The sequence below is a fragment of the Hippichthys cyanospilos genome, chromosome 4, assembly GCF_059441005.1.
Source record: "Hippichthys cyanospilos isolate Australia breed blue-spotted pipefish chromosome 4, RoL_Hcya_1.0, whole genome shotgun sequence".
NCBI lineage: Eukaryota > Metazoa > Chordata > Actinopteri > Syngnathiformes > Syngnathidae > Hippichthys > Hippichthys cyanospilos.
In genome coordinates, this window is record NC_142372.1 from 16,142,462 (window position 1) to 16,214,550 (window position 72,089).

Here is a 72,089-nt window from a genome sequence, read left to right on the forward strand (position 1 = left end):
GAGAAAAAAAGCACAATGATAATCAAAGGATTTTCCAGTTCCGCTTTGCATTGTGTATTAAACATGATACAAATGTTTTCTGCAAAATTTTTAATTTGAATGAATATGTCAAATTAATAGTAATATGTTTCTCCTTAACATATAACCCCAGTGCTCATTTTACCTCTGGAAACTGTTGGGTCCCCGGGACTTGCAATACTAAAAAACAATGGTCCCAACAGAAATGTTTGGAGTCCCAAAAATTGCGCGCTGAAAAGGACAAAGTAGGTCTAAGGTTCAAACTGCATTAACAAGACATGAGCAAAAACCAACAACAGATATTAACAAATGTCACAGTAAAATTTATTGAAATATTAGATCGTACATGTAGCATTCCTCATCATCTGCCTAATATTGCAACCACTGATATAACTTCTAAGTCCATTTTGGTATAAAAGTCGGCCTTTTACTGTGAATCAAAAATCAATTATGAATTGAATCTATGACTCCAAAATTGGAAAAGAATTGAGAGACAGTCAGATTCCCATCCCTAATTTATTTTTACATATTAATCATCATTCACTCTTTTATTCAGCAAAACATGACTTCTTTTTTGACAACTTTGTCAACCAGGTTTGTTTTGATCTTGCAGGTCATCTATAGATGTGCAAAGAATCATCATACAAAGTCTTTTTTTGCAAGACAGAATAACAAAGGATACAGTCTCTTATTTTTGTTGCATTTTCTAAGTTTTTTTTGGAAAGGAACATGCCTTTTTCCCCCAAAAAAGTGGACAACTGCTACTCTTTTAAGATTGCTATAAATTGTATAGCTTTCGTAGTAAAGAAAAAAATATACAATCAAACACATTTATAAACGTTGAACAAGATACATTCTCATTTCAAATTAAATTGCAGTAACAAAATATCTTGTGAAAAACTGTGGTCCAAATAAAAAAGATATTTCTCTGTACATTTATGACAAACGATATATGAAAATAAACTTTCTTAAGTGAGCAGCTAAATTGTATGTGGGAAGCACGAAATGTGTGTTAAGTGATTTTTTTTTTTTTTTTTTTTTTTTAGCACACCCCTGCAAAAAAGAAAAACATTGCATCCAGTGGAAGCACATTGATTTGAACGTATGTGTCCTTGGCAAAAATGATGTGTCAGGGACGTAGCCAAACAAGAGTGCTGTAACCCTTGGTGAATTTCAGAAATTTTAGATCACACAGAATAATATGCCAACTAATGTAGTGCTCATGGTATCCCACCAGTGGACAGAAGGAAAATAATCAATTTTAACCATACTGGTTCGATTGGATATTTTTGTGAATTTTTAAGTCGAATTGGACTCACTTTGAGCACACAATTCTACCAAGGCCCAACCCTCCAATTTAGTCAATAAACTTTATATCGTTAATCATAAATATAACAACCCCTTTAAAAAAAAAAAGCGGAACATTGTCATCTTTGTACTGCAGACTTGTTTTCTGATTCTTGACTAATTCCTTATCGTTCAGAACAGAAGTGTGTGCCTAAAAAACGACTTGTAGGGTATGGTTCATTGTTGTTTTGACCTCAATACATAGTCAATAAAATCGCAAGATGCCAAGAGCAGCAAAATGGCATCAAGGAAACAGAGATATTAAAAAAAAAATCTCTTATACAATACATGCTCTTTTGAGATCGCATACCAATGTGCTCACCTCACTATTTACACCAACAGAAGAAAATTAATGAAGTTCAATTTTATATTTCATTGGCGACTGCAATAAACATAAAATAAGCTGTAAATAAGCTTTGGAAAAAAAGCTGATTACCAAAGCAATTTATTGCCGAGCTGTGCAGGACTGTGCTAAAGAATCGGAGGGAAGGGGCCCACATTCCAAATCTCCTCTCTCCAGAGCTTTTCTCTTATGGTGTTATTAGCTGGCCTGCTTGCAGAGGGGCCAATCAGATCAATTTAACAGTGCGAATATTGCTGCACAAACAATATCAACCATTATTCAGATAATAATAACCACCTAAGCAAACGCATCCCACAATACTCTGCATCTCCTCTTAATAAACCCAAACAGCCCAAGCAGATACGGTGGAAGCATTGCCTGAGTTTTTTTCGGTCAAAAGAGGATTTTCCCTCATAGATGCAGTGATTCATAAAAGGTCTGCACATACAAAAACCGGCCTGAGAATATGTGGAAGCTGACATACAAACAGGGAGCACCCAGCATCTACCAAATTGCTGTGCGGTTTATTTTCAACCTTCTGGGTGGAATAGATGTAAATGTATTTAACGCATGCAAGATGTTGAATGTGAAATGTGATGGCTCTTTTTTTGTGTCTATGCCAGACTAGTGCAGACAATATGTGGGTGTAGTGGGTAGAACTTCTGTAAATGTTTTTAAAATGCCAGAAAAAAAAAAATTATGGTGACATATTGTCTGTTGAGCAAGCTACTTTGGACCTTCAGACTGAAATATGGGCTGATTTGCAGCCAGTCACTGGAAGAAGTCATGCGATATCACCCATGGCAAAACTACTGGTAACTGCCTTTCCATACATTCGGAGCATTTCAGTGCAAGGGGACAATTTTAGTCATGATCGGATCATTTCTTGTATTGGCAATAAAAAAAAAAAAAGAGGCTATACAGAACATGTCTGTTTAAAACAGTTTGGCCTATATAAGACCCATAAAAGACCCATAAAAGTGTGACTGTGAGTTTCAATGATTTGTCTCTGTGTGCTCTGTGATTGGCTGGCAACCAGTTCAGGGTGTTCCCTGCCTACTGTCCGAAAATAGCTGGGATAGGCACCTGTAAACCAGTGACCATAGTGAGGATAGGCAGCAGTAGAAAATGGATAGATGGATAGTTAAATTCATAGATTTTAAGAAAGATTCAGTTGTGTCAGCCTTGGTTTGGATTGTTTTACATCTTAAATATTGTTCTTGAATATTTTTTTCCTTCTCTAGTCTGTGTGCGAGTGTGTGCGTGTGTGTGTGTGTGTGTGTGTGTGTGGGGGGGGGGGGGGGGGGGGTGTTCCCTGCCCCAATTTCATGGTACCTACCATTCCCAATGCTAACTATCAAAACATTTGTTGAAATGAAAGATTGTGTACAGTTTGACTACTTTCCTTCTTTTTTACATTCATACAAGTCTCCTTGCTAACGCTACAAGGATTCCTCAACTGCGTATTTTGTTACATGAGAATTCCTTTCAGTCCTTCAATAGTTTGCTATGAATGCGCTATGTTGCCTCGTTTGCCTTATTTGATATCAGACATCATTGTTACCACTACATTGACTTTGAAAACATGTCTTTTTTGGATTACATAAATGTTGAACTTTCTAAATTGAGGTCAGTCTTGTATCCTTCACAGTGGTAAACACACAATATGGAAACTATTGTAAGATCTCCCTCCGTCTGTTGTTTTTCCAGTCGAGCTCAAGTGGCAGTCACAGACAGTTTAATGAGGAAACTGACCTGACACAATGGAATCATTTGAGATTTGCGGCAGTTATATGTGCTCAATGTGTCTATGTTTAGAACCTCATGTAGATTTCTGTCAGCATCTGGACATAACATCTTGAACGTAACGATAACCGTGTCATCCAAAGCACGTTTTAAACCTAACATGGTAACATCGTTGTTTCCAACCGACGGAACGGAGCAGTGCTTTCAATTGCATTTTCATGTGCACCAAAATTGGCACCAACAAAAGGGAGGCATTGAGGGATGAGCGAGTTAAAAAGTCTGCATACCGTTTTGGAATATGAATTGAGGCGGCGATGGCACAGGAGAAAGAAAATGCAATGTGGGGAATTTTCACAGTTATATAATGTCAGAGAAGAAAACCAGGCGCTTCTCATTTTGGTCACTTATCCCTCATTGTAAAGGTCTGTATATTTCATTGCTGGTGCAGCAGCTTAGGGGATACATTTCAAAGCAGCAAATAAAAATTGGCTAAACTTCCAAAATTAGCACTTCAAAGTCAAACATGATTTGAAGGGTTGGAAGCAGTGTGACTGTGAAAGTGAGTGTGTGTGCGTGTGCAAGTGCGTGCACGTGTGTGCTAGAGCTGATGTTCAGAGTTCAGCATTAGGCCTTAGAACCAATTTCTGGGCAAATTGGTTTCATTTAATAATGAGATCACAGAGTAAGCAAACCTCTTTCAGGGCAAGTTCATGCATCCATCGCCGGTGATTTCCACTTCATATGCATTGCCTAGCACGGGCTTTTCAGATGCATAATATGCGTCAACCAAGAAGTAAATGCTCGAAATTCATGTTGTTTACCTGTGAGGAAGTCAGTAACAGCCACTCCCTTCTCATTGTTCCCTGACAAAACATCATCAGCAGCAATTCAGATGTTGCTCTATATTTTCCTTTTAGTTGTTTGGTGAAATCAGTGCTAATCAGAGCCACAAGCAACTAATCGCCCTCCACACTTGCTTGCACATTGCTCAGGCAAGCCCATTAGGCATCAATGGAACATCTGTTGCACTTTTAGAGAAGGTGCGAACATGACTTTTTTCAAAAAATGAATCGTCACGTAAATACAGTTTGCAAAATGACATGCATTTTTTTGTTTGCCATTCCAAATGTTTTTTACTGTGAGAAGTGGAGAACACACTGCATACTGAATATGTATGCAAAATATCCACAATATTACTTGGACTCAGAACTTGAGTTTACAACAATCCCAAATTTGAAATACCACTACATCGGTGAGTCATTAATTGAGCGTGCATGACTCTATTCTGTCAAGGAATCAGTGACTCTTAAAGCCTCTGCTCGTTGACGGAGCATTCCTATATTGCGTGTGGCAATATAATTCTGTTGGTGAAGTAATCCCCCTTAAATGAACACTTGAATGGACACTAAATCTCAGCTCCGTGAACCATTCCAAAATATATCACATATTGCATGAGGATGTGCGTGGTGGAGAAGCAAATAAGACTGGCAGGAGCGTATCACTGAGTTTAGCAGTTAGTGGTCCAGATGAAAAAAAAAACAAAAAAACATTACATTGTGTTGCATGAATGGAAATGTTTCATACTTGTTCTGACTTCTGTGAAGGGCTCTGCTGGGGGTAAAACCAAATGAGTTCTGACGACTTACGGTCAAACTCCTCTGCGACAAAACCTGCATGTGCAAAAATACCCTCCAGTGTGAAAAAGGCTTCCATTGAAGCCTTTTCTTCTTTCTTATTTTTCCATACAACGAAAAATTCCCCTGTTGCAAACAGTTTTTCTGCATTTGCCTTGAACTGAAATTCACTGTGGCAAAATCAAGCCTGCAGCTTCCATGGTTTATGCTTGACGTGCTGGCACGCGTTTTGCAGCACTTAATACTTGGTGCGACTCTCCGCTGCAGTCAGATGATATTATCCCATACTCTAGGTGGCAGTAAATGGAGTTCACAGCATACAAACAACATTACTGTATAACAGAGGGAGAGAATCCTAGTATATTCAAATGATCTAAATTCTTTCAAGCGTTTTTTTTAACAGACTCCTCATCTCTCTCCAATGTGGTGCTCGGTAGTAGGTCACAGGAGTCGTTTGTACCGGAGAACTAATAAGCAATAGTTCGTCCGCCATGTTTTCTGTTTGCAAAGAAATTCCGGAAGGTAGGCGTTGTTGAAAATCTGGCGTGTGTGGACTCTGCGCGGAGAGGCGTGATTGTCGAAATAACATTATTTTGACATGTGGAGCCACGCTCCACGGATGCGTTAAGCTTAAACTAAACGTAACACTTGAAGACAGGATACAAGTAATAGGAATGAAAGATGGATGAAGCAATGTGAACGGCATTAGCCAAGAAATTGATGTAAGTATGAAAATGAATGCTTACTGTAGATTTGGCAAATTCTTTCTTTCCTATTTTTCAATGTTGGATGGTTGTGTTTTTAACTTCAGTCAGACTGTAGATTGCAGAACACGGTATTATGTTTACGTTATGTTTACGCAGATTTGTTATAGTGAAAAGTCCCCTGTTGTGAAAAATTTCATGCTGCAAACATGATTTTGTTGTAGAGTTCTACGGTATATCTTTATAGTCAATACTGCACATACAATACATATTGCTTTACTTCCTGCTGCTCGGGAACACACACAAGTCTTTAAAAAAGAAGCAAACTGAAAACTTCAATAGTAGTGAGTTGGTCAGAAGAACTTCAAGTTGCATTCTAGTGACCAAGCCTCCTTTACACTTTTCAAGTTCTAAAAGAAGTTGTAGGTTGAAAAATAAAGATTTTTAGGCAGACAGATGTCTACTTTTCTCTTGTTTGCTGTTCATCCATTCTTTTTCTAAGGAAACTAGTACCTTAAGCCCTTGGTTATGCTACTAGTTTTTCCCCACTTGGGACATGGGGGAACTCAAGCCCATCTATACAGTAAAGATTTAATTTCAATTCGTTTAAATACAAAATTATTTGCTCATGTGGATATTTAAAAAAAGTTCAGAAAGGTTCATATATAGATTCATAAGGACGATTCATATTGGGAAACAAATTACTAGCATTCTGAACCGCCTTACTAGTGAGGAAAAAGAATGCAAAAACATGGACCTGAAACAGAATCTGATGGACATCTAATGGATGGTCCAACAGCTTACCATAGACTGACCTCTGAGAATATTTGATCTTCTTCTTTTTAAAATGCCATGACACATATCCAAACTGAACGACATATGTAAAAACCTGATGCATTTCATACAGTAAGTCTTGCCTGAATTACCATCAATATGAATGAGATTTATAAAAAAATTCAATTGACGCTGAGATGAGAAATGTTTAACCTGTAAATTGACTTTCCTCCTCAACAACAAAATCATACATACAATTAGTAACTACCGATTTGTGTTGTTGATGGGCCCAAAGCCACAGAAAGGTGCCTTGTTATTCTTGGTGCACTCTTTATGAGCGTGCACCACTGACATCTGTCCCCATGTCACCAGGAATGTCTGTCAAGGAAGATTAAACGTCACATGAATCAAGGCCGATAATGAGCAAAAGGGATGGGCCCCTGTGTTTTTTAACACCCCCTGTGTGAAACATACGACACGGGCTCAGCTCATTACGCATCAGCCATAATCCAATCATCAAAAACACAAAGGAGCTTGGTTTTAAAACAAACATTTAAAGTGCAATATTTCTGCAACACAATGAGTGATATATATATTTCACATAACTCTACATGAGTCCCTCACTCGTAAATTTCACATCAGGTCTTTTATTTTTTTTCACATACATGTACATTTTATGTTTTTCCGTGAGTGCAACATATTCTCATGTGAATTGTATAATTTAACAAACCTGGTATGACAAGAGCCAGACTAGTGGTAACTTGAATGTTACTGTGCCTGCACAAGCTTTGTCTGCATGTACAAACCCCAGCAGCGACGCACAAAAAAAATGGTGGTCATACTGTGCTGAAAATGCCACAAAAACACTCGATTTTGCCATAATGTCAAATCTTTGGAACAGTATTGGGGCCACATTGAAAAATAACCACATTAAAACACAATGTTGCTATGTTTAGAGGTAAAGGTCAGAAGACTACAAGATTCAAAATTTTCAAGGATAAAAAGGGCATATGAGAGAAAACATTTTTTCTTCAGATAAAAAGTTTAAACTTTACAAATGGCAAAAACGCCACTGCCATTAAGATGATGCCTACCAAGTTATTGCTGAAATTGTTTAACATCAAGTCAAGCTAAGTCAAATGTATTTATACAACACTCACAATCACAATTGAGTCTCAACGGGCTTCAAAAGTGAAAGTCACAGCTAACGTCACAAATTTACAACGGCATCCCCTGAACCCAATCTCCCAAAAGGTCAAGGAAAAACTCAAAACTCCATCTGGGGAAAATGAAGAAACCTTGAGACGGGACTACAGCTGGGAGGAGCCCCTTTCCAGGCTCAACGGGCTGCAATAGACGCGGAGCGCTAAGATAACACATTGGGCCATATTTAACAACAAGTGTCTGTTGTGAAGATGACATATTGCTGAGAGACGCCTTCGGTTAAGGTCCTCTTCATAATCAGGCCTGGCCATCCATCTTCATAGAAGCGCCTCCGCAGAGATGGCGACCTCAGAACTTGCTCAGCGCTAATCCGCATGGCAGCATTCAATTTATTTATCATGTATCGCTTCACAAATAAGCCAATCATAAGAAAACACCTCTTTTCTTATGAAGTTTTGGAAAGACAACAAACAGGAAACATTTAACTTAGGGTAAATTCATGTGAATTTTCACAAATCCCCAGTTTCTCCCCACATTCACTTCAATTTTCCTTACTTTTATTCTATTAGTGACTTATAATGTCAAATGAAAGAATTAGAAGTTTGCACCAGCTAACTCAAGTGGTTTTTGAATTCCAGCCCTTCAAAGTTTGGTTGCCACACCTCTTTTGAGAAATTGCACATTAAATTTAACACCATATTTGGAAGCCCTCATGGTTTGTTTTCAGGTAGGTACAAACTTCTTAATTGTTATATGTTGGCCGTATTAGAATCCATGCTCAAAATATCATATTTCTACTATTTTTAGAGTTATTAGACCTTCAAAAATGGATTCATGAATGATGCAATACCTGTTTTTTATGACACATTGGGAATATGCATCTTGGAAAGATTTTGTTTTGGTGGGGTTTCAGTTAATCTATTGTTGTTGTTGGGAACTCGACTAAGAGTGTTTCAAGGCACCTGGGCCCCCTACAGGAGGATGTAAATGGCTATAGGACAAAATGACCATTTGGTACCCCCTGTTTTAGGCTCCATAATGTAAATGAGGTTTGTACCCAATAAAAACTTTGGTCATCAACTCCTCCTCTATGCATTAAGCCCTTGCTTATGGTACTAGTTTTACCTATTATTCGAAAAAGCGGGAAAGTAGGCTGACTGTTGTTTTAACAGTCTATTTGTGTGTCTGGCACTAAAACCGACCACATAAATGAATCCAGATCAAAACAAGTACATTGTCAACATGAATGACTTTTTCCCCGGGTCTGTACCTACCAGTACCTTCAAAAAGTAAGACAAAGCCTTCCAAATATGGACCCAAGTTTAGTGTGCAATTCCTGGATCCGAAAAGTGGGCGCGGCACGCGAACTTTGATGGGCCATAACGTGAAAACTGTTATAGTGCTCAAACTTTGGATTCTTTAATTTGGCATCATTTGGCATGAATATAATGGAGGATTTGACATGGCAAGACCCTCATATTTAGACATTATTCCTGTAGTTTCACAAATATTTTCTCAAAATATGAACTTTTTTGCCATATCAACATTATCCTTCTTTGCGAAGTCTTTTTTTTAAATTAAAAATAAATGTGAATTCATAAAGGATTGTGTCCATGAAAGGGTGTGAATTCATTACTGAGAACAGTGTTGCACTGTTTCCTCATTAATTTTTTTCCTCCCAGAAAATGTGTAATCATCCTCATTGCGTGGCTCCTGATTGTTTCCCCCCTGTAAATCAATCCACAAATTGCAATTAAAAATATTCTCTTATGTGGTATAATGGATGTCTTCCTAATCCTTTATTTTAACACCTGCTGGGAGTCTGAATTTTTAATGCATTTCTAATTAATGCTCTTTACACCTTTGATTTATGTGTGAGCAAATTATATTGCTGTTTTGCGACGTGCTGGTAGAATAGAACCACTTGGGCTGAAATGTGACATTTCCAAGCCAGTGCCTGAAATTGACAGAAAAATTATTCAAATAATCAGTATGTTTCGGAAATACTAAATTGACACGTTTTATGAAAAGGATAATAAAAAAATAGAACAAACGAGTTGTTAAAAGCTGTTACAAAAGCTGCTACTTTGAAGACTCAACATACTGTTTTCTGTTTTGACTAACATGTTTTTACCAAATAATTCCATCCATATATCTTCATACTGCCGATGACTTAAGTATCAATCGACAATTCAGAAAATATTTAAACATTATAAAAACCTGGAATAACAGGATGTTTTCTGACACTGCCCAAACGCTTACTTCACACCTCTGCAGTTAACGAGTTAGCTGAACTTAACCTTTTTGTCTCTGTCTAATGCATTTCCTTTTGTATTTTATTTCCAGGCTGATTCATCTTCATTATCAAGTGGCAATTAGTAACACATGAATCACTGAGAGCGGCACAGTTAATTTTTTTCATCACAACAACACAGTTGGGAGAAAGCATTCTTTTATTCCAAATAAAATATTCGTTCATTTTCAACAGTTTAATTCAATCAGTGGTCTGTAAAATGTAACAAAACAGATTTTGTTGCATCATGTTTTCAAGGACTTCAAATATAATTTCTCTTGCAAGGCATTTTTACACCATTGCCGTTTCGGAGACATGATTATATTTCAATCAAGTGATGGGCTCCCTCTCCAACAACTTTGGTTTTGGTACAAGAGGAAAAAAAAAAAAACTCACTATGAACATTTAAGAATCTTTAATTCACACTAGTAATAAAATTGCATTACATTTCATAAAATAAATGTTCCAGTTTATATATACAGAGAAAACAGACTGTACATACCCTCCAATGAACCATTTCTCAAAGAAAACAAACCGGAAACCGATTTCACAAAACATACAAGCAATGTAGTGCTCAGCTAAGCAGGCACAACTGTACATCAACTGCTCAGTGTTGGGGTGAGGGAGAGGGAGAGGGAAAAAAAACAAAAACATTTACAATAGAGTCCTCAGGAACTAATAAAGGGGTCTTAAAAAGTATTGCAGGCAAGCAGACAGACGCTTGTCTTTTTCCAAGTGCAGCAGAACATCCATGGTGTTGTGGAACGCGTGGAGCTGATTGTCGCTGCCACGGCGCGGGGCTCCCACTATTGGACCTGCGACTCGAAGCTCCCGTTCAGCTGACCCTCCTCATAGTCCATTTGACACAAAATCATGTTGTTTTTAAGGAAAAACTTGTCGCCCACGCAAAACCTGTCGACAGAGATAAACACGAGATAATTAGTGCCCACGCGGTGACTAAGTGATATGTGCGTTTGTGTTCGCCAGCGCTAAGCCTTGTGTGTTGAAATGTTCCCTTCACACAATAATCTTTGATTAATTGTGGCTGCCTTGCAACAACATAATATCTCTTTCGTCGTGATGCCAACCGCCATTCACCTACCAAGCCACAGTAACGGGGCTAACAAAATAGTACAGTACGGTATTGGTGTACCACTCGATGCTAACATTACTAAAGCGCTCAAACAAATGTACACAACTATTCCGTTACCATCATTATTAATTGTCAAAGTTACAACCTGACTGACTGTACTGTATATTTACGATTTAAGATTCAGAAAGCTGAGCTGATTTCAACATTGTAGCAGTCATTTGTGCTTTGAAATAAACACACGGGTTCAAATAAACATGAACTTTTTATCCACTTTGGGGGAAACTGGCCACCAAAGTTCTCAAATGCCAAAAAATCAACTGATAATGCTTCAAAATTTGATTTTCAGTAGTTCTCAAAATACTCAAATTAAGTTAAATACAACTGAATTGTTTTTAAGAAACTATCACGCTTGGAGTACCACAGTCAAATGTGACAAATAGCATTAAGCTACAGTACCCTAGACAATACAACAAGTATAAAAGTCGTGCTGTCACAAGATAAAAAACAAAGAGCTGAATTGTCTGTATTTAGTGAAAGTAATTACTCTTTTTAATCCTACAGAAAGAATAATGAAAAACAATCAACGAGTGTTTTTTTGGGGGGGTATATTGTATTATTGTGGCAGATCAAAAATGCATGCACAACAATAAAAACGTAGCATTCGTCAGTGATTTTCTTGAACTGACTTTCACAGAGGCAGATCTAAACATATTTATCTCCTATATTTGAGAATAGTTCCAAAGTCTGCCTTCAAGCACTAGTTTTGACAATCAGGAAGAACGGTGCTGTTTTATTTTTGGATGCTTGCCAAATTAGAAGACTTAAATAGTAGTAATTTAAATAGTTTAGTTCTGGGAAAAAAAAAAAAAAAAAAAAAAAGGTTTGCTATGGCTTGCTAAATTAGCTACGGCTACAGACAAGGTGATGTGCTTCGCATTTATGTATTAGGCTAAATTTGAGCTGCGGTTAGAAAACTCCTTGTTACAAAGAATGCATATACTGTTACTCCAACTTCATCAAAGTTGCTGTTGGGTCATTTTTAAAAGTCAAATTTACCACTCATTATCATTCACACGCGCTTCCATTTTCACGGCTTCCTTCTGCTCCTGAACCTGGCATCGGGTTATGCCAAACACAATGACAGCCAATTAGTATCCATTTTTGGGTGTGATTGACCTTTGTTTTCCAACTCCCAACAACTAAAGCACAGGAGGCAAGCTGCATAAGAACAAATCAAATGAGCACACTGAACACATGAAGTTGCACAACGACACGATTAAAAAAAAAAAAAAAAAACTAAACAAAGGTGTTTCACGATGATTGTAAATATTTGATCGCAATCAATCTGTTGTTTTGACATCTCGTAAAAATCCTGTAAAAAATGGGAGTCCTTGTTTTTCCAAACCACGCTTACATTTGTTTTGAAACATTCACATGGATACACAAATGATACAAAATCTGAGTGTCATTATTTGCACTAACTGTGTAACTCAAGATACCAGATTCACAATAATTCATCATCACTTTACTTAATCACATTAACGGTTACACCATCTCTTTGCATGACAACAGCCAAATCTGATAATGGTGACTACAACAAAGCATGCTGGGAAATGCCTCCAAAACCAATCCCATAACACGGCCCAACAGCTTCCTCCGGGAAAGGTGATGATTACGATGCTCCACTGTATTTTTGGCTGTCATAGACTGTATTTTATTGTATTTTAAGTTGGAGTTGATTCATTTTGAAATATTAAAAATATTTAGTTGTAGTATGACCATTAAATGTTAATCCTGTCCGGCCCCTTACTGTAAGTTTGCTTTAGGTTTTGACATGTAATGTTTCCAATTCCAATTTCCAATTTGACCGGCTACCCTATCAAATTCTAGTTGGCATTGGCAATACCAATCCAATACCCAAACATTGTGCGATTATACATAATGTGTCATCTAAATCTTAAAAAACAAACAGAAATCACAAATTTATAAAGTTAACAGGAAACCAAAGTGATCTTTTTTCAAGCTGAAAGAATATTGAGGTAGCAGCCAGAGAAAACAATGTGGGTGTCTTGACTTGCAATTGCCAGTCGATATTTAATAAAAAAAAAAAAAAAAAGCCACAAGTTTGCCAGTATAAACAATTTAAAATAGTCACATTACAGTGAGAACAAATTAGATTGCAAATAATAATTTGGTATATTCTAAGATAAAATGCTATTTTCCATCCCTCTTTTACAGTATGGAGAATTCTTCTAAAATTGTCTTGGCTCTTCATTGTAATTGCTCTATATAATGTGATGACAACTAGTCTATGAACTTGCAATCTACCTAAAATTCTTAAGAACATTTTAGCAGAGTAAATATAAAATATTTTCCCAATTTTTGATTATCTGCAACAGTTTGTTGAAGCATGTAATTGTTTAGATGCTTTTTTTCTTAATTTGACCATCTCTAAAAGCCTAGATACACCAACGCGACAGACACCGACCCCAAGTGGCTCGACAATTGGCACGAGCAGGACTACCCCTCCATACTATCGACGGTGGTTGTCATTGTTCCTCATAGTTAGAAAAAGCCAATCAGAAAACTCTTTACAGGGACGGGATGCAGAAATGTAAACAATGCATAACACTATCCATTTACCGCACAATAAATTTCCATGCAAAGCAAACTCTCACGCTCTAGATATAATACCATGCAATGCTGATATTCTCATCCCTCACTATTGTGCTTGTTTAAAGGCAGTAAAGGTGAAAAAAAATTAATAAATAAAAAGGGTCAAAATCCTGGATACTTCAGCGATGAAGGTAAGTAGCTTACCAGAACCTTTGTCAAGAGCTTGAATGGCAGAAAACCGCCGACTTCAACGTTTCACCCAGCTTTTCTCTGAGTAGTTCGACAAGTTGAAGGAACTTGTGCGTCCACTCAGAGACGAAACACACATTCCCAAGATTGTATCTCAGCGGACAAATGTCTGACTATGGCTGTTTATCCTCATTCCTCACTTCCTGTTTTTGCTACGAGCGCTGATTTGGCAGTATTCACAGCCAATCAGTGATCAGATGTCACAATGGTCAATTTAACATGTTGAATCCGCTGAAAAGGTCCCTACGCCAGCTCTAACACTAGACATTTTCTCCCGCTGTACCTGGACAATGCTTACCTTCGCCATCAAATGAACTACATTGTCTTCTTTTTTTTCGACCCACAACTCAGTCTCATCTTAACTGCTTCATATTATGTGTTATGTTTCAATCTAACCTGGGGGGTTGCACAAAGTTTGTTGTTGTGTTGCCCCTGCTCCTTACTGACTGTTGCTGAGTGGGGAACTGGTGTATTAGTCTATGTAAAGTAGTTGATTGAATATACAACACATGAAGCTAACGGAGGAAATGTCGTTGTTTTCAACAGACAATGTTTAGTTTTTTGACAATGACTTTCAACTGAGAGTGCCGTTTGAAGCTTCTTATTTGATAAACTGTTCAAAACTGTTCTAAAATGCTGCTTGGGGTGAAGTGAGTTGAATCACTTGCAACTGTGCAGCGCTTGTACCTCACGTCTTTTTGACCTCATGATGTTAAGGGGAGCAAAGCTATAGCAGAACATAGGTTGGCTTTGGTTTCCTGCCATGTCGTTGAAACGGTCATTACTGTGCCAGGTGACACCGTGTGTGCCAAGCGAGAGGAGAGAGAGTACGGTCATAATTCCGTTACAGCAGGTGTTCACTATGGTAACTGAATGTGGCCCGCGCAAGGTTAATGGGCTTGTGCTGTGCAGAAGAACAGGGTCACAGCACCCCTGACAAGCATGCAAAGGACATTCTGCTCCCAGACTGGCGCCATTACCAACAGTATTCTAATGGGAAAAAGCAGTATTTGGATATGTCATATTACTTTGTACAGGCTTTGTGTTCAACCCAATTTGGCGCTTGTTTCGTGACTAAGAAAAGAACCTTTCACACCTGTGCCCATGGAGGGGGCGACACGGCTGCCTCTAAAGAGCTAATGTTGATGCGCCCTCCCAATTAGATTTACAGATCTAGCTGCAAACTGCTGCCAGTGTGTGACAAGAAAAATAATTAGCAGACCATTACAAACACAATGCGGTAACCTTTATTTTTACAACAGACTTTCACTCTAGCGTCCGCGAGTGTGGCCCGCACTAATCAAACCTGACAGGCAACTGTGTTGCACATGAAGAGAGGCTATTTCTGCACCTTGTGATGTTTAAAAGCTATCAGCCGTCTTAACGCTACTTTTTTTTTTTTGATGTCTATTGCTTACCTCTGGTTACAAAGCTGACAGGCAAAACAGTCCAAATGGTAAACATTATCTCTGGCTCTCATCACCATCTCAAAGGCTGGGATCAGTTTACTGCAGGCTGCACAGTTTCCCGTAGTACCAAAGAGCCTGCAAGACAGAGAGCAGACACATAGATTAACCCACCTTTCCTTTACCTTCATACAATATGAGAGCAGAGAAAACATACTGACGGGCAGCGTGAAAAAAGAGAACTTGGAAAATGGGGCAGAATGGCAATATGCTGCATAAAATCCACAAATCTTTTCTGGCGCTCGATGTTGGAGTTAATGAGAGAAACAAACATAGATCTTAATTCTTGCTTAATGATCTAATTAAAATGATCACATGGCTTTAATCGCCTTCAAAGCATACTGTATATCCCTTGCACAATGCAAAAACAAACAAAAACAAGTCTGAGGTAAATCATTTGGGCTGCTCAAATTGTTTTTTCTTCTCCCAAATGAAAAAGAACTAATGTGTCTATCTGCAAGCAAAGCCAGCTGAGTTTATTTATTTATTTATTTATTTATTTTTTGCAAATGTCTTTGTTCTATAATGAAGCTGTGAGTTCAAAAGATTTTTTTTTTTTTTTTTTACTACATCTATGGACAACCTTAGTTCACGTTATATATTTTTTTCTGGACCCTAAACATGTTCTGTTTTTACACTGACTTCTCTAAATAAGAGCAGCTTGTGATTACAGTGTGTTTATGTCCAGCTTTAAGAATATGACTTTCATCTTGTTATGCATGAGTGTACATAATCCCACTCATACGGTCTTTTTTTTTTAAATTTTCTCATTTCTTGTTATATCACACAGTTTCAGTTTCAAATTTTTATACTATACATATACATACTCTGTACAAGTGTCCCACATGAGCAACAATAAAAGCCAAGATTCACACTTTAATGTTTGTCTTCTACACAAAAGCTGTGCTGATCTCAACTCCAACGAGATGCAACAGCAACATCTACATTAATGTGTTAGACATTACAGTTTTTTGACAGACAAGCTGGGCGAGTCTCCCCTTCCGGAACTTCCCATTGAAAAACATACTTGCTGAACGCATATGCATGTCAGTGGCTGAAAATGTTTGCGAATTTGAGTTTCAGTTGACAATCACAAACGCTCATAGCAGTGAATGAGTTCAGTTATTTGTTTCACTTTCTGCAGAACAGGTATCAATGCTTTCAATAACCCAGACATTGCTTTGACTATGCCGGGCAATCGGCTCTAAGCATGGAGTACAGCTTCATCTGTGTAACATTTTTTTTTTTTTTTTTAACTTCTGCTCATCAGTGTTGTTCATGTTGCTATGTTGCTGTTCCTTTTGTTTTTACTTGCCTGAATTTGTTGTTTTTGCCTATTTGAAATAAAAAAAAAAAAGTGCTGTTCATCACTTCCTCTCTTGAGTTGGACTTAACTATTGTACACTATAACCTAAATAAACATATATGAGTAACCTAATTGCTGGATAAGTTATTGTAAGCTATAATTATTTTGTGTCCACTAAGAAAAAATGTCACACATACCTTTCACATATCTGTTTTTATTCACATTTTAAATGAATTTTTATGAGTAATCTATAGGGAAAATGGCCGCTTTATGGCTTTTTGGGAGACAATATTAAATCCACGTAAAAGCTGTCTCCCCAAAATTTGTGGGACTCGGATTGAGGAGTCAGTCACATAGTTAATGTATTTCATTGTCCATGTTGCTTCCATTCAGCTGCAATCACCTCGATAAAGAAAACATCCATTTAGCAGTCCTGCTTCTAATTTCAGGCCACTGGCTCATAGAAGTTACAGGGAAGAAACTAGAGAGAAAGGCTGTTATGTTCACACAGAGGGATTCATAGGGTGCAAAGCAGAAATACTGTGACAACAACTTGGTGTTACAGTCAAATGTTTGCTACATCGTGTGCATCTGCGATGCACAATAGAGTCCGAAAGAGTTTGTCCACTTCCTGTTAAAACATTTTGGACAGACTAGTGTAGATATAGAAAGAAAAATAAAAGTACACTCTACAGCCTTTAGTTGAAAACCATATTGTGCCACACTATGTACTAGATTCATTGTTAATTTAGAGATTAATAAGTAGAGAGATTTCCCTGGCTAAGAAGAGAGACTTATATGCCTCTGAGTGATGTTTCACTGTTTGGTTTGATCAAATATTTAAGGGTTTGATTATGCAATGTTTATTTAGTTTTTGTTGTTTGTGATAGTCCTCTGTGTATGATAGAGTATTTGAAGACTTAGTTATTTGAAGACTTGAAATTGCCTTAAAATTCTTGCTATTTTCCATTAGCGATGTAAGGTATCGAATGTTAGGATACTGGAAAAGATGTTGGATATGTGACATTTTTGGACAAAACCAGGCATATGTCGGGGATGTTACATTTGAGTTATTAATAAAAATAACAATAATTATTGATAAAAAAAACACATATTAGACGAAATATCCATTTTGGGATATATACAAAAACAACATCCTTAGGGTCTCAACTTTACTTTCCCCAGAGGCCAAACGATTCAAATTGCAATCTCACGTCATTCACAAATGAGTTGTATGAATAGACAACAATAGTTAAAAACACCATGATATGACCCTCATCATGACATCATACACTTCACCTCATGGAAGATCATCATGTCATCCGAACAACTGTGTATAATTCAAGTGAAATTCATTTGGGTTCAGGAGTATCCTTCTTTAACAAATCTATTTCTACTTTTCATTTAATGCTTGTATTTGTGGTAGCAAGTTGCGTCACAACATGTTTTGTTTGCATGATGAGCGCGCCCCATGGAGTAAGTGTGCAAAGAGTGTTTCCAACACCAAGGGTCATTTGGAAAAGTCCATACAGTTTCCTAAATTTCCAAATGGCCAGCATACTCCTGGCGGTTTTAGACAACCGATGGAATAAAAAAGCTTTACAATGTGCATTTTGTTCCTTAAAATTGCTCCATCAATACTTGTCAAAAAAACTCAAGTGATTACATATGCCAGGAAAACAGTTTGATAACATCATCATGTCGAGACTTTTTGTGAATAAGTAATCCACACACAAGAAAAAAAATAAAAAAGCTGTGACCTGAATCTATAAAAGAGACCATATGATTAAAAATGCAGTAAGCCGCCTTATTTAAATAGATATTGAGTGAAATATAGACTAAATTCAATGAGGGTAGCGTACATATGGCATGCCCCTCTAAACCTGCATGGTTTGAAATGATGAAGGATCTACTTCATTCCCGCTAAGCAGCCCTGCCTCTCAATTTTATTTGCGACACGCAGGCAAATACTCTGCCCATTTTGTTCTCTCTCCACCAACAAATTGGGAGGCAAAATGTATGAAATTGTGCTGATGTGTCTGCGTGTGCAGTATTTCCACCAGTAAATGATGAGTCCGGGTTATAACATCAGCAGAGGTTCACGGCCCAATTGGGCTTTTTTTTCCCTGCTAAGAGGAGATAAGAGCTGGAGGGATACATTCAAACACATCTACATTTGGGTGAAGCTAAAAAGCTGCAAAAGTTGAAGTGAAAAAATACAAAACACCACTGCTCTCTTGAGTGGAACCTGATGGGAAACTACAGTACGCAACTACGCACAGTAACACTATTACACAATCAACAACAGCCTGTCAGACACATCGCTCCAAGGTGTGGATCTTTGTGGAGACACAAATTAACAATAAATAAGAATTGATCTTTAAAGTGGTCAAATGAACAAATCTTTGTCTTATGAATGCATGGATATGACTCTGATTAAAAATCTATGGGTGACAAATGAGGATTTAGCCTGTGAAGACGATTCTGAAGCTGCGGAAGAAGCTTTGAGTGCAATGACGAGAAGTTACGCAATGTGTTTAGCATTTGCACCGTGTAGTTCCACACCCAGGGCCCTATTTTGATGTTCTGGCGCAGTGTGAGGTCTAAAAGTAAGCCTGGGTGGACTTTTCTCTCTTTTGGTAATTTGCTAGACTTTGCACATGGTGGAATTGGGAGTTATGGGGCCTTTGCGCTGCTGTGCGCCATGGTAGGATGGAACTAGCATTTGCGTTGGGAATCAGCACTGTGGATGGACTGTGGATTGTTGACTACTAACAAGGTATGGGGAATCCTGGCCCTAAGAATTTAAATAGGGTATATTTAATATTAGAAATGATACTATCATCATGCTGTAGAGTAAAATATCAGTGTACAAACTATTGAACACCCGAATAAAAATAATTTAGAAATCTGTGCAATATCACAACGAGTGTTATTATTGTAAAGGCTGATTTTGCTTTTGTACGGGATGTCATGAGAATGTACTCATCAAACTAATGTTGTAGTACAGTGAGTCCACACAATGATTAGTGATACCAGACATCTCCATTCAACTAATTTTTTAAATAATAATTAATAATAATTGTTCTGAAGTATTCTGTTTCATCTTTAAGTTTGTTTCTAAAGAAAACAGGGGGCTTTAGTTATGTAATCATTATTTAATCAAAAAATATGCAGAATTATTTATGCAAAATCCCAGACTGTGTCACTCACTTACTGTATGTGTGGTCTAAATCTTAGACACTGTCCCTTTAAGAATGGGGTTGAAGGTCAGCCTGTTTTGCAAGGGCAAAACCCAGTAGAAGTAAGTACTACCCTGTTGGATTTAAAGTCGGATGCCTCAGACAATGGGCTAACGACTGTAAAGTAGTCTAGTGTGGTACCAGTTAGACTTTGATTGGTGTGCTGATGTATGGTAGAATCAGAATCAGAGAACGTCTGCTCTCCATCCTCTGTTATTGTCAAACTTCACTGAGTCTTTAGTGAAAGGGGTGCCGCCTTTAGTTTGTTCAGCCTGCTACTTTGCCAATCTGAAAAGCTTTCTCAGCTCCCACAATGTCCCTGTGCATTGCCTCCTTTTAAGACTGACTGCAGCGCTTCATGTTTTGTACCTCTTTGATACTTCCTAGTGTAAATATCTTTTGTCGGATTAAAATTGCATCAACAGTTTTACTTGAACTGCCTTAGGGGAAAAAAAAAAAAAAAAAAAATATATATATATATATATATATATATATATATATATATATATATATATATATATATATATAAATAATTATTGTTGTTATTATTATTTTATTTTTATTTTTTTAACTCAAGTTTCACTATGTACTATATACAAGACTGCCATCAGGACTTGACAACATTTGAAAAGACAGACACTCCCAGATGGAGCTATCATCATCATCATCATCATCATCATCATCATCATCATCATCACCACCACCAGTTTGTGTATAAATTCTACTATTCATTATCTTGGAAACATTTTCCACTTTCAGTTAATTATGCCACCAGTTTGATAAGTGGGTGACTATTATGTCCTCTCTTATATATGAAACAGGAGATTAAATTAATTCAGTGCAGATGATCAAATCACAACTAGATTGTCAAGCCTCTGGTGGAGTCATATGATACAGAGCCCTTGACATAAATGAAACACCTAATTAATATGTTATTATCCTTTTGTGATAACCGTGGGGGCTAAAAAGAAGATATTGTATTTGTGAACTTTTTGTAGTGCAATCATTTGGAGGGGACTGGGGAACAGTGGCACAGATGTGCGTATGTGTGTGTTGAAGACTCAGGAATGCGTGAGCGCATTCAATAAGCTGCTAATGCCACTGAAGGACAATCACAGATGGAGCTCCTATAATAATTAATGGGAGCATGGCAGGGTTCCAAATCCTGGGAAATAACCAAAGTGTGTTTGATCCACCCGCTTGTTTTTAATGTAGTGCAGAAGGCTAATTCAGTGCACAGATTTAGCTTCATTACTGCAGGTGAGGGACGCCTTCATCTTAGTTCACACAACAGGAAGCAAAGAGGAAGACGGGCGACATCAACACAAGCGGCACTACGCACAAGGCAAGGTTTTTTTCCGAGCAGTTAGTCAAGCAGCTCTGGCCATTAAGGGTTTTTCATTGCGAAGACCGGTCCACTCCACTGTCTTTTCAAAAATCCATGATTCGCTATTAAGGATTCGTGATTTTATTCGTCGGTCTCCATCTTTGACCTCGACATCTCTCGCGTCGAATGCGTGTGAAAGGGGTTCAATTTTCCTCGCGGAGTCCTTTCAGCTGATATATTTTTACACGTCAAACTCTGCGCTTCATAATTCTTGCCTTCACTTGTTCATTTTCCCATTCAATATTACCTCGTATGTACAGTACCATCTGTCCCTTCTGGGGGCAACATGGGGGTCTTAGTGGAGCTTTCTCTGCATCTTAAAAGCATTAACTGAGGGTGGGACCTGATGGATGGTCATGGTCTATCTTAACGTAAAATCACTAAGCGCCTCTGGAGTGGGCTGTGGCTTTCCTGTGGGTCAGGAAAAAAGCTGTGATGCAAGCAGACTGTCACCAAGGTCCTAAGTGAGCTACGGTGGATGTAATAAAGTCTATACACCCCTGTCCAAATGTGTTTCCCAAAAAATGAGACCAAGATAAATCATTCAAAAACATTTTTCCCCCCACAGTTAATGTGACATAACCCTTACAACACACATCGATTTTAAAGATTTTTTTACTTATTTTTTTTAATAGAGAGGAGATGTAAAAAATAAACAAGTGAAAGTATGCAGTAGCACACCCTTTTGTAACTGAGCGGTGATGTTAAATGGGAATTGCACATACATGCTAAGCCCCTCTGTTTAACACCAACATTTTCCAGAAATGTTTGTTTTCTAGAAAAGCCTAACTGCAAACTTATGCTATTTGGAACTGTTCATTTGTTCTCCTAGAAACAAAACCTGATGCTCGCACCCCCATACTGATTTCCTTTTGATGATGAGCAGAAGGGGTGGGGAATCTATGACCGACTCATGATTCCATTTGCAACCAGTTCATGGTGTACCTCGCCTAATGCCCAAAGACAGTTGAGTTGGCCCCAGCACACCTGCAGCCCTCGTGAGATTAAGCGGTTGGGATAATGGATGATTCAAATTGCTTCAGATTTTTGGGTATATGATTCAATTCAGATTCAATTATTGATTCAAAACAATTTTGACTTGTAAAAAAGTGCAGTTTTTCACAAAAATTGCATGTGTACCACAACTGCTTCTCTATTCTTTATCTTATCTATTATCTAGCTTCTTTATTCAGACACACCAACCACTTGAATGGAAGAGAGTCATCTTGTTGTTTGATTAGCAGTTGTAAACATGTGACGAGATGGTCCACTTTTTGAATTAAATATGATATCAAAGTAATTTCACCCCCCTCATATTTCTTGATACAGGTAAGCTTTTATAGATTGACATAAAGCCCACATTGTTTAGATATTTGCATAGATTAGATTTTTTTCTGTCAGAGTTGAAAATGTTCGACTGTATTTGAATGCACCATAGAATTAGTGAGTAAAGCTGGAGACCTGTGCCATCCAATGGTGAAAAAAAAATGTCTGGCTGTTTCTTAGTAGCCCTAATCAGTGATGGAATATGATTATTTTCAATAGTGGTTGTGGTGATTTTAGTATAGACATGATCTGAAGGCTATAAAAAAACAAAGTAGCAAAGAAGAGTAAAGCCAGATGTTAGCTACCACCGCTGCGGGGGCCAACTTCAAAATTAAAGTGGCCATTGCATTGCCGTCCATGTATTATTCGGTGTGTGTATTTTAATTGGCCTTTTCAGCACGACATTGGCATGAAGCAGACAGAAAGCCAATATGTTTGATTTTTTTATTTTTATTTAGAAATCACAAAATCACTAAAATTATTCAATTTTTGGACATTTTATATCTATTCTGAATCATAGTAAATGAGGATCTTGATTGGAAATATTTTTGTTTAAATGATTCATCTTGGGTAAATTTTACACTCTCTCTCCCTCCCTCCCCCTCTTTCTTCCTCTTTCACCCTTTCTCTCTCTAAAGGGTGTCTTGACTTGTTATTTGCCATAGGAAGAAGGAAAGAGTTGATGAAGGTTCTCTTAACTTTAAATATTAGTGGTGATTTGAAATGATGAGGAGAGTTGGAGCATCTTGCTCTATATCTGAATAATGAACCAATTAAAACCTGTAGTAAGTAGGCTGAGGCTATCAGTAAGGGATTGGAGAGTCACGTGGGCAGAAGGGGAATTGGCAAATGGGGGAGGACAGTGCAGGGGAGGGGGTTTTAGGAAGAAGGAGGGGGCGGGTAGCAAGGGCACCGGCATCTCTAAGTCAGCCTCTGGGGGATTCCCTCTCGGATAAGTGGTCCGATCTCATTGGGAATGTGACTTAACGCTCAGGAAATGGTCATGTTTAATTTAACTAGCAGATGGTAGGGACATCTGAAGACTGTGCGTATGGCGGGTGTGCGCGTGCGTTGGGGGGGAGACAAAGACTCTGGTGAAGCAACAAGGCCACCTTGGGGTTTCTCTCAGCTCACTTGACATGACATTCGTCGCATACTCGTTCATGTAAACAGAAGAAAAAAACAACAGGCAAATGAAGTGGGACAATGGCTACTAAGGCAGCAAACAATTTGAGTAGTCATCTGTTTGCCGCAATCATGTCAGGTAATGAAAAGTGTCCTAAATGACAGCTCTTTTGCTTAGGAGAATAGTACGTATTGGTCTCATCTAAAACTAGCAGCTTTCTTGAAAGGTACTGACTGTGTACAGTACTTTTCAGAAGAATAGTGCACTAGTATTATCAGCGGTCCACATGCGCTACGGAAGTATGTGCACTACGGTGTCTCAGAAAGACCATAAATTACAAACCCACTACCGCTACACTATCTTCACCTGGTTCTTGTACTTCGGTTATCTGTAACTGAAATATAATGGCAAAATATGACAGCCTGCTGTAGGCATGGATCGAACTCTGTAATATAATATAATTACAGATTACTTGACCTACGTTTATACTTACTAGAGGGTTTTCCAAGTTAAAATGAAAAAAAAGATTTTATTTTTGGTTCACCAATAGATTTTGCTAAATTATGTACATCATACTTTAAAGTATTATTCGTAAACACAATGCCTACTGAAGGTGGTGGGCTGGATCTTGCTTCGTACATTTTTTTTAATTTTATTTTTAATTTTTTTTTTTTTTTTCTAGTTTATTATTTTTCTTTCCACAATTGTTTAACTACAACTGTGGCTTATAAATAAATTACATATAGGTAGTAGGTGTCACCAGAGAACATTCTTCCACAAATGTCATTCACTTTACTTTAACCGTATGTTTACATGAACAACACTTCTGTTAATACATATTCTATTTCTGATTTTGTTTTGAAAAAATGTAAAATACGGAGAGGTTAGCAACATAAAAGAACTAATGAGAATGATGTATTGTACATGCCAGGCCACTAGTTGGTGATGTCTCTTGTAAAGGACATGCCTCATTTAATAGCACAAGCAAGTGTGTATATTTTTTGATCAGTTTTTTTTACATTGATTGAGGCCTTGTCTGCATGTAGCCGGGGCTCTTGCAAAGGGGCAGCAAATGTCTCCGTTTTGACCTATTTGCTATTTGTGGCCGGGCTTGTTTTTTTTTTTTTTTCCCCCCATCAAAATCAAATGCTTCAAAACCTCCAGCCAAAGTGAAAATTTGCCCAAGCCTCCGGTTTTGTGGTTGCGTGTAACCAGTTTCAACAGAGATTTGCGTCATTGCACTACTCTAGTTCCCGCCAAAGACGCGGATACTGGTGACACCCGAAGCATAAGTTCTTTCTGTTTGGACACGTCAGAAGGGTAAGTTCTTTCTGATTGGATAGAATTTGAGACATTACCGCCACCTAGTGACTTGGCATGCTTTTACATGGATATGTAACTATGCACTATGCAGTGTCATAAAGACGCAAATTTTTTAAATAAACAAACAACAACGACGTCGGGGAGACAACAAAGCTGGTTACATGTAGAAGCACTATACACATTAATTAAGGTCACGGCCCTCTGAAGTTATTTAGGTTGTGACATACCATCACGAAGCAGACATGCTCATGTTGTTGTTGTTGTACGTTGTGACTCGGAATTGCTTTCTCTTTTTTTTCCCCAGTTTAAATATCAAATCCACAAAAAGATACTGACAAAAAAATAGGTGTTAGAAACTAAAACACGAGGAAATCCATGGCAGGCATTGTGAAGTGAAACTAATTTGCCGGGATTTTTGTTTGGCTTTGACCTTGATCTTTTTTGAGTGATTGCTTTTGAAAAAGGCAAGACAAATGTCAGAATTTGAAAAACATCCTATTGTTTGAGAAATTGTTTTTGAACTTGTTGTTGTTATTGCTTTTCCAAAAAGGTAATGTGTTTCACAGGAGATGGAATACCATTGTCAAAGGAGTTCAGATGTAGCTTAAAGTATTAAAAAGTCAGTTCCGCATTTAAACGACGCTGCTGCCTGTTGTTTTTGTCCGGATGGATTCCACCATATCAAAAATGTGCACAAGTTACCGCGAATGGAGCCTGTGGTGAAGTATAAAAGGGCTATAACGCAAATCAAACTTTTGGCATCCTTTCATATCTTGTGTACAGCGTCGTAATGCTGCCTTTTGTGTTTGCGGCGACTGTGGTGAAGTGATTGTGTGTCCTTCTTGCCTCAGGTAGTCCCGACGACACAGGATGAGGTTGGCTTTCGTATAGAGGGTGGAGCCCACCTCCCCAAGGCGGCAGTCGCAGCAGGCACATTTGAGACAGTCCTCATGCCAGTATTTGTCCAGGGCCTTGAGTAGGTAGCGGTCTTTAATCTTGCGATTGCAGCCAGCGCACCCCTTCTGTTTCCCTTTGGGCTGGACGGAGAGCATCGGCACACCTGGAGTGATAAGGAGACAAACAGCCACGCGTGATTTACGGCCGCGGGAACCCGAGTGACTTTTCATGTTCTCTTTTTGATAAGCCGGCTGCTTCCGCGGCAGTCTACGCATGGCCTCACGTGCAGCCGCGGCGCACCGCCAACCTGCTTTATATGCATTCAAGAAAACACTCTTCCATGTACAGTAGATAAACACACGGGTCACTTTGGACTAGGAACCCCCTCACCTGCTAGTTCCACTAAGAACACGCTGTAACGCTAGCGTTACGTGACGACTCGTGGCAGCCAGGAAGCGCGATACATAATACATCAAATCTGGGATCTATTTTGCTTATTGTGGTACTTACAGCCAGCCGTGTAGTGCATTAGTTACCATTTCATCAAGCCCATTTCACTCAACTGTCCAGAGCTGTAAAAGCTCCTCATGGGCTTTGTTTGGTATAGATTAACATTAACCTTTTAAAAAGCCTCTGACCGCAAAACACGCTGCTACCGGACCCCAGTGAGATATGTTATGGCCTAAGTGCCTTTTAGCATACACTCACTCTACTTCATACACACATGCGCGCGCATGTACACACAAACACACACACAGACACGGAGCGCTACAGCCTTCACACTTATCTCTGCTCATGTGTCTGCAATGAGCGAACCCAAAGTTAGCCAAGTCGCAAATTGCCCCGGTGTCACGCTGGCCCCCTTTAAGTGAGCCTTTTAGCCTCCTAAAGGACAAATAAAGTCCATTTAATAACTGCACTAAACACTAATAGTCTATGTGTGGCTGACATTTGTGTTGGTACTAAAAGCCCCCCTCAGGCCACTGCTGGTACCGAGGCAGGGGCGCGCAGCTCCCCTCTGCAGCACTAACAGGTCTGCCACAGCTGAGAGCCCCACACAACAGCTCTTAAGACACTCTCTCACACACTGAGCTATTGATCCATCTAAAAGAACACACAGTGGACGCCACTTGCCACTCACTTTCAAACTCCCCCCCTCGCCCCCAAAAAAAAGAACACCCAGAGGAGGGGGAGTAGGGTGGGTTGAACAGGGGAGTGCTGACATGATTTGGCATGTGTGGCTATTCACCGATATTGCCGAGACGAGTGACATCGAGTTGCGCGTCTCTTTTTATGCTTCAGAGATGAAGTGAAGCGCGGCAAACGTCTAGTGTTTGACTAGTACGCGGCCGGTGTGTTTGATTTTGTCCACGTGCTGTTTGTGCTTGATGCCCAATTGTAAAGTCAGCTTCACTTTGTGCACTGTTTCTCTCTACTTGTCATGTTTGCCCTTCAAAGAACTGTTTTTTTTGTGTGTGTGTTTACGCAATAAATAGCAGCGCTCTCTTAAGGCAATGTGTTACTTGAAAACACAAAAAGCATAAACGTTACAGCAAAGATAAAACGTCCTTGGGAAATTGAAGTGGTTATCAATTTGTTCATTTTAATTAGAAAAGGAGAGAAATTGTCAACAAAGTGTGTTCTTCCACAACAATTTTTTTGCTTCAAATTATTTTTGAAATGTTCCCTTCGTGGTATTACACTGACATTTGTTCAACAAAAGAAATACTGAGGAACAACAGTGCAAAACGGCACAGGGTAAGGCAAATTATTCATCGCCTCCAAACTGAACCAAACTACGATGAAATGCACAAGCCAACTAAAACAAATTCCACTCTCCAAATTTTGTTGACAAAATTCAACACACTAACTAACATCATTCGTTTTGTTTTAGTACTGAACTAGTTTTTAACAAATTTTGCCCTCTCCTTCTCCACCATCTGTTTATATTTCCACAGGTCACCAAATTATTTGGATTCAAATTTTATTTTCAGCTGGTTGCTTAAAAGTAGTGAACGATTTGGGCCCAATACACCCAGAGGTAAAATAACTTTCTATTTGCTTTCATCTGCATCAGAGGTGAAATAAATGGTCTTCCGATTCACTAGGCTTTTTCTATAAAATGTGGTCCGGCGGTGTTAAGACATCTCATTTCTTCATTAGATTTGAAAAGTAAAGGCTAATTGGTCTAGTTTTGCAGCGGAATCCATCAATTAGAGTTCGGCCTTTCCTCCATCTCGCCGTTCTCTTCAGACCCTTTGAAGTTGCCACATTATGATCACAAAAACTTGCTATAAATACCAATGTTAGGTGCAAATGAAGCTAAAAAGCTTCAAATTCAAGCCGCAGTGGCTGAGGGCAGACTCTTCTACCTGCATTTCATGGCTTGTTAGGGGAGCTCTCTGCAGGTATGCCAACCATCCTCCTCTGACAGACTTCCACAGAACTACAGAGCAGTCATAATGAGGGGAGAGAAAATGACTGTGTGCGAGTGTGCGTGTGTGTGTGTGTGTGCGTGCGTGCACACACATGCTTGTGCACGTGCTTCAGAATCTTTTGAAAAAGACAACATTTAAGTCCCTCGGGGATCACAAAACTCTTTTAATTTGCCTTTCATGACAACTAATTAGGAATTCCATTCAAAATCTTTGCTTTAAATAAGATAACTAATTATACAAAAAGGTCGTTCCTCCACCTCCGGAGAACTACTCCTAATTGGTTGAGACCACCACATTCTCCTGAAACATATCACGTGTGTGTTTTACATCCTGCTTGAAAAGGCCAGCGCTTCCAAAGATTAACCTATCTTGGAATGACTGGATTTTGTCTCCGCTGGATGCCTGCTTGCTTTAAAGCCCTGCTCAACTCATCAATGTAAAGCAGCAGCACTGACTTTAGTGCTTGCAGTTAGTCGCACCTTCAGTTTGTCTTGCACATGCCCCACTTGTTTGGGGCTGAGCAAGCTTTGGTGCTGAGCATGGGAAACAGAATCCAGGTGTTGCGCTCAAGATCGCTGGTTTCTTATGTTGTGTTTAGTCCTAGTTTGTTAAAAGTACCAGCTTTGGATGCTGCCATCGTATCTATCCACTCCTGCTCTGCAAATTGCACACTATTACTGAACCAGGTCTTGGGTTCAACAGACAACTATTTGTTTTGGGACGTATTTATAGTCGCCGGTAACCTTTTATTTTCTCAATCAACGGTCATACTATGTCATAAATATTAAGGGTGTGCCAAAACAAATCAATTCATATAAGAATCCTGATTCTCATTTACTAGGGTTCAGAATCGATTTAAAACATCCCCAAATCGATTTTAATTAAAAAATATTTGAAAAGAAATACGCTTCTTGTCTGCTTCGGTGCGTCATGTCATGTCATGACTTCACCAGTTATGGAAGTCAATCCTACGTGACAGGGGGCACAAAAAACAAAAATGAAGTCCTCATTAAAAGCAAAGATTTGTGCCTTTACAAAGCAAATGGAAAATGCAAACAGCTGAGCCAAGGGATGCTATACCATCCCAAATGTTTTTCAACTGAACCAGCTGGACCACTGCTTTTAGAGCTCAAGTTAAAGAAGTCACCAATGCCTTGACGACCGAAATGAGTACAGTGGCATTAACATCTGGACCCAGGTACATTTTTAAGCTCATGAATACTCCTAAAAAAAAAAAAAAAAAAAAAGACGTTGATTTTGTTTTTTTACTTTGTGCGGCCACTTGATGAAATGAAGATGAGTAAATTCAATGCATATTATTTTTTCTGTGATGTGCGCTGTGTCATAAAAACTTCCAGAAGTTAAAGCTCTAAATTCAAGCTCCAAGTTTTCCCCGGGAGGCTAATGCACTTTCAAAGCGTTCTCTGCTATGCCTTCATGCTTTCCTAGAGGGATTCTTCTAGAATCCTGTACAGCTCCATCAACACGGCCATCTTGGCGTCATCCATGTTTTTAAATCGGATCCCCTTGATGACCTCTTTGATATTGGGAGAGATTAAAAAAATATCACAAGGAGCCAGCTCAGGAGCGTATGGAGGTTGGTGGATTTGTCATCCTCCGCAAGGAACTGTCATGCTCTGGACAATGTGAGTAGGTTTCTTTACATTAACCGTTTTGGTTAATTGTGTGGCCCAAATTGAAGGGAACAATGTGTAGTTATAGTTACGAGTATTTTTTTTTTTTTTTTGTGCCTGGAAATTTCTTGGCCCCTCGTATGTTATATTCCTTTTTCACTCTCAAAGGTGATACATTTTACCCAGCCAAGCAGAGCGACACAACTTATCCGTCCTCAGAAGGAATTAAAATGCTATTAGTAGTTTGTGCAAAGGCCTGTCATGGCTCTTTTCTCGCATCCATCCACTTCCTTGAAGATCATATCTTTCAACAATATGTACTGTAACTTTTTCTTTTCCAAGCAGTCTGTCAGACCATGTATTTTCCATTATGGCGATAGCATCCGATTTTCTGTGTTACCCTATTTAGACTTTACAGCTATCACCTCATCACAGAACATTTTTGATATATTAAAGGATTTAAAGGAAAATGAGTTCCACGGAGCACGAAAAGCTTGAAAGTGAAGAAGTAAAAAGATCATGCATGCGTGACAAGACCTGCATTGGCTCCTTTAACATCTATCGATGAAATATATTTCTGAGTTAGTGCGCGGATTTAGCATTTTATATAAAGATAACAATTGCTGGTTTTTCCACATTCACACTTTTGCACTTTTGGTGTTAGTGACTTTTATATTTTTTATCGGGCATTACCTTTGTAGCACAACCGACCAATGAGAGACGAAGCGACACTCAATATGCGGAATTATGCAAATATTAAGCATCTTAATGATGACCGAAGCGATAAGTGAAACGGCACCATAATTGCTGAATAATTTACGGATAATTAGCTTTTTTCACGAACTAATCAATCATATGCTGCTCTCTTTTTTGCATGCCTCATTGTGCACAGGGTACAACTGAAAGGAAATGGATGCACGCTCTCAATATCCTCCTACACTTCATCCCAGTGGAACATCTGTTCTTTACGTCACTCAGCCGTAATAGTGGAGGGGACAGTTGCCTCTGATTGTGCGTTTTGTTAAAGGCCGTTTTTGATCAATTAAAAGCCACGACGTGATACGCCTTCTGCCAGTTCACGCGGAGTTAAAGGATCTTGATGAGACTAGTTCAGCCTTCCTGCCACATGGGGAGGGGGCGGTCTTTCAAAATGGTGGAAGCTGGCCCCGGGTGGGCTTTTTCCCAGGGGCCCCCAATAATTCCTCGCCGCAGCTGCAGCAAATATGAGCCGCACGCCGCGGAGATGCTTGGGCAAATTAGGTGCCGCGCGTTACAAAACAGGCGCGTACAGCCGAAACAAAGTGCATTTGTCATCATTATCTTTCGGATGTCCGACCGACCTCAACGCACCCGTAAATAAGACGTCAAGCACGCATTGATTAACGGACCCATTTTATATATTAGGAATAAACACATTGCAAAATCACAGTGCCAATATTGCGACTGCCACTCGAGAGGGAACACAGGCTAATTTGAGGCTTTTAAGTTTTTGTCCTTGCAGCCAAAGGTACACAATCAAATTCATCTGCGGACCTGAGTGTCTGCTTCCAGCGTTAATGGGGAGCTCATGCAGATGTCTTGCCATTGTGTGCATGAATCAGCCCCTTTCATTGGGCTTCTGTCATTGCTGTAATTGAGCCCACGGACACGTTTCTCTACTGCCAAGACAAAAACACGAGACATCTGTTAATAATATCTGCCGCAAAACACATGGCGCTTGAAAGCAGCCTGATGAGTGCGTTTGCAATGATAAGTCAAATAAAGAGGACTGATTCACTGCGTGATTCATGCTCCCATCCTTGGTTGGGGAGCGTGTGAGCTCCGAGTCAAAGAACAGAAACGCGGGAACACACGGAGGCAATCACACTGACACACACACTATTAAATTAGGCACTTTCTCACCGAGCCCAAGTCAATATTACATTTCATACTTTGCATGTTTTCTTTTTTTTTTTTTTTCTCCATCTCAAACGCAACCCTGTGAGAGCCCTCTATGTTACTGTACGACACCGCTACATTTCCAGATGGTGCCGTATGAATGCCGGGGTCTGTGAGGTGATTTCTGGGACTGTATGCATGCTATGATTACAACGTAATTAACACCCACAGTAAGTGGGAGCGAGCAGACAGGGCTTGTGCGGATGAGGAGGGGACTGTTCATTAACAAGATGCACTCTCTCAAACTTTGCAGCTTGCTGCGGCTAATAAGCCCCGGTGAAACGGAGCCCAGCCGTCCCTCGCATTGACCCTGGCACTGCCTGGGATAAGGGAAGGTTTTGTCTCCTGGAATAATTGCTCTTTTCACATGTTACAAGTGTCCTGACCCCCACTGTCTGCAGCCACTTTTCCTACCATAATTACTCCTGATCCGCTCCAAATGAGTCAGCCGCATTAGAGCTGCAATAACACTGGCCCGGCTTCAAGCGCGGCATGGGGAGTCTCAGCAGAGCAGCCTGGAACAGGACTGCCTTTTCTCCCGGCCCACGGTCATTTCCATCACGTCAGAGGTGCATTTCTTACACTTGAAGTCAGCACGAAGGCCCTGGGCACTTTTTCTAAGGCTTACAGGCGGCATTGTTAGCTCCCGGTGTTCATGACACACTGTGGTTTGGCTGCAAACTCCGTCCCAATTAACGGAAAAACTTCATTAGGGTGTTTTTTTCCACACTTTTCAGCCCCCTATTATTTTTAATTTATTCACATGGGGTTAATTAAAAGAAATGTATCACAGAGATATGCAACAGCTTTCTAATTAAATTCATTGCTGCCTTTTTTCTAACATGGGAAACTGGCAGTTTCCAAATTAAAACAGAAGGGGACTTGTTCCTTGCTCAGTAAAAGGGAAGATTATGGCTCAGCAAGGTAAGCTGTCAGGAAAGAAGAGTGAGAGAGTGCAAGATGGCACAAGAAGAAGCTGAAGAAGGAAAGAAAGGATGGCAAACATTTACAGTAAACACATCTAAACAGATAAATCACTTGAAAGATGGAGAGATTCACTGGTCCAGAAGCCATCTGAAAAATTGAGTGTTACATCTTGCAAACTAAATGCGAGGATTTTGGTCATGAACTGAGATTTCTTCACCAATTATGCATGAAGCCGATGGAATGATCTCTACCACTATCTAGTCCTACTGCAAATACTACACTATATATACGAGTGCTGTGTGCTCATAAAGTGCTTACTAAAATGCTACTTACTTTAAAAAAACACAAGCTGGGGCTTCTCAAAGTATCACCAATCTCAAAGTATCAGCAGTTATTGGGATTTTCCCCCGCTGTGCTTTAAAAAAAAAAAAAAAAAAAAAAACCTTAACCTTGTCTTAAATAATTATGCTAAAATATAATCCAAAACTCAATAAATGGGAGTCCTGTTGTTTCCATCTCTTCCATCCCAGTGGGTGACTTTGTTGTTCATTGTTTACCTTACTAAAGGCCGACGTCTGCAAATCTCTTATTTCGATTTAACACAATGATAATTAGTCTGCATTCATATAGGACTAAGGAAATATGTAGGCTGAATATAGACGATTTATCAGAACAATTCATTGATTATCAAATAGCGGTATTTGGCTGCCCAATCATTTTAAAATTTTTGGCCACAATGCAAGGGGCTAAACGTGTTTTAGTCCACATTAAAAATACATTTAGCGAGGAATTTAATGCAGCCTTCCAAAGGTTGCGCCACTTACAAGGTTGGGAAGTAGTATTCAAAATCCTCGCTACTTCCCAGCAATTACTGCACATTTATTATTGCCAAGGAAATGCTAGGAGACAGGTGTGTCATTCAGGGTCCTCAATGTGTCAAAAATGGGTTGGGAGGAAAAAGAAGACCGCATCATCGTGTACCGAGAGAGGCACTTTAATCCTGAATAATGCAGATTCCCCACAGGGGGCAGTTATTTAACTGCATGGGCTTCTAAAGTCATTCACACATGTTCTTGCACAACCGATGGGGTAAATAATGAGAGTTTGCTTGTGTGAACATTCAGGTAGAAGTTCATGAAGATAAGGGTGACATCTCATCGGATGCTAGTCAGTCATATTCCAAGTGGTGATGTTTGGAATTTTTACGCACCAACCTGAATGGTTGGTCGTTAATGCTTTGGCACTACTAAAGCTTAGTTGTGAGGTTGGAGTTGTATAAGCTGTCATTTATAGTCGTGTACATTACATTTGGAGACATTCATTCATGTGGTTTGATGATTCCCCATCACAAAGGACTACACTGATTAAATATGCCGCCCAATTTCGATGCCCGCGGGATCTATTCCTTTTGTTTTGGCTGGAATCTGTGCAAAATAAAACCAAACAAACAATAATAAAAAATAAAAAAAATCAATGAAAAAACAAAAAACACACAACCCAAGGAAAGCCTTGTAGTTATCTTATCTACTACCATTTCATTTTAATTGCATGTACAAATACCATGTATTGGAATAGGGCAGATAGCAGTATTCTTTCAAAATAATGAGTTCTTACATGGATACCAATACCAGTCATCGATACCAGTCATTGGCACCCTCTTTTGGTTTTTGTATTTTTAAGAAGTAAATGTCATGCATGGCTGACAGAACATTTTTCCATGTGAACTGCAGCTGTGTCAGTCAATACTCTGATACATTTTATGGAATTAAACCACTGTCTGATTATTTAAAAGAGTACAAAGTGTCAGTGGTGCAAGTGAGTTCTCAAAAGTTGAGTAAACGTACTGATATTGGTCTGAAAAACAGAAAACTATGGTATGAACATCCGTAAACGTAATCATCATTCCAAAGTTGTATCAGATTTACTGAGTGTGCACCTGAGCCTCATGTGAAAGAGAAATATACTCAATCAAATGTAAATACTATTCACAGATCAAATCATATAACAGAGGCAATTGTCTGTATTCAATCAACAAATTAACCACAAAGTGTGTGAACATAGAGGCTCAAACTCCCAAATTAGAGTTGTGTGTGCTGTGTGGTCATTTGCATAGAAATTTGGTGAAGCAAATATAATATGTTTAGCGTTGATTACATCAGCAACTTCAATATCTGAACCCTGGAAGACTAGTTTTAACAGGGTCAAAACTTTCATTTTAATCACCATTTTTAATTCGTTGTTTGAGATTTGATTTAGTGAAGGTCATCCTATGAGAGACTCCTTCTCAGCATGTTTGCTTTTCTATGAGCCAAATCACCCAAGGGTGGTGTATTTACTAAGAAGAAGGCTGTATGATTTAATAAAAGTAGGATCCCGCGGTGTCCAGCACTTTAAGTCTCATTAGTAATAAACTCTCATTGTGCATATCTTCATTTGAATAAATGAATGTCATTTTGTTTGTCTAAAGACCAACACGTAAAGGTCATTTGAAGTTGGAATTAAACGGCGAGGATTACAAGGGTGGTGTAGTGAAACGTTTGCCTGGCTTCGTCGCAGTGAATGTGACTGAATAGCCGCGCGTCTACACGCCCCACGATTGAATAGCGACCAATCCGAGGTGTCGTCCGACTCTCCGTGAACCTCAAAAAGATACATAGGTAGTATAGAAAATCAAATGGTTGGAAGAAATATAATGGAATGACACTGATGCAGCCCCGTTGGAAGCACCTTGTAGTCGTAGGTAGTCAATGTTCAACTGTAGTCAAGACTTTTTCTGACGTATTTCCCGGTTTGGTATAAAAGTCTCTGACATCCCATCAATATTTGGGTTTTGGTCGAGTGATCAGAATTGTAAGCAAGGTACTTTCACAATCACCACACGTCTTCTACTGTGTATTTCATAGCGGTCATTGTCCACTTGTCCGTTTCTCGCATGCCCTGCCACTATGTGACTATTGGTCTTTTTGGAGTATTGATTACTTTTTAATCTGATAACCTAAAAAAAACGTATGTTGCTTACTTGTTGAAGGACCTAAAAAATAGGGTGAGTAATTATGTAAACCAAACAGGGTGGACCCTTTCAGGATGGAATTTTTCCATCTAAATTGGCCATGCCTCAATTACTTTTCCTATCTGTTCACAATATATATGTGGAAGACATGACAGGCAGATAGAGAGTTTACATAAATGGCATTTCTGAATTTCTATTTCTGTATGTTGCAATTATATCTCATTGGAACTTTGCCTCAGGGGGATTATATGAAAGGAAATCCAGGCCAAATAACTCCACAAATTATTTCTCAAGCTCAGAAAAAAAATACAGCTAATATTTTATATATTTTTATTTAAATGTCAGAGCGCAATCCATGGAGTATTTTTATATTTTAAAAAAATGTATTTAATGCTATACACTCACTCACACACACACACACACACATATATATATATACACATATACATATTATATATACATATACATATTATATATATATATATATATATATATATATATATATATACACATATATATACACAACACGCCAATCTGATCGTTTCGATTGTGATTGGCTGAGATTTGCCATTTTATGCAGGTGATTTCTGTCATGTCATAATTTAAGAAATCAATGAATTGTGTTATTGATTGATTGATTGATCGTTCTACAAATTATTTGCGATATGATTTTTTTTTTTCATCAAATACTAAAAGTCTTTTCATGAGAGCAAAAAAGGTGCCGTTAGCTCAAAACGCCCCACACATTTTGGACAATCTGTCATTAGCGGGGTTACTTAAAATGGTGCTATTCTACATAAATAAGCCTGAAGAATACATTTGGAACATAATATTAAAGGCTAGAAAGACACAACATTTATATCAATTATATCAGTCTACACTTCCTGTAAATTGTAGAGATGCCAAACTAAGACGACATATTACTTTTCCCCTTCAAAATAACGATTTTCCAGCTTCTGTACACAGTTGTCTTGTTGATTGTCATTCTACATAAGATGACTGTTTTTCTTGACTTTTGTATCTATATGTTCTCTTCAAGACAACAGCTTGCATGAGCAATAATACGCACGACAGTGTGTAATTTTTAGCCATAATGGAAAAAACAGTCATTGTATAGAATGTGCAAGAGTGAAACAAGTGTAAGTTATCAAGTGGGTGTTTGTTCTGTACATGCATCAGTACAGTACTAATTATTTCCTATTCAAACAGCAAATGGCAGACACCATATACATTATAGGAAGCAATCTATACTCCTGGGCTACCTGATATTGATAAATAACTTTTTTTTTTTTTTTTTACACTTAACAATAGATGACTCCACATTTTCAGTGGGGTGTTTCTGCTGGCCCAACATAGACATTCTACCGTGTCTGTTTGTTTGCGCTCCAGCTGTAAATACATTTTGCACTTATGTACATGCTTTAATTGTGTTTTAAAATTAATGAGTCATATCCATGTACCACATACCTTTACCAAAGTGTATGTAGATTAAATAGTTTGTTTGCAATATTATGCAAACTCAACTCAAAATACATTGAATTAAACGTCGACGAGGTGCGTGAATGAAACCATGACTGTGCTTGAACTACAGTGCATGCGGAAAGTATTTACAGCGCTTCACTTCACTTAGTTCCATATTGTGTCATCTTACATTCCAAATAACTAAGAAACAATATTTACATACTGTAAATATTTACAGCATTTGCCATGAAAACTAAAAATTGAGCCCAGGTGCGTCCTTTGTCTACTGATCATCCTTGAGATGTTTCTACAGCTTTATTGCAATCCACCTGTGGTAAATTCACCTGATTAGACATGATTTGGAAATTCACTCACCTGTCTATATATATAGTAATGTCCTATAGTTGAGCACAAACAACAAGGAGAAAGTTAAAAGAATTGTCTGTAGACCTGCAAGACAGGATTGTCTGGAGAAGGATACATAAACATTTCTGCTGTTTTGAAGGTCCCATTGAGCGCAGTGGCCTCCATTATTTGTACATGGAAAATGTTTGGAACCACTATTACTCTTCCGACAGCTGGCAAGCCTTCTAAACCGATCATTGGGGGGAGGGGCCTCACTCAACGAGGTAACCAAGAACCTGATTGTTACTCTGTCATAGATCCAGCATTTCTCGGTGGAGAGAGGAGAGCCTTTTAGAAAGACAAACATCTCTGCAGAAATCCACCAATCAGAACTGTATGATCGTGGCCAGATGAAAGCCATTCTTTCGTAAAAGGAATATGGCAGCCAATCTGCAATTTGCCAAAAGGTACCTGAATGACTCTCGGGCAATCAGAAACAAAATTGTTCAGTCTGATGAGTCAAAGAATGAAGCCTTCGGCATGAATGTCAGATGTCATGTTTGGAAGAAACCAGGTACCCAAATATCATTCCAGGCCAATATCATCCCTGCAGCGAAGCATTGTGGTGGCAGCATCATGTTATGGGGATGTTTTTTTCAGATTCTGGAACTGGAAGACTGGTCAGAATAGCAGGAAAAATAAATGCAGCAATATACAGAGATATCCTGGATGTAAACGTTCTACAGAACACTCTTGACCGCAGACTGGGGTGAAGGTTCATTTTTTTAGCAGGACAACAACCCAAATGAAGCACACAGCCAATATCTCAAAGGATTGGCTCATTCAACTGCACAGAAGAATGTTCCCACTAAAATGCATGGTAATGCCACTTAATTGATTCCAGTCCCCCTCCCTCTAAATAAATAAAAAAAAGGAAAAAGAAAACTGTATTATATTGTGTTTTATTAAATCGTAAAAACATTAACTAATTAAACAAAATTCCTTAATGCATTATGATTTAATGTTGCAGCCCCATTAAATAATGTGTGCCCACCTTTGCCACTGAGAGGCAGTATAATACAGTCAAGCAAAAACAGAAGAAGAATACTACTTCAATTACTGTGTGTAATGCACTAAGATGATGCAACAGTTATTTTTTTATAGATAAGTAATACTATATACTAAAGTTTTTGTTACATTATATGTCTAATTGCGTTGCTCTTTCATTACATGATTACTGTTGTTAATTGTGAGTATGTCATGAATGTTTTGCGTTGTTTGTTAGCATTAAGCTAAGTATAATTTCCTTGAGCAAAGCTATGTAACGGTTTTAAGTACTGGATGTGTAATTTGGGCTGAATGACAAGTCATTTGGGACCAAAATCACAATCTCGAACAATGTGATTTTTAAAGCTTGAAAGGACTTTTGTTTTCCGAGCTCTCTCAAATTAGTCCATAAGCGTCAGAGTCAACTTCCAAACACACCCAAAGCATTGCGTTTACGTTACTGTGTGACCTATACCACTGGAAGTAATTTCTTTTGCAATTGCTGGGAATGTTTAGCGCTAAGATAGCTTTTTCTGCAGACTTCATGTATTTCCTCGAAAGTCTGTGTGAAGTCTGATGCGGACCAGACCCTCTCCTTAGGGGTGAAGAAGAATGATGTTTGGGTCGAAAACCAACAGCTTCAGCTAATTTGTTTCACAATTATTACATCTAGACATAAAATAAGATGACAGCTACATTAGCAATTTAGCACAGGGACCAACAGGAGTTGCTAACGGATGATGTCAGCCATGAAGAAGAGATTGAGTTCAAAAGTCAATTAAACATAAGCCACGTTATTTGTATTGTGTTGCAACACAGAATTCATAGATTTGGAATTTAGGGAATAATTTGGCTTGAAATTATGAATATTTTGATTGGTTTAAACTTCTTCAGGGATCGTTCTTTTTAAACATGGTAAATAGATTGCAGTGCAAAAGAAAATCTTGTTTAGAATGAAAAGAAGCAGAAAAGAATGAATGGTACTTGACCCTTGCTTTTTAACATGACGCATTTACCTTTTCTCATATTCATAACACAATCAAAATGCTCCCATCATTATTTCTACACTTTTTTACATTTAGACCAAATGGTTCGATGAATACCATGATTTCACTTGCCATTTTGCTAAACCCCTTGTATCTGTTTGGAGTGCTTAAGTCTAGAGAAACATACAGGGGGCAACAAAAAAGTAAAATAAAAATGTATTTTTACATACACAAGTAGAACATGTGACAGGGGGGGCAGCCGTCGCTAAATCACTTACATACAGTATGTCTTGCCTTAAAAAGTGTTCAAAAGAACTGCTTCCGTCACAAAATCTCGTGTGCTTGCGCTTTTAGCGTAACAGCTTTTAATGTTTAAAATAAACATTGTGATTATTGCACTGAAGCTTGATTTTTCTTTTGGGGAGGGGGGGGGTCAATAAAGCTGAAATCGCAATATTGCTCAGAAAAACTCCACTTTATTTCCTTCTAATTTTTCTATTGATATTGTATTTTTTCAGTTTGACTTCAAATAGTGGTGGCATTAAACTGCTCGAAGCCTGCTTTAAAATAATTATTTGAAATCTACCAATCCCGCTGCTTATTTAGAAGTGAGTGGAAAACAGCTTCACACACACACACACACACACACACACACACACACACGACCTTTGCATTTGACCCATGACAGGAGTGACACAGCAAACACACAGTTAGGAATTGGGTTTACTTCCTATTACAGAAGTTGAGTTTTAAGTTTATGGTTGCAACTCAAAGCAAAGGCCACATGATGGCTCGTATCTAAAAAAAAAAAAGAAAAATATGGAAGTCAAATCCTTTATATTTTAAGGCACTACCGCATATTTTGGAGTACATCCAGGTTTTGTCTTCTTTGTCACCTGCATCTTGTTTGGCAGTTGCCACCCCCTCTCCAAACTATTGTATCACCACCTACAGGACTGTCATGAAATATTCCTGACCTCAACTTCTACTTCCTGAGAAAGTTTTGAAATGATTCCTCCCCGTGGTGCACTGCATCGTTTCTCTTGAATACAATCAGTGACACTTTCTGGCATGTGCAATGCGTCTGACCACATCAGGTGACATTTTTAAGATCGGGTAAAGGCAGCAACATAGGCAGGTGAAGGACATTTGCTCGGAGGTTGGGGGCGCCATTTAAGCTGCGTGCAATACATACTAGCCAGGAGATAGAAAAGCAGCCCCTACCTGTCACGACTCAGTCAAAGCGCCAGTGTAATAAAAGCTGTGACAACATTAATTGCAAAGGTTGAACGGAACAGAAGGTTGGACAATGGCTGCCGAAGGCCTTCCTGAGATCGTGTGTCCCTCACTCCACATTGATGACTGCAAGTCTAACATCTTGCCGGAGGCAATAATAAACTGGATGCTCTTACAGCTCAAGAGTGCATAATTGAGTTTTTGCATCTTGCTGATGAGTGCAGCCTTTTGCATCTGAGGCGAATGGGCGAGCGAGCCCGCCCGCTAACACGTGTCTCAATTGAGTCTCTTTAAATTCTTCCAAGATTGTGGGAAATGAACGATACACATCTCAGACACTTGAAAATGTGAAACAATCACAAGTGATGGGGATCAAGAGGTTTAATGGTGACAGAGGAAATTACCTCCGGAGAGAATTCAGCGGAATTAAACACATACCGCTCACAAAAGGGTGCACGTGTGATTTCCTGACAACAGCTTCAGGATATTAGTGGCAGTCATAACACTGCGATCACAACTCACTCGCATCGGCAGTAGAGAAAAAGTTATTATAATATTGCTGCAGATCAGCACGCCAATTAGTGAATAAATGACACATTTCCTTTACGGGGAAAAATTGTGCAAAGAACACCAAAGAGTTAATGAGAAATATTGTGGGGGAAAAAAAAACAAAAAAAAAAAAAAAACACACACTCCTGGTGACTTGCGTGTTTGTAATATTGTTCAGGCCCCAGAGCTCACAAACTTGATGTACTGTAATTTCAATATTTGAAATGGGCAAGTTTAATTTTGAAGTAAGCGCAAACCAATAAGCTGAGAAAATAGCAAACACCAGCGAGCAAATTGCATTCCTGTGGAAAAGTGAAAAGACTTAAGGAACATATAAAAGTAATCTCCAACTGGAAATTAGAAATCAAGCCCGAGAAACCAAATAACAGAAAAGAAATATTACTGTCCACTTTCTGAATCAATATAACATCGCTACAAGACAGTATTACCATGGTAACACCGGTAAAGAATGAAGCAATTCTTATTATTTCAAAATAAAAATGTGAGCCTGGAGCCCAAGGTTTATTACAGCAGCTGACAGATCACCAGTCTGTGTTCATCTGAAGGATTGCTTTTCAATCACACGCTTTATGAGTGTACACATTTTCCAGGACAGTCTGATAAGGGAGCCGTAAATTAACCAGCGCGAGGCAACCAGAAACTTATCATTCGCTGGAGGATTTGGCTTCTGCTTAAGGTCAGTCTACACTTAATGTGCGGCGATGACAGAATATTTAGGCCTATGTTTACATTAAGCGATTTCATATACTAGGGGATGACTAAGATGCTTAACTGTAAATTTGACCAGAATAATTAAGGCCTTGCCCAATAACTCCTCATGCGAATTGAACCTTTTCAGAAACTGTTAAACAAAACTCCACAGCTGCGATCATCTGCACCGTTACACGCTGCATGAGTACATCAGCTCTCAGAATGCACCCTTTGCTTCAGATTGAATTTGGAAATTGTGAGGCCAAGACGGACAATCACAAGCAGGTGACAATGTTAAAAGGCCCTTTTTATGCTTTGATCCTGGGAAACAGTCATTCTCTATTGACAGTTTGCAGACTGGTCGTTAATGCAGTGTAACACTATTGGTAATGTCTTATCATAAAGATTCACTATTGATGTTGCGCTTTCCTAAAAAGAAGAAATCAGTGCCAAGGTACAAGTTAAAAAAAAAAAAAAAAAAAAAAGGTAGCCACATTTTGTGGTGTTATAATGCACTAATTTTGTGGTCTTCAAATATCGATCTAAAGTTTTATCAAAGTTAGCCATGATAGGGAAACGGTTGACTTTTGGGAGACTTTTCTCAGGCATGTGTCAACTGCGCCTGTTTCTGCGCCACAAAAGAAATAAAAAGCCTCATGCAGAAAAACACACTTGTCATTAAGAAGTCATTAAAGGCCGTCATTACGCGGCCACCGAAAAGTGCCCTCTTCCTCGTGCAAGCGCTGAGCGGCGGGTACATTAGGCGAGAAGGTTGAATTGACAAGCCTATAACTTTACAGCCAATAAACGTTAAGAGGCGGCGTAATGAGCGAGACCGGATCGTGGCAGCTCTGTTGCCAAGCGGGCCAAACTGCGGGAGGCGCTGGCCGGGTCCGGCAAATAAAGGGTGAAGCTTTTAGGCAATGAGCAGCAGGTGATCTCAGCTTTTCTGCAAGTCCTAATGCTCCTAAAAGCCACTCTCCCCGGTTCTGTAATTGGGCATCAGTAGTTAATGTAGTATTGACTGCATTACATGCTCTTGTGCATCCTTTCCCACTAATGCCATTTGCATCACCTTGTACATTTACCATATTGCTTAGCCAATAACTGTTAAAAGCAACCCGCATCATGAATCATATAAGGAACTTTTAGCCGGACAGACATCCAAAACCGACTATTTACAGCTCAGTTGATTTTAATACATTAGTGCCACAACCAGAGAAGCCAATTTGATATCTTTCACACGAAACCTAATGGTTTTGTGATGGCTAAGTGAAAGGATGCACTGCTAAGGGATAGGAAATATCTATTTTCAAACATAACCAGCTCCAAATGCATTCGTCACTCGCCGAGGAAGAGCCGTGAAAGGTGCTGAAGCTTTATGAGCTGCTCGTGGTGAAATAACACAAATTGCTGTATATTTATGGTCTCATCTTAGCTGGTGGTCCGCACACCAAGCTTGGGGAGACTTAAAAAAGTGTCACAAGAAAGAAAAGTTGATCTCAGACCTCAAAGTGCTCTTCCCCATGCGCGTATACGGCGTCTGCTTGAATATTAAAAGCGTAACACATTTAATGGATTTAATGCATTCACAGTACACTGAGCATCATTTAAACCTGTGGACCGGCGTGTGATAAATGCACTGCACGTCTCCACGTCAGCTTGAATCCAAAATGGAACGTCATTAGAGAGCCGAGTTTGATTTAAATTAAAATTAATTAGATTGCCTCGCCCATTAACCCAAATACATTGAAATAGATAAGTAATGCAAGTGGGCCTATTTGGATGGGAAAAGTGAGTCAAGGCTGCGCGGCGTTATCCATAATTTGCAATCAAGTTAAAAGCACTCTGCTGTCATGTGCCATCCCGGGGAGGCTGTCAGAGGCTGGCTGCCTCTTAACAACTTCACCCAGGCAAAAAGCACTTAGCAGGAGACTTCAAGCTCTGCACATCAAGTGTAAATAAACATTCCATTCTCTTTGTGCATTTGGGAGAGGAGCACCTCAACTTCAGATGCGGTGGGGGGCGAGTTGCAAGAGCGCCAAGCTTCGATGTAAAAGTCAAAATAAAAATAGGCAATTAAAGAGACCTGGCGTGGTCCTCGGCTCAGGGAAGCTCGAAATGTGTTCCGAAATATCAGCGGCTACTATAGCCCGAGTGTCCAGGATGTGACATCCAAGAGTCGGAGACGTTTACTCACCCTCTTCCTTGTCCAGCACCATCGTCCTGAGGAACGAGGAGTCCTTCCCCGGCCGATCCGTCCTCGGCTCCAGGAGGCTGCGCGGCTCGCTCCGCACGGAGCTTCTCACCGGGATTGTCTTGATGTCGTTGTGCACGGCGCGGGCGGTGTACGGCAGAAGCCTTCAGTAAACCAAACGCCTTTCTCTTAAAAATAAGCACGCTAGTTACGACGCTGACTAGCGGATGCGCGTCTCCCGACTTGTGCTGCAGCCCAAATAAATATGCCCAAAGCGCTTAGAATGACTTCCATGCGAATAAAAAAAGGAGGCGAAAAAGGCGGCGTGCTATCTCGACTAAATGCGCCGCGAGGTGCGCGCTGGAAAGCGGATGAGTCGCGCGTCGAGCATGGGCTGAGCTCTGTCTTCTCCTGGATGTTAATGTGCTTCCCCTCTCGCTCTCATTTGCTCCGAGACGACAACTACATTCAAACAAATCCAATTGCAAATGTGACCAAGTGCTCCCGCCGCCCGTGTGCTGCCCGCGTCTGCATGTGCGCGCCCCGCTCCGCTCTGAGCAATAAATGCGCCGCGCACGCTTCTTTGCAGCGACCCAAGGATTCCCCTGTTAATTAAATCAATTCATTATGCTCAGATCTGATTAGCAGCCCTTCCCCCCTCTTTGAATCAATTATTCAATACACAAACATAATTGCTTGTGCCAGAGGTGTCTAAGTATTAGCTTATTTAACTCCAAGGACACTAATTACCCCTAGGGCAAGGGAACTTTTCTCATTAATTCTGACAAAACACAAAAGCACAGCTAAGGGAAAGAGAAAGTGCGCGCGCGCGCGCCTGCTGGAGAGCACGCACGCGCACGTAACGCTGTATTGATGCGCTGCCGGTGCACGCGCGCGCGTACGTCAAGGGGAGAGAAAGGAAGGGGGAGAGAGACAGAGAGGGAAAGAGAGAGAGAGAGAGAGAGAGAGAGAGAGAGAGAGAGAGAGAGAGAGAGAGCGACAGACAGAGAGATGTTGCATGCTCCACAATGAAATGCTTTCATTATGCTCTTCTCCTTATTTTTTTTGCAGGAGTAGAAATAAAGTGTCTAATTGTGGTCTACTTAGCAGTTAATTAGCGTCGGACACACTTTTATCATACATGCTGCAGAAATACACGCAGCAGATGGGCTGACTTTTTGATTAGTGCCTAGATAGGAGGTTCACTTTCAAATCTGCTAATATAATTGTTGCCTGTCATTGCCAAGATGAAAGTGTTGCTGTTGCATGTCGGTGCCTTAAATAGCAGCACTTTCCCTTGCCCTGCAGAGACTGTTAACCAATTAATGGTGAGATCCAAGAAAGATTAGCCATTTAGGAGAGCGGGGAGAAAAAGAAGGACAAGAATGTTGGTTTGTCAGCAGCCAGCAGGCCGTCCGTGGTGTGAGCTTGCTCAGTCTGTCCATGCCTTCTGTTACATTTTGCGCCGCATATTTTATTTTATCAAGAGTTACACAATGAGACATTTCCAGAAAAGTACGGCTAACTTTTTTCGCTGTATGTTTGTTCATCATTTAATACAAACTGATTAATTCTTGGTCATTTCAAGAGGAAGTTATGGAAAGTTGACTTTTCAACTCATTTCATTGAGTCCGCAGTGCCTCGAAACGCACTGAATGTAAAAGTACAAGTCGGAAAATAGGTCTGTGAGTGTGGCATTTTGTTTTTTGCAGCATTGGGGCATAAAATTTGACTAATTTATAAGAAGGGGATTCTTTAACAGTCCTTCAATTTGATCTGATTCTGATTTATGTGTCTATAATTCAATTCAAGATTCATTTTTGTTTCAAAATAGTGGATTCAAAATGATTTAATTGACAGTGAGTTTGCTTCAATCTAAAGATGAGCAAAGAATTCTCATATCCATGCCTTTTTTCCCCAAAATAGGGCTTGGACAACAACCAATAGCTAGGCATTTTTTTATTTTAATTTATTGTAATTCAGTAAAACATCTAAGTAATTTAACCGCCATCATTCTTCTTGGTAGATTTGCGCTTGTATAGATTGGAAAACTCAGATTGTATATATGTTTGTGTTTATTGGGTGGAGCTTTTTTGCTCTGAGTTTAAAATATTTAACTGCATTTGAATGCACCCTGTAATTTACAGCCAGCACTAATCCTGGAGACTTAACATTCTTAATCAGTGATTGAATTTTATTTTATTTTAATGGTGTCAATGTTGGTGGAGATGTGATGTAATGGCAAGTTGCGAGAATGAGTAACGCTTGCTGCTAACATCCACTGTTGCAAAAGCAAACTTCAAAATAAAAGCTTGCTATGGCCAGTCATGTATTATTTAGTGCGTTCATTTTTAAGTTGGCTTTCGCTGCAGTGATTGCTACCATATAGCCATCTAGCCTACCATCAATATGTAAAATTGATTTTGGTATATTTTATTCAGAGACTCAAATCATGCACTAAATCGACTTATATGTTCTGTTTAACTTTTTTTTTTCCTTTTTAGTGAAAGCTAGTTCACAGTATATGTGTTAAACCTAATCACTTCTACAAAAAATAAAAATGCTCCAATCGTTCCGCCTTTAACCATCATCATAATGATTTTTTTTTTTTTTCCCTCATTTGTAATGGCCCCTTCAACATCACTTGGAGTGGTCAGTCCGTACAGGGATGACTTGGGCTCTCAGGTCATGGTGTGATTGGGTTGGCCAAGAAATCAATGAGCTGATCCCCCGTCTGTCCAGCGTCGTAGCTGACACGCTTGACTTTTCATCTCCGCGGTCACATACGTAGATTGATGACTTCTGACCAAGAGTGTATGTTTGCTGACCTCTAGCAAAGTGAGTGACACGCAATTAATCCAATCACACGGAAAAAAATGGAAAGGAACGGGATCAACTTCAAATAGCCGTCAGACATGATGGGAAAAGGCACTCTATTAAGGCCGTTCATAAAGGGGAATGAAAATAACACGCGTGTGAGAAATGATGGGCCAAAGCACAGTCGCGAGCTGTGAATTTACCGCAATTACCTGACAAGTGCGGCAAATGTTAGAGTCAATAGCGTCAGAGGCTATAAATTATGTCACAGAAGATGCTTAATGTATATTTGAATCTCTGTGGCATTTGAGTGGAGAGACATTTGGAGTGATGGCGCCTCTCATGCCATGTATCTTGATCCACATCCTGTTTTAGCACACTTCATAATGCGGAGGCGGGGACGCGGGTGCGTCGTGGCTCTCAATCTGGGCCCTTGTCATGATTTGAAATTGGCCGTGTTACCTTTGAACCAAGACACAACATTCTCAGTGATCCATGGCTCATGACTGCGCGGTCGTCTCGGGCTCAAACACTTTCCCACTCCGCATCCAAATGTGGGGTCAGTGCATACTAGAAACAGGCCCCTGAGTATGCTTCCCTGATACAGTTAATTAACATTCATTTCTGAACATGCATTAGCCATGACCGTCTATTTATGGGCGTCTCTCAAAAGCAGCCACTACAAAACAGTGCTCTGCAATTAACCCCACATAATCAGATAGCGGGCGAGTGCTGTGTTCCTGTTGGTCCTCCGGCACACGGCCGTTGGACGGGGGTTTCAGAGAGAGGATGAGCCCATTCTATAGTTCAGAATGGCTAAGCAGATTAAAACCTCGTATCAAACATGATATTTACAGGCAAAGCTCGGAGGAGAGTGCCCCTTTTATGTAGAATGGGGGAGAGGCTCCGGGCTGGGCTTTTAAAGCCTTGTCCCTTAATTGTATTCTGGCTAAGTGGGATGAATGGTGCTTTTTAATCAGACCACTGACGGCCCGTGTGTTGTAAAAGTAAAGAGATGGTGTCTGATAGTTAAGACGCTGAATGAAATGCGTCGTGCACAGTAGTGTGAATTACACTCATGTTACAATTTTACGGTAATGTTTTTAAAAGAATCACGGCGGCTATGCTTGAAAATGCCTTTTCACTATGTTTTTAAGTGGAGTTGGCTCAACCTCCAAAACGGCATGCATTCAGACGTCTGCCTTGAGTCACTGAAGAGTCAAGGTTCAGCACCTCCTAGCGGCGGATTTTTGCTGTGTTTCTCCGTGGCTGAGGGTTTCAGCACATCCAATAATAAATTGTCGCCGCTTTTTTTTTTTTTTTTTTAATTCCATTTCTCTTAGCTACTCCTGGGGCGGTGGGTGGCAGAAAGAATAAGTGAAAGCTCTCTGATGTAACCCGACATGCCCACCATATAGAAAGTAATCCAAACCCTATAAGCCTTGCTGTTCAAGTCATTCTAGTCCATTTGAATTTCATGTCCAATCAAATGGAGACAAGGTGTCATTCGGTGGGCAGGGAAGAGGGGAAGAGTGAATCCCTTTTCCCAAACAGTTAATCCAACTTTAATCCCAGTCATTAGGAATTAGACATGCAGAGCTGTCCGGCTGTGCCTCTAAATTACAATCAAATGGTTAGCAATTACACAAATTATTGATGGGAGATCCTTTTTTCAACTTGCAAATTAAAGCTATTAAAGAAGGGTCCTTTTTAATGCAAAAGTGACTAATTAAGCAGCGGACGGGAAATCTGCTGCCCAGATATCAAAAAAAGTTCTCAGCACACATTGCAGAAACACAAGGGAACCAATTAGTTTAATTATCAAAACAGCTAATTAAAATTGCACAGTTCCTAATTAGTTCTTTGCTTTTGCCTCTAATTGACAGCATGGAGATAAATGGGCTGCCGATGGAAACGGGGAGAGAAGAAAAACAGCAGAAACTTCGGCGGAATATTTATGCTGACTTTATCTCCGTCTGTGTGGCAGCCCTTGAAAGTGGAAAATTAATGACCTTAATTCCCAAACTGTTTTTCCTCTAACGGTGCTCCCCTCTGCGCTCTTGGTGCACGCTCCTTTGTATGGGCCTGCCGCCCTGCCAACTGCTGGAATGGAGAAAAAGGGGGTACTTGGGGGCGGGTTGAAGCCACGATTCTCCTCCTAATGTGACAGCTCCTCCCGAACAATGAAAGGAGATGAAAGAATAGAGCAGATGTAACCACTGGGAGCGTTGCATCATGGGACTGCAACTCTGTTGGACTTTTTATTTTAAAAGCACTTCTGTCATCAATGAGAACACTAATTTGTCCCGTGAATTGAGCGGGAGGAAAGATAAAAGACATTTGATGTCCCAGAAGTGCTGTTATTTGAATTTTAAATTAATTAAAGTGTTGACCCAAAGCAACCGCAACTTCCCACAAGCCTTTTTTGTTTTGCTGATAAAACTACTGCAAACACATTGTTCTAAAGTATTGATATACTGTCTGACAGAACTCGTACGGGCGACTTGTACTTGTAGCAAACCTGAAGTATCTCGTTTGCATCACATGACTGTCAAGTGAAATCCCACGTTTGTTTGTAAAGACATTATACATATTTGAAGATAATTTCTGAAAGCATGCAAGGACTGAGAACTTTGTAGAATGAAACTGGATGAAGCGTTAACTGTTTTCTCCACTGTATTCAGCTTTTGTGGTTTTCAAAAGCATGGTTAAAATAAAATAAATAACAAATAAAATGTAAAATAAAATGGTTAAAATGGTGCCCTTTCATATGCATTGCAGTCGGATCTAAATGACCACTACTTCTGCTACTAACTTGGAAAACTATGAACTTGGAAAAAAAATGAAAATAAAAGCCTTGACCAGAATGTGGATCAGGTCTTCATGCTGCTGTAGCTGCTTTCGATTAGGGGTGTCAGATTAACAGGTTTACTGTCATAGTTAAAGTGTTTTTTTGTAAATGTCGTCAATCTAATTTTTAATCTATAATTTTATGCTACCTGTCTTCTGATTGGATCATTTTTTTAAAATCAATTTTTATATTTGTCTTTTTGTGATTGAGTTGTTGGGGGTTGTAAAACAAAGGTCGATCACACTCTGAAGTATACACTGATTTGCTCTCAATGTATTTGGCAAAACCTGCTATGGGTGGGAGATAAACTTCAGGAACAGAAAAAAAACATCAAAACGGAAGAGCAGGTGAGAGTTGACCATTGAATGGCCATAACTTTGACAAATGTAGAGTGACATGCATTCTTTGTAATGATGGGGCTTCATTACGGCAGAAACAGCACAAGTTAAGCCTACTACATAAATGCAAAGCACCCAGCTGTACTGCAGCCAGAGCTAGTTATAGCGACAAAAACACTAATGTAGCGGGCCATAGTAAAGCTCTTTACTAAACTAAATCCAAGAACAACCAGTGTTTGAACAAGTATGCAACGGACAGAATGGATAATGTTTTATTTTAATGTTAATTTTGAATTATTTCTCCTGATGGTCAAGACTCAAGATCGAGATAATGCCAGGGGCCGCAGGACCCCCAGGGAAATGGTTTTGTCTTATTCAAGTGAAGTGTAATTGGAATAAAATTATATATATATATATATATATATATATATATATATATATATATATATATATATATATATATATATATATATATATATATATAAATCTTTTTTTTATTTTATTTCAGGCATATAGATGCACTAGGTTAATTTTTTTCAGTTTTAGACTAAGCCGTAACCTGTATAAACATTGTAAAAATAATTACTAGTTGTTGAAAGTTGATTTATATTTCTTTAGGTATACTTATTAATTTTTTTTTAAATGAATAATAATCTTATTTATAGTCATTGCGTCAAGTGGGGGGGGGGGGGGGGGGGGAGTCTTCTCTTTCACAAGGGGGGCTTGGCAGAATATAATTGAGAAGCACTGCTTTATAGGAACTTTAACTGTATTTGACCCACGTTGCCATTTTCCCACGTCACACATTATCCTTCAGCCAGCTTGCATGTGACATACGCGCCTTCTCTTGGCACATTAAATGATACCAATCAACTAATCAGTTTACATTGGAACCGTGTTAAAATGTAAATTACATTATTGCAGAAATTATGCAGCAAAGCAGGTCAGATAGGCCTGACCAGAGGCCTCATAATGTCAGGATCATTCAGTTAGGTCCTTGTACATGCGGTGTTAATGGACCCTGATTTCCCCAGCTCTGGTTGTGCTGTAGTGTTATACGTCAGGAAGCCAGCGTAAGTGCAAGAGCCAACAGCCTTTTTGCAAAGCTCCATTAAAGCCAGTGAGGTAATAGCGGCCTTTTGCATGTCTTTTGTCTCATCTAGTGGAAAGGGCATCTGACGCCGTGCGCATTTTAACATTTGGCTGAACTCCCAGTTGAAAATGACTAGATATTAAACTGCCCTCCCTCTATACGGGCAGAAATTGGTTGCCTGAAGAGATTTCAGAGTTGAAAATGTGACGTGAATCCACATTCTGTCCATTTTCAAATTATACCCCGCAGTGGCAGAGGCTCCAAGTTGCTGCCAATGACCTAACAAACACACACCTCCCACTAATTGATGGCCTCGTGTTTTATTTATTGCGGCGGGGTAATTAGCGGCCAGTATAATGTAAGCCATTCATTAGCACCTGGCTACCGCTATGGATTTCATAGCTTTGTCTCTGATGCACACGCCGTTGGAGAGAAACAAAGGCTGCAATTTATTAGCGTGGCTTCCGATAAACATTCTTAAATTCGGTGTGCCTTTAAGGAGCAACACAAGCCTGTGAAACTTTTGTCAGCATTTGCTGCGGAATATGTTAAGGTAGAGCTGTATAAATTTAATTTTAATTGTTTTGTACACACGCCAGTGAAAAGGAACTGATTGGATACAGTTCACAGACAGTATATTAATACGTTATTTTCATATGTTAATTGGTTTGCATAATCTCTCCTCTTGCTTGGTTTGGAAGTACCTGGCAATGAGAAGGTGGCTGAGGAGAATAGGAGACTCCAATTTACATAAAACCGGCTCCTCTGAACATTAAATAATAATGCATCTGCAAGCTGAAGGTGTGTTCAGTTAGCAGAAAGCACATTTATATAATTTATAGTCCAGCTGTTTCAGTGCTTTCGAGTCCATTTTCCTCCCTGCCTGCTTTTAATGAAATCTTGTTACCGGAGAATTGACTGAGTGAATTGAGATTTTAATCCCATTGACGCACTCGCATGAAAATGCACACTGGTGGGAACTTTTAATGGCGGCTCGTGTAATCAGACGACACTTGTATTCAGCTCCCCGCCATAATGAATCTCATCAAATGTTAAAGCTGAGGCCGCCAGTGAAGGGCTCAAATTTCAAGGTTTTTTGACCATCCCCATTTGAGAAATTCCTCAGGGAGTGTGCGATTACTCAAGTTTAACAGTTTATTGCCTCATCTTTCAATAGCCACTGAAGCACAAAATTCTCATCTAGGTTGCTCTTTTTTTCCCTCCACTTGAAGAACAGGCCAATATAGACTGCGGAACAGCTGCTCAGATCCCGAGGAACTGCTGTTGGCACTGCAATGTTATTAGCTGCCACCATCATTGTCCACTCACTGTGTCATTTAAAGAATGAAAAAGAAATTACGTGATTCAAATCACTGGGCTGCTTTTAATTGTCGACACTTTGCGGTTTTTGTTGTTGTTTTTTTTTTTTTTTTTATCCTGGCAGCACGTTTACACTGCAGCAGCACAATTCACATGTGAGCTAAAGCCTGCAAAACAAGGAATAATGACAACGAATGCACACAAAGCTTTTGTTCTTCCACCCATTTAAATAATTGTTCAACATGGAATAGAAATGCACATACATTTCCAGAAATGTTGCACTAGTGTTTACACTATTCACCGTGAAAAAAAAAAAAAGTAGTAAAGTAAGGTACTTTTTCAAATACCTGTGATGAATGTAATTAGATATTTTTATGCGATTCTGTAAATTGTGATGTCACCTCATGACTGTTGGTGATTTTGCATGTACACTCAATTTTATTTGTCAATCACGCATTTTTTAGTGAATGAGATGCAGTTTGTCAACAGTACTTTCAAATTTCTTGCTAAATGAAGTGGCAAAATGCACAACCTTGTCATGATCTGTGTAGGGCTGGGAAAGTTAGGTAAATCAAGTTTATAAGCAGGTAGATTAAAATAATCCACCTTTAAACACTGGCAGACCCATTTTCACGCCAATGTTTTTTACACTGATGTTTCTCATGGGCATACACAGTATTGCGATTGCATCAAAGGAGAAGAACTCCCGCAAAAACAGGTGATATTCTTTGTTTTGGATCGATTTTAATTTACTAAAGTTTAAGATCAATAATTTTCAAATATTGCAAAGACTGCCTTGACATACGACTACATTGCTTGTCTTGGTGCACCATCTAGTGGTCCAATTGCTGATGCTATTTGTTTGCTTAAAAACGCTTACTCATTTTAAAGTTAACAGGCTTCATTAAAGCCAATATTTGCACCAGAGCATTAGGGCTTCCCAAAATAAAGGAAACAACTTCCCAAAAAGCACTAGGGCTCTATTATCCAAGAATACAACATGTAACCAAAAGAAAAGTGTCTCGGTTTGAGGTGTTCACATTTAAACCAGTCTGAGGCTGTCCAGCATGAGACATGTCCAGTCTACCCGCCAAGAAGAAGAAGATGGAGAAGAACAGGAAGTTATTAACTTCATAGTAGCTAACAGTGAACTCTACCTTCAAGTTTACTCATGAACTATTGTTAAAGTTTGATCCGTTCATGACTTAAGGACACACTTGTAATATACATATACAATTACTCATGTGTGCAATAAACGGTAGGGTTTTTGGACCTTTAATGGTAATTGCTAGTGCGCTAATTGCGATGGCTAACCGGTTAGCATTAGTAATCTTGTCTTCAAATTTATATGTAGGAAAGGTAAATATCAAATAGCTATATCCACTCACTTCAACTCATGTTCAACCTTAGTATATCACACATTTAAAAAAAATCATTTCAGATTACTCGATTTTTTTGATAGAATAATTGAGAGGAAAATCTATTGAAAATAATCAATAGTGACAGCCGTAAATCTCTTTGATGACTTTTCTGTTGTTTTGGTTAGATTTAGTTTAATTTAAAGCAAAATCTCATTATTCCATTTTCTTGTTCATGTCTTTAACATGTCAGACCTCATTAAGCCAGGATTTGATGGTGGACAGGTGGCCATGATCATTGTCAAAAGTGTCCACTTCAAGACTTTTGTTTTCAAATGTTTTAGGCTACAAGCTATTTTTATGACTTAATGGCAAGGCCAAAGTGAACCAGTTCAATATAAACATCAACAAACAAAAATTCAAAGTCATTGCTTTGTACGCACCAAAATGTTTCTAATCTCTAAAAATTGTGCCAGTTCTGCTACAATCCACAGCAGGTCATATGCGTAACGTGACGCTGTTTCATATTTGAAAGACAAAATATGACCTTTGCGATTAGAGGGTGCGGCGCTTCTCGGGGAGCTGAAGAGACACCCTGCTGTTGTGCGCCTCTTGTCTCTTTGATTGCTCTGTAATGAGACGTTGTGGTCACTGAGCACATTGACACGCTGCTGGAGAGCCAGCAGCTCTTACCGCCTTCTACCGGAGGCGGGCGTGTGTGTGAATGTGTGTCTCTTAAGTACAATTGACAGCTATCTGTGAAATATCATGACAGAGGTGTGCACGGAAACGCGGGGACTGAAAGGAACGTAGGTTGAGGCATATCTGAAAGTAAAGCTACAAGGCAGTGATGACATTGAGTTGTGGTGCAGTAAACTGTCTCCTCTTATTATAGGGCCGTGCCTTGACTTCCGAATACCCCAGTTTCATCTGAGGGTGCTTTGGCAGCGAGCAGCCTTTGGTCTGCTTCAATCAAAGCCATGTTCCTTTTCCACCGTGGCGCGGTTGTTTGTTCAGGTGCGACACAGTTACTGGTCTACTGTGAACTAAATTGGCATGTATGAAGCCATCAAGATAAGGTCTTGACGCTAATAGCAATATAACTACTGGTGGTGAATGGGCTAGGCCGCGGACAAATTGTGTCGCACACACAGTATTGTTAGCATTGTGTCTCTGAGGAAGACATTTTCGGTAGCATGGGACTGCCAATGTTGTGAGATGGACATATGTTAAAGTTATTTGAATGTCTTGATAAAGTTCTTCCAATGCATCGGTAAATCATTACCTAAACGCTGAAAACAGTTTGCTATTTTTCCAGTATTGCAACTGGGTGTTGTACTTGCATCCATCAACACCCTACGGCATTATTGAAAGATGCTGTTTTCACATTCAGCACAAATTTTATACATGTATTCAAAATACTTTCCAAAATATATTCAAACGACTTTGCAGTACAGTCAAAAAGCAGGGCCCCACATTGTCAGCTGCATCATCCATCCATCCATCCATCCATCCATCCATCCATCCATCCATCCATAAATCCATTTTCTATGGCTGCTCATCCTTATACAAACACCAATTGAATACTCCTAAATACTTGCCCCAAAACGCGACATTTAGAGAAAATAAAAATGAAGTTGGAAGCAAAGAATTTGAAGGAATATTTTCAATATTCCTAGGAATATGTATAAATCATCCTCCGTTTAATGACTTTTAGTGTTGAATTAATCCTAATTGCTATTGGGAAGGGCTCCAAGTCATAGTTTGCGGCTAGTACTGCTGCTGCTGCTGCAAAAAAAATGACAATAGGAAAAATAGGTCGGCTTGCATATTTGAAGTGGAGTAAACTTTTCACTTGAGGTGACGAGACAAGGTCGAGGCCATCCGCCTCAACTTGAACAGGACTCTGGTGAGACCTTGTTCCCAGAGACATCTTTAGAGATCCGCTGAAGATCAATCATGAGCAGGCCCGTCCCCACGAGACCCTTAGTAACAGCCGCTGATTGCTTTCTGCCGTGCAGGCCGTTAAGTGGAGTCTGGCAATGGGCTCCAGGACAACACTTAACAATCAATCAGAGGACACGACCACTTCTCATTGCACGCCACTTCTTCCCCTGCATTACACACAAACAAAAATTCAGGTGGACACAAGTGACACTTAAGAATCACTGGCGGGGTGTGACCCACAATTTGGTAGCTGGGCAACTTTGGTCACAGGAAACTGCATCTGAAGACTGAGTGGGAACTTTTTAGTCATTACAATTTGGACCAACATGTTCTTCTTTGTTGTATTGTTATTTTCAAGAAACGACAATTGCTCTGCCTGCTAGTGATCTGCACTTTAAGAAGCACTTTAAAAAAGGATGAGTTTTGCCAAATGGAGAAAGAATCTTTCCAAAGTGCAGACATTTGCAAAAATGCAAGCAAATGCTTCTTTTAACCATGATTACAAAGATGTTGGGGTTACGGTGGAGTATTTTGGCCAAACTCATGAATGAAAAAAAAAAGCCAAATAAATCTACCTAATCTAAAATATATTGCATTTTGTATTTTATTTTTTTTTTTAAATAATATCCAATGTGACAGTCACAGTATTATTTTTATCATCAACAATTATATTTGCTTTGGTTGCAAAATTATACAATATACAGCATTCCAATTTATTATGAACAACAATGTGAACTTTAAGTTCAGAGTGTGAATTTTAAGTTCAAAGCCTATGAAAAAAAAAAACCAACAACACAGAAACCAGTCGCTATATCAGCTGGAAAACAATCCTCATTCATTGAACTTTTACATCCTTGGATTGTGTCTGCCTGTATCTCATTTGAGGGTAAGCAATGCCCCCCAGAGTTGCTGTTTGGAGGTATACTGCTGTCCACCCTCATATATCTTCCTTTTAAGGATGCTCCATGGATTCTCAATAGGGTCAATGTCAGGGAATGATGGTGGCCACACTAGGAGGTTTTCTCCCTTTATAGCTAAAGTAAGCTTCAATGGTACATTTTGAAGCATGGGATTTTGGGTTGTCTTGCATGAGAATTATTGCGCTCCAGAAGGTCCGGTTTTATACCGTGGCACTTGGAAATGGCCACTTAGAAACTCCGTATTTTGCTGATTCTGAAAGGGGAAGGACCTTTTATGCGCTGTTATTCGAGGCAAAAAAAATAAATAAAACACAGACTGCAGCACCTTTCTGACATCACAATCTTTTTAAGGAACATTGAAAGTGGCGAAACGTAATCACTGAACACTAAGGCAAAAAAATATAGAGTAAAGGTTAGCTTTTGTGTATTCCTTTGCCTACAGCAGATTTGTTCGAGATTTGTTTGAGGAGTTACAATATAGCTTTATGCATAACAACAAGGTTTTGGGAGCTACTGTATCAAGAGGTTCTTAGATTGCCAGATAGACCAGCAGCTTCAAATATCGGTTATATTCTCTAAAGCTGTTCAGTTACATCGCAAATTGGCAGAATTTCATGTATCACAAATATGTTATTAAGTTCAGCATCAGAAATGTAAATCTATATTTTTATGGCCACCATTGCTGTTGCACATTGAACACCTTGAAGTAGACTCACATTTGTATCTCAATGAAGATATGCCATTTTCTTAATAATATATAACCCCTCAAATAACCCCATCACACGCCCTGATTTACAGTATATATTTTGATATTTTTCATTTTTTTTGCATCTTAGACAAAAGTGCTTTGGACCATCAGGCTAATTGTAAAATCTTATGTCAACCCAACAAACTATATCTTAAAATCATTTGGTTTTCATAGTTTGGCTGTGACAAATTCAGGGCAACTTGTATATAATACAATTACTGCTCTTACTTGCACTTGAAATTCCTTTTCTGGTTGGATAAGAAACATCTACTTTTAATTACAGAAACATTTTTTCTACTTCTTTGTTTTAAAATGGCAGAACACTGTGTCACGTTGTGGCAAAAAAGTGGAATCCTGGTGGATTATTGCACTGTTTTGTACAAATAAGTTAGTGGTGAGAAATGGTACAAAAACTGTCCAAGCGGGCTAAGGGACTATTTTCCTACGTTTATAGGACAACATGATTGCATTTCCAAAAAAAAAAACTATTACTGTCCTGACCACAGTTTAAAGAAATAATAAATGTAATAATTCCAACTAGCAATGGGAAACTTATTGCATTTTGTGCACTTTGAACCAACTGACAACAGTTCTTGTGAAAGAAAAATAATGTTGTGTACTTTTGTATTTTTCTACTCTTCACCTGGCAATGCACCCTCCTAATACTCTACTTCATCTGTCATAATGTTATAATTTATCAACATTTGAGTCTGTTAATTTTCATTGAATGCATTTCCTAAATTATTGTGTTGTTAAATTTGAACTATGCATCATTGACATAAAACCATGACTGATTTGTGTATGGACCCTGTTACTTCTAAAGATACTGCGCAAAATTGATTAAAATCGATTACAACACCTGTACATGTGATTTTTCACATTTTGGTAACTATAGAGCGGAACCTTCACCTTTTTCTGTTTGTTGGCAGCATTGCCATTAGTTTGATTTTCTAATGGAGAAAAACAAGTGCAACCACCGCTAACTGATATTAATGCTGTGATTACTACTACAAACTGATAAAGGTGTAGTAGTGGAATCATTGCCCTACATAATGTTCCCTCTGAATGATCTAGACCAGAGGTCCTCAAATGCTCCTGGGGGTACGCAAAGGCAATACAGAAGGGTATGTGAGATTTTACCAGAATTTCTCCCAAATCTAAGTCAACGTTTTTATTGACGTGACAGAAACTTTGTTTACTTCTCAAATTAAGAGCAAATTAAATGGAATATGAGGCAACCTATTGTTAAATTGTGCTATGGTGACGCCAAAATTCTGTGAGGAATCCTTGCCTGGCTCTTTTATCTTTAAAGCTCGCTCTGTTAACACTGACTACCAGAAAAATGTACACTATGTTAACAATTGAGCTATTTATTGTACCATTCATTTATTGTGATCTTATTCTTATTTCTGAAAGTCCGACCCTTCACGAAATGATTTTGATCATCATCATGCATTACACTTTTAAAGACCATGCTAAAAACTGTTTGTCAGAAGGCTGATGGATATATACCAAGAAAATAAGAAAACAAATCCAACTATTTGAAATAAGACTGTTAAGTGCTCTGTGTCTTAGTCTTGTAACTAGATATGCAATAGAAAGTTTGCCTATTGATTAAGGCTTCCATTGACTTAATGAACCTTCAAGCCACCGTTGGATGACTCGCCAATATATGTTCTAATCTCTAAAACGGATGTCTGGCCGTGGTTCCTTTTAAATGAATTGATCCACTCAGCTCTGCCCAAATGGGGAAATGAGCAAGTATTGATATGATTCTTGACTCGGTGATGGATGCGTATGATGGTAAAACACGAGCCGCACGGGCCCCTCCGGCTCTGGGATTAGCCGACATTTAGAGAGAAGCTTTACTGAAGCTACTCAAAGAAAAAGCAATATCATTTGTGGCAGTGCCTATACTCAGCCCTCTTATTTGTTGCCTCGTTGTTTTCTAAAAGAACATTAAAAAGGAAAAGTCCTCTCCCCATTGTTTTGGTCCTGAAGTGTAACGTTTTCATGTCAAGAATGATTACACATGAAGGGCCATTTTGAATGTGAGTCACTTTAAGGTTAAATCCATCTCTGCAGAGGAGAAGCGCAATCCCATCAAGCTTCACAAGAGCATCACAGTGGGTTTTATGTGATGTTCAGACTGCATGGCAAATATTTATTGAAGTCAGATTACAGCCAGTAGAGACAGACATGTGTGCATGCCTCCAGCTCTCTGGACTTAATGCGTTGGTTGATTGTTTTTGCAGTTACACATCTTCATGTTCCATGACAGGAATTTTTGTTTTCGTTTTTTTAAACAAGTATGATTGCCACATGTGAGTACTGCTGTGCTGGCTGATGGCGTCACATCTGATCAAATATAGATAGCGTCTTATCAGTCCGGCTGACTAATGTTGAAAGATCTCATTTATTTTTCTCATTATCTTGATTGCAAATGGTTGTCATATTTGTAATTTTAGTTGATAAATCAAATTAAATCAAACAATCCAAATGATTCTTTTTCACATCCAAATTTTAGGGACATTACAGTACATCGTTGACGAAATTTTCTCGGTCCCTGTTATGAATTTTGTTTGTGTCAAAAAAAGGTACAAAATAATGTCACAACTTCCTTGTTTGACTCAATGTACGTAAATAATATATTACAATGAAAATATGATGACCTTGGTGCAAAGTAGAAAATTATTAAAATAGGCAAACAAAAAGGGGTCTTGCAGATGCCACAACTGGAAAAAGATTGCCAGAGTGCCTGCGTGTGGGCGGAAGTAGGAAGTAAGCGCAACAGCTTTCTTCAGGCTTTTCAATTTTGTCATTTACATTGCCACTATGTTTATACATTTCCCAACACCTCTAGTGACATTTTTTTCAAAAGTTGGCGACTGACAATGTCTAAATGGATGAATGAGTGTATTCACAGGCAATTCGGGTTCAATATGGGCGGAGCTACATGGTAGCCAGTGGGGGCAATGAGTGATTTTAGGATTGTCCGTGAGCTACATTCTACAAAGACCATTTTGTGGTTTACTGCATAGCTAGTAAGTTTTTTTTGACCACATCACTGTTCCTCCATTTTCTAAGAAATACGCCAAAATTATTTTTTTTCTCTTATTGAATACACCAAGAGGTCATAAGGAAACGTCATTGAACATTTATCATTGTGGCTGCCATGATGGTCATCTCATGCATTGCCATTCTCTGTGACACAGCTCTGCACCCTTGCTTTTTTTTTCTTTTTGCAAGTTGTGTATGTATTTAGTCATTTATTGAGATATAGTTGCAACAACTTGCCACATTCATCACCCATAGCTAAGTATTAGTTAATTATGAAAACATTACATGTTAAAAAATGATTTATTAATGGTAGGAATCTTCAAATTGTGATTGTTTTGGTTGGAGGGAGGATAGTTGTATCACGGCCAGTCTGTGCTGTATGTTGATTTAATGTCTTGTGTGTGTGTGTGTGCGCGCACACAGACGCGTGTGTGCCGTGTACAACGGCCCCACTCACAGTGATGTCACACAACCCCTCCGTAGACGGAGATGAGTAAGAGGAGCAACAGAATTTCCGCTGAAGAGATCAATTATAGATAGAAGAAAATGAATAGGAAAAGTAATTAAATAAATTTTTGACTTGATGTCTTATATCATGCACAAAAGCAAATGAAAAATTAGATTATGCGGGCGGATGAAGTTGGATTTAAAGAGCTTCACAATTATTAATTAGACAAAGAAAAAGTGTCATGGGGTGTATGAAATTCACTGGGTGAATTAATGATCACATTTGTGGCTATAGCAAATAATATGCCAACTAAGAGTGTGGCTGTCTATATTGTTGTGGTCTGTAGAGAGATTTGGGAGTCAACAGTTTGTATGTTGTAGATGGACAAGTTCGAGTCTGCTCTATTCTTTTTGCTGGCACTATTTCTCAATAGGACAACACAGCCAAAACAACAGATTCAAATATACAATAATTTTGTACTTCTATAATTAGCCCCCAAAGGTGGATTAATGTTGCTTTAATAATAAATGCAGGAATAGTGAGTGAGTTTTCAAACTAACCTTTTGCTAGTATTGACATTGATTTTCAACATCGAGGTCTCCTCACAAAACAAGTTGGACTCATTATCACTACTTCTCTACTCGACCACATATTGGGAAGAAACCTGCCGCTGGTAATCCTCTTCGCTATTATTTCTTATATATAAGAGTTATGACAGGCCTTTACATTTGTGCATTAAGACACACACACGCGCACACGCACGCACACGTACACACACACACACACACACATATATATATATATATATATATATATATATATATATATATATATATATATATATATATATATATATATATATATATATATATATACACACACACACACACACATACTCTTGGGTGAAACATTACTCTATGTCAAAATTTCAGGTTAAAATGCAAATGGCAGTCAGGAACTGCAGTCAATGACAAAATCTCTGCAAACAGAATACTGCTCATCACCACAATAACCATATCTACAGCGAAGCATGGTGACATGCTACGGGTTAGTTTTATTTATTTATTTTTTCCAAGTAAAAGTCAAGCCTTACACAAGGAATAATGAGGGGCTTGAAAAAGTGGTTAGCGTTAGTACAAAACATTCAGGCTGCTCCTAGGCAAAAACAAATAAAATCATGAAAAGCCTCGCAGAAATGCTGAACTTCTTTTTAGATTAATCGGAGCCCGGTGAGTGATGTCTCACATTTAAAATTCTTTTAAGTTTGAGTGGTTCATTTTGCACACAGACATTTTGCTGTGTACAAGTGCAACCACATTCAGTTTATATTTACGTGCCTCCCCAAAATGATAAACCGGAACTCAATGTGGTACCGAGTCACACGGAGGTGGAAAAAAGTTTTGAAATGGTTCATGATTGTCACCGTATCATAAACCTCTGCCATTTGATCAGAGTTATGTAGACCTTTTATCTCAACTTTGGTTGTTGAGAGCTCAGACAAAAGTCGCATAAAAGTAAACATCGGTCCTCTTTTGTATCCTCTAATTTCCTCCTCTCCTTTGCATGAACTGTGTTGTGACGAAGCCCTGGGACAAACAAGGGGAAAAGATGAGCAACCAAATGGGAATGAAGTCTAATTTATGCAGGAGATTCCAGTAGCGTCACTGGGACTCTCTATTCCCCCCAGTAGATTGTGTCTGGAGGAGCCCAATGCAAATTGGGGCAACCTTCGAGGTGATCCCGGGCTCAACTGCAGGTCCGTGTGGGGACCCGTTAAACAAGTGTCTTTGTCATGTAATGCTCGGGGGCCAAGCCAAACACTTCCTTATCATCTACAGTATGTTGTTTGCAACCTAAACAATAACAGTCAGGTTTGCAGCCACTATTTATAAGATGAAAGATTTTCTTGGGGGAATGTCAGAATTAGCTGCTTTTCCTGAATTAATTTGGTGCGTGTAGCTACTGTCCCTGCATGGAATTCCCGGTGGATCGGCTCGTGTGGTTTGTGTTTGCTTGGTGTTCATTGTGTCGTACTCTGAGAAAAAGGCTCTGTTTATTAGCTTTGTTTTGTTTGAAGCTATGAACCCAGTTTGGAATGTTTCTCACAGAAAAAATGTTTTCATCAGAATGACGCATTCATACACATGAAAATGCTATGTTCATATATTAAGACTGGATGATGCTGTAAGAGGCAGAGTCCTTGATGAGCTGAGGAAAAACTTTGTTGACTAATTGAGAAAATCATTGGCAAGCAAAGATAAAATCCTCACTGTAATTAAATGTGAAGCATCATTTATCTATAGATTTGTACCAGACTACTTTATTGGATTGCTTTCTCATGCCTGAAATATGCTTTGGAAATTGACCTAAATTCTCACGGGAGAACATGGAAAACAGTTTACATTATATTTCATACTCTCACTTCTACAATGTGAAGTTTGGGGTTTGTTAAAATTTAGTAGTAGGACAATGGAACGATACTGTACGTCGACGCAGAGGACACTTCATTAGGTAAGCCTCCACTTTCTAATGCAAGCCAATTACAAGAGCTATAAAATTGAAGTGTTTTCGAGGTAGCGTATAGAAATGAAACCTGTGTATGGATGAATAGCAAATTATGCAGATTCTCAATTGAAGTACTGCTTACATCTACTTCTTGACGTTGAGAAATCACAGTTGCACACATACGTTTATATACCCCAAGGTTATGTAAACATTTTCTCTTTTTATTTTTTCATGGTCGGTCTGCTTTGGAACACTGTCATGAAGGTGAAAACTGTGCCAAACAGCGAGAGGTGCAGTTTCAGTCAACCATATCTTTCACTTCTGGTTAGAAATGTCTCTAAAAAAACATATTTTTGAAGAAATTAAATAACCAATGTGCCAAAGGTAAGATGTAATCATTTTTATTGATATATTAACTTTGAAACGTTAAACAAATCATAATATGGCTTTTTTAAGAAAATGCTTGTCCAATGACTGAAGCATGGCACTGTCAACGTGGAGTGAACATTTTTGACCGGTGAACCCATTTGAACATACTTGAAAATACTACTGCATATATTTCCAATTTGGTTTGAACATACTTTCAAAATAAATTATAAAAACATAGCATTTTTTTTTGTTATGCCACATGGTATTGCCTTCCTTTTGAGTGATCCTCTATCATTATGGAGAAAATGTAAAAATGTATAGTATAATAATGAAACCATAAAATTTCTAATAAACACTGTTTACTTACTTTAATTGTGTAATTACGTAATCAGCCAAATGCTAAGAACAATGCATTTTTTCTACTTGAGGCATTGGAGAGGAAAGAAACGCACTAAAACTACAAGTACATTCAAATGTATTTGCAAGTAGTTTCAAACATATTTGCAAAAATGTTTGACTGTATTGAATATGCTCAGACACGGTGAAAGTTACGCTAAATGTTATTTTTGGAAAGGGCCTCGCTGTTGTTTCTTTCCAATGCTGCTAGCTACTGCTGTAGGTACGCGACTTTTGACGGCTGATCATTTGATCAAATACTTTCCTGATACGTAGAGCATTATCATCTAGTGGATTATCTTTCCTAAGTGACAGGCAGGTTGAAATTTCTCTGTTAATTAGCTGATCCGAAAAAAAAAGAACACATCACCAGTGATATATTAGTCGACCTCGAGCTCTAAATATCTATGTAATGAATTCAACTAGTTGAAAAGAGCTGACTCTCTACAACAAAAGCAGGAATGTTATGTATGGTGTCAGTCAGCGGTTTAAAAAAGTTGATTCAGAGGTGTGCGGCACCTAATGGAAACCCAAATATTACAGTAGATACACCTGTAACCATATATATTCCATTCCAATCCAAACCACCGCCACCCAAATAACAATAGTAGGATATTGTTTATCTAGTAACTCTCTACAAGGCTCTGTCCAAGCCGACTTCTTGTTACAGCTTTTGTATTGGTTTCTATCAGGGGTCAGCAACCCGTGACTCTGGGGCTGCATGTTTCTGTCTAGTGCCATCTAGTTTTTCAAAAAATAATGAAAATGGAAAATGGTTTACCAACATACCACAAACATTCTTAAAGTTTTCCAATGCTGTAAAAATTAGTAGAATAAACAATAATATTTCAATATTTCTGTCAACAAAGATATGTATCATAGCGGCGATGCACATTTCTTTCGGTGGCTGTTCCCAGAAAGAAAAAGAACAACATAAAGAACAAAAGATTCAACAGCTCTTGGGCCAAATTATTTGCTTTTATTGCCAATGCAGAATGATTGCCTCCATGATTGCTTTCTAATGAATTATCAAATGACAAAAGAATCTAGCATGCTTCATGGTGAAAAACTGTCCATATTTAGTGAAATATTTTGTCTGTTTTTATAAAAGGATTTCTGATTTTTGTCAGCATAAATTCCATTTTTTTTATTCTTCAAAGTAAAAATGACAACAGAAATCTGATTTTTTTATTGTATTTCTAATGTTTCATCAATATGTAATATTGTAACGGAAGTCAAACTTAAAGCGCCATTGTGCAGCAGTCACATGCTGCATAATTCTCTCCAGGACGCATGTGCTGGAGGGAAAATTAACATTAAATCATTAAGGGTTATTATTTTAGCCTACTTAGTCATTTTGATAGTAGGTTAATATACCGATATCTCATATAAACGTAAGGCATGTGCTGCCGTCATTATGAGGCTTACATAATTCATCCATTTTTTTCTTCGGACAGATTTATTTTTGTTTAAGTTCAAAATGGCTTTTCAACATTTTGGGTTGCCGAGCCGTGGTCTAGATGATTGTCCATGAGGTGATTAAAGTACTTTCCATAGTGACAAAAATGGCATTAAGTGACAAAACAGAAGCGAAGTTCAAGGTAAACCAAGACAGAGCACTGAGGGGTCAAATTTGAATATTTTTCGAGAGCGAATCTAAATCCAGACCAAAGACTGATTAGGCTGAGGTCTGATTGGCAGCCGCTCTCTCGAGATGTAAGAACTGAGCAAAGTAATGACAGTCCTCCTTGTCTGACGCACGTTAGTGTAGAGATAAAAAGACTGGAAGTATTCCAGGATTTATTTTCAAGCCTCTTTTGCTCTAAAATAGCCCCACTTTGACAAGGCACATCAAAGTAAGTCATTATGGCTGCATATGATCCATCCATTAGCTGCACACTCAACTTAATTGCACTTTGCGCCTGTGTGCAAGTGCGAGTGTGTGCGAGTGGTGTGTTTGCGCGTGCCCACACACTCACACAGGCTATTCGGACAAGTAGAGATGTAAAATTAAATCCCTCAGTGCGGATACATGCAGATGATGTGCTTCAGTGGCCTGGCTGCTCTTTGTACCATTGTAATTGAATAAGCTACAGAAAAGTCATCACATTCCCACTTTTCCGCCGCGCTCTCAGTGTAACATGTAAAAAGTCCTCTTGTAACTACCTGGGAGAGCAAGCCATCAACAGCTGTTAGAGCGGACTTGAAGGTTAAATATTAGGAAGGAATCCAATTTCTCTTGTCTATTCAGCTCAGCGGTGTGTTAGATTGCAGCTGGACTGTGCTTACCAAGTGTGGGATATGAAGTGGGCTAATCAATCCCCTCTGCTTCATTCTCAAATTCCTCTCATATCAGGTCCCTGCCCCCCCCGGGCGGGCCTTCTGCTTTCCGAAAGCCAATTCCACACGAAATAAGAACTGTGACCTGCAGCTAGAGGGTGAAGTTGAGTTTTCCCTTCATGATTAATCTCTTCTTGGGTGGTTTTCAGAAAAAAAGAGAGGGGGAGGATAGAGCGAAGAGGGTGAAGAGAAAAAAAATAAAGAAACATGCAAGTCGCTGCCTTGTGACCTGCAAGTTTTTTCCCGTGAATGAGCCTGGTGCACTGGAGCCTGCTTATCTCCCGAGAGAAAGACAGAATTCATTTTTTGACAAGGTTTCATGTTGACACTGAGAAAATGAACTACCCGATTCTATGATTAAACATGTGCTGTCATAATTGTCATCTGAACTGCGGCGACGTTGAAAATTTGAGCATTTTTCTCCTCGCTGCTTCTTGCTGGAGCTTGACAACGAGAAACCGCGCGGGGGAGCGAGGATGAATTGATGTTGCTAATAACATTTCAAAAAGGTGGAGAAAAACTACTTTCAATCAGCGCACTAAGGCAATTCCTCGATATTTTCCTTTTCTACCAGATCTGGAAACTCAAAGTAATGGATGTTGGCCGTATCGGCCCCCTAAAGTAAAGGAGTGTGCCCTCGCTATTGTGGAGCGAGCTGCGCGAGCTGAAGGGTAAAATGATCTAACCTTAAAGTGCCAGTACAACATTTTACAGGTTCAAATGACATCTGTCACCGAGAGTGGACCTGTCAGACACTACTTTCATGCGGGCGAATTGCTCTTAATGGCTGTTTCTCCTGCTTCTGTCCCACTTTTAGACGCAAGGTGATATCTGTGTGAGGCCTATTGACATTAAAACCATCGAGCCAGAATAAGATGGACTAACAGGCCATATCTGCTCTGCATTTGTCCCTTGTTCGATGTTTTTGAACTCTTTGTGAGGGGACAATTCCCCGCGGGTCAAATATGACTTGAGCGTTAAATGGTCAACATTGAAAGCATCAGCGTAGAAGGAAATGCATTCACACAGGGATTCGAAAAGGCCTCTTGAAATGTTTCCATTTTTAATGGCGCAATGATGATCCCGGGTTCGATGTACATGTTTTACTCACCCGTCTTGTTAATTTTTTACATGCGTAAAGCGTCGCGTTTGGGCAAACAGCCCATTTGCCCACTACCACCTACCAAACAAATTGGTGGAGAACAACAAAGTTCAATCTACGTCGGGACATGTCATTGTTTTTGTCTTTTCCCTCTCCGGCACGGCACTTATGAAAGCTGAGATAAAACATGCGTGTCCACTGGGAAGTGAGTTAAAGTGGGTTTTGCGCTAATGTGGGAGACAAAATTCTTACGGATAGGAGTACCTCTGAGCCGGGCTAAACAGTGGGCACAATCCTTGACACACACTGTAATGGAAGAACCAAGTAGGATGGAGTGTTGTGCTGGTTTGCACCGAGGTAAACAAGTCTCTAATCCAACACTGCTTCAAGAGCCTGTAAGTTATTCATTAAAGATATGTTTACAAAAGCCTTTCCTCATCTTCCTTCAGAAGTCATTCCAAGAAGACAACTAGAGTCTTTGTTCATTCCAAACTGAGTATTGCAAACATTTCTAGGAATGCAGGCCGGCTACCAAATAATCAAAAGTTAAAACAAAATCGGCCAGTGATTTAGCAGGGTGACAACCAGTTGATGCGAAAGAATGTGTTTGCTGAAAGCATGTTCAAAGGAGAAGTACGTACCCGACCAACCTAATGTTACAAATAAGAAGGGTTGAACTGGGACTGGGGTGTGACGGGTTAGAGTTAGGGGGATTCACAGGGGCTCCAAACATGTTTGGGTCTCCTATGAACTCCTCCTCACAGGAGGAAATAATTCACTGTCAGTATTTTATCAATTTAATTTTATTTTTTGCAAACAATGCACCTACCCCACCCCTCCTCAAAAATTAACTATTTTAAAAATAACTGGTTTTAGTCATCCCCACACATCCCCATGCTTTTATAAATTTAGAATGCAAAAGTATATAGTATGTGTAAAATGATTAGATATGTCATTGGACATGTTGCAAAATGAATAGATAAAACTACGTGCAAAGATAAGTACAGTATATTACATTCAAGTGGACTGTTTTAAAGCAATATGACTGATGCATCTGTCGCTTCAACACAATGCAAAACCATTAATGGTTACTTTGTGTTAATATTTATGCATAAATGCGTGTGTTTATTTACTCGACTATTTTATAACAAATACTTTTGTGTGAACCAAAAATATGTTCTCAATTATGTACAGTGCATTAGTTTTTGTAAGGCTGAGACTTTCACGACATATTCATTTGAAACACGCAACATCAACTACAGTGATGACTCCATGTTTGTGAAATAAGTGTGACTACAATTGATCTCATCTCTTCTACCCATGGGCATTACATGGTCAGCACAAGGACACTTTCATCAGCAATTTGATGATTGCACATTTAGGGTTATTTAATTCAATATTGAATTGGAAAACAATCAGAAACAAAAGCCTATAAAAATTACTTAATATACAAGCAATATACACGTACATATAAACACATTCTGAGGTGCTTACTCAACAGAACTGTTTTGCTTGTATATTAAGTGATTTATATATATATATATATATATATATATATATATATATATATATATATATATATATATATATATATATATATATATATATATATATATATATATAAAAGTGTCCAATTTCTGATTTGTAATGCTTAAAGTAGTGATGACACTTTGAGAATTAATCCAATAACCAATGCTAAGATTGCAACCTTCAAGAACCTTTAGTGAGAAAAGGTAAAACACAAGTTAAATTGTTTAAAAAAAAAAAAGATCTCAGACTTGAGACAAAACACGAACTGTTACATGTTTTCTAGAGGGAGCAAAATAGTTTGTAATTGCTCTGCTAACTTGGGGCCCTTGAACAACATATTGCAATTCATTTAGTAGGAGAATAAAACACATAGATTTACCATAGATTTAACATACATTTAACATAGATAAAACACAAGTTAAATTGTTTAAAAAAAACTAAGATCTCAGACTTGAGATGAAACACGAACTGTTACACGTTTTTTAGAGGGAGCATAATAGTTTCTAATTGCTCTGCTAACTTGGGGCCCTTGAACAACATATTGCAATTCATTTAGTAGGAGAATTTAGCACCATTTATATTTATGTGTAACATATCTCAATGGGAAATGGGTTATGCAATAGGCAAACAGCTCTAAAGACAGAAGTAAATGAACAGCTTCAATGAAAGAAAATGTTCCTTTTGGAGTGGTCCAGATTCCTGTTCACTATGGGATTACGATGCATGACCTCCGAAGTGAGTCAAACCAAACATTCCAAGAATACTGCTCAAATGAAACAGTTTTGTAAGCAAGAATTGTCAAGAATTCTTCTTTAAGGGTGCATAAATCTGCAATTCCAGAAAACAATTGTTTGAGATTATTTCTGCCCCAGTTACTAAATCCAAAAGGTTCATAGTATATGTTTCTCTGCAATGAGAGGTTTACATGCTGTCCTCAGTAAATCATGCAAAGAAATGTTTCCATTTTGTGTGTGTGTGTGTGTGTGCTTTTCTACTACAGTTCTGACAACATTATGCAGCCAAAATCACTACCAAAAGGATCTTTTGAATATGAGATTGAGGGGTTAAAGGTCAGGCGAGGGGGCGGCTTAAAACATGTGGAGAGTGACACGTCAGGCCTGACTGCTTGACTGCAGATAGAATGGATTAAATCTCAAGCATGATTTCTTCTAGGTCTGCTCCAAATTGTAAGCTGTTTACATTTTAACACATTGTTGACCACACGTGTATAATTAAGTCTATACAGAGTGTTGTGTAAAACCACTGAAGAGTATGCATCCTATCTGTACACTCTGTAACCTCGTGTCACACTTTAGAGCCCACGAGAATACACACATCTATCCAGCGAACCCAGCCACAACAAGAAGAAAACGCACAACATTGAGAGACCATACAACATACAGTACTAGTAAAAGTTTGGAAACGCCTTCAAATTAACATTGTCTCAAATGCAATAAGAGGTCAAAAATTGATTGAAAATATTAACCTAAATATGCGCATAGTCATTCCAGGTCATAAAACATTAACAACATCATAAAGCTGACTGAGAAAATATGATGGTGGAAAGCTGGGCAAAAGGTCCCTTTGAAGAATGTCAATTATAAAACATTGTTTGGCTGATTTTTCTTTTGTTTACCAAACAATTCCATCAACATGCATTCAGATTGTTAATGGCTGAAAAATTGATCTATGACTCACATTTTTTGAAGACAGGAAACACTCACACGGATTTGTTAGACAGACTAGATTTGTCAGATGTGTTCGCTTTTGTCAAAACATGCATTCAGATAAGCTTGTCAATATGTGCAAAGTGTTTTGCATGTTTAAATATACTTATGCCCTAACGACATATGATGCTCTATAACAAGCTAAAAAAGCTTTTGAACGGCTCTATTTAGCGAACGTTTCACGAATAAATGGTTCCCTTCAAATAGCCAAAAGTCCCATCACTAGATTTGTCAGGTAATATGCATGCATAAACATTATCGTGAATGCATAATTTATATTCATGAATGCTGTTGAGCGTATGTGCGTCCATGTCCTTTTTGCCCAAATTGATGACCTTTCTGCACCAGCAGCATAAAAGTGAAGGCCCGCTCCTTAATGATGCAAATGATGATGTGGAAGACTGACATTTTGTCACATGCTTTTACCGTAAGTGTGCGATTGCAGGGCAAGAAACGCAGCCAGAGTCCTCCTCACCTCATTGTCCTATAGCGGGATGGCGGCTGGAGTGTCGATGCTCCAGCAACAACTGTCATCTCGCAGCGCCGCAGCACTTAGGCCCCATTTGCTTTTAAGGATGTCTGACAGGACAGCAGCTCGGAATGATCAAACTTTCCTTTCACTGTGCACTTGTGACAGTTCAATGAGAGAGGCTTTAATGTGCTGTCAGCAGCGCACTCCACTCAGCG

General features: G+C 39.0%; 1 protein-coding gene across 1 annotated transcript; it reads right to left on the reverse strand.

The window, feature by feature from the left end:
- Positions 1–10,165: 10,165 nt before the first annotated feature.
- On the reverse strand, positions 10,166–45,352 carry lmo1 (LIM domain only 1). Its single transcript, XM_088413828.1, has 4 exons — positions 44,537–45,352; positions 26,004–26,217; positions 15,400–15,525; positions 10,166–10,935 (listed from the first exon to the last, which is right to left on the reverse strand). Exons 1-4 carry the CDS (start codon positions 44,556–44,558, stop codon positions 10,830–10,832), a joined length of 468 nt encoding a protein of 155 aa, XP_088269954.1. The 5' UTR covers positions 44,559–45,352; the 3' UTR covers positions 10,166–10,829.
- Between the last annotated feature and the right edge of the window lie 26,737 nt (positions 45,353–72,089).

Excerpts from the sequence above, each read along its gene's own strand:
- lmo1 (XM_088413828.1), bottom strand. The coding sequence starts at position 44,558 with ATGGTGCTGGACAAGGAAGAGG. Across the intron at positions 26,218-44,536 it reads GGTGCTGGACAAGGAAGAGG|GTGTGCCGATGCTCTCCGTC; the intron begins GTGAGTAAACGT and ends TTATCACTCCAG. Across the intron at positions 10,936-15,399 it reads TGTCAGCTTTGTAACCAGAG|GTTTTGCGTGGGCGACAAGT; the intron begins GTAAGCAATAGA and ends CTCTGTCGACAG.